At 38.5% G+C, this 62,744-nt stretch overlaps 5 protein-coding genes across 5 annotated transcripts in view; 1 reads left to right on the forward strand and 4 right to left on the reverse strand.

Annotated features, from left to right (window-relative positions):
• LOC143614163 (uncharacterized) overlaps positions 1-247 on the reverse strand; it is a 4,078-nt gene extending 3,831 nt beyond the window's left edge. Inside the window, exon 1 of the mRNA XM_077087675.1 lies at positions 1-247. This exon is cut by the window's left edge and continues 168 nt beyond it. Within this exon, the coding sequence (XP_076943790.1) occupies positions 1-190 (190 nt within the window). The 5' untranslated portion in view covers positions 191-247.
• Positions 248-2,421: 2,174 nt separating this feature from the next.
• On the reverse strand, positions 2,422-6,935 carry LOC143614167 (uncharacterized). Its single transcript, XM_077087678.1, has 8 exons — positions 6,772-6,935; positions 6,582-6,696; positions 5,356-5,532; positions 5,026-5,285; positions 4,559-4,995; positions 4,331-4,470; positions 2,945-3,256; positions 2,422-2,871 (listed from the first exon to the last, which is right to left on the reverse strand). The coding sequence occupies exons 1-8, from the start codon at positions 6,813-6,815 to the stop codon at positions 2,422-2,424; spliced, it is 1,935 nt and encodes a 644-aa protein (XP_076943793.1). The 5' UTR covers positions 6,816-6,935.
• Positions 6,936-10,035: 3,100 nt separating this feature from the next.
• Positions 10,036-12,500, reverse strand: LOC143614159 (beta-glucuronosyltransferase GlcAT14B-like). The gene is made up of 4 exons (XM_077087672.1): positions 11,848-12,500; positions 11,693-11,768; positions 10,797-10,912; positions 10,036-10,708 (listed from the first exon to the last, which is right to left on the reverse strand). Exons 1-4 carry the CDS (start codon positions 12,404-12,406, stop codon positions 10,209-10,211), a joined length of 1,251 nt encoding a protein of 416 aa, XP_076943787.1. The 5' UTR covers positions 12,407-12,500; the 3' UTR covers positions 10,036-10,208.
• Positions 12,501-19,882: 7,382 nt separating this feature from the next.
• LOC143614166 (dynamin-related protein 5A-like) lies at positions 19,883-28,874 on the forward strand. The gene is made up of 8 exons (XM_077087677.1): positions 19,883-20,212; positions 25,990-26,181; positions 26,300-26,506; positions 26,610-27,038; positions 27,232-27,459; positions 27,528-27,723; positions 27,833-28,448; positions 28,522-28,874. Exons 1-8 carry the CDS (start codon positions 19,883-19,885, stop codon positions 28,706-28,708), a joined length of 2,385 nt encoding a protein of 794 aa, XP_076943792.1. The 3' UTR covers positions 28,709-28,874.
• A 17,008-nt stretch (positions 28,875-45,882) lies between these two features.
• On the reverse strand, positions 45,883-48,785 carry LOC143614161 (putative protein phosphatase 2C 39). The gene is made up of 5 exons (XM_077087673.1): positions 48,655-48,785; positions 47,377-47,631; positions 46,953-47,229; positions 46,288-46,442; positions 45,883-46,190 (listed from the first exon to the last, which is right to left on the reverse strand). The coding sequence occupies exons 1-5, from the start codon at positions 48,685-48,687 to the stop codon at positions 46,053-46,055; spliced, it is 858 nt and encodes a 285-aa protein (XP_076943788.1). The 5' UTR covers positions 48,688-48,785; the 3' UTR covers positions 45,883-46,052.
• Positions 48,786-62,744: the final 13,959 nt, after the last annotated feature.

Consider the following 62,744-nt stretch of genomic DNA (forward strand, 5'->3'; position numbering starts at 1 on the left):
AGAAGAATTCAGGAGCGTTGGTTTCCGGCAACGGCGTTGAGATTGTGGTTATTGGAATGTGATTACGAAGGACAAGGTAATCTTCGTTGTCAGGTTCCGGCAACGGCGTTGAGATTGTTGGTGGTGGTGGTGGTGGTGATACGGCTGATAGAGGAGATAGGGTTTCGTATAGGTAGCTGTCGGTTGCCATGACGGAATTAGGTTAATTTTCCGGCGAGTTGATCGGAGGGAATTAGGGTTATGAGGGTTTATGGGTGAATGAACATATGTATGTAGGGAAGATAATAATAATAATAATAATAATAATAATAATAATAATAATATATGGGAAATTTACCAAAATAGCCTATTTTGACTATGGTTCAAACAAAAACCAAACGAGCCTAAAAATCTTGTCGGGCTCGACGGAAGGAATGCTTTCATAACCAGATCGGATATCGAACCGGATGACCAGCCAGTTCAACCGGTCAAACAACTTTCGTAAAAAAAAATGACGAGTCGGGTTGGAAAATTGATTTTTCAAAAAAAAAATCATAGAAAACCGGTACGAGCCGCCGGTTCTCTAGGAGCCGAGCGAACTATATAGAATTGAACCGTCGATGGACCGACTCCCAGTCGGACTGGTTCGACTGGCCGGTCCGGTCTCAACATTATTGGACGGAAGCATGAACTGAATCGTCAGATCCGGCTGTTTATTATTACGTCGGTAAACCGTCGGATCTGACGGAATAGTATGTTTCGTGGCGCGCCCTAGTAGGGTAATTAATCTGTCGAATCGAAAACGGTTTCCGTAGGATCTGACGGGATTTTTAGGCTAGGTTGGGTTTTTGTTTGATATTGGGCTATTTCTGAAAAACCATGGTCAAAATAAGCTATTTTGATAAATTTTACATAATATATTCATAAAGAATTGTGATTTGACAGGTTAACCCCTTCTTGTTTTAATTTTATATGCTTTGTTTATGGATTTGTTATTATTGAAGGGAAGCGTTTTATTTACGTTGTTTATGCGTTAAAAGCTAGGCATGTAAATGAATTGAATGTATGTTTAATGAACTGTTTGATGGAAAGTTTATTTATGAACAAGTGCTTCGTTCGTTTGTTTATGTTTGTTTATGTCCATTCATGTGTCGCTTGGATGAATCATCTACTTGAAGTTTTATATATGTTTGTTTGTGATCTTTTACGTATATTCATATATGTTCATTTATATTCGTTAATTGTTCGCTTAGTTTATTTGAACTAACGTAAACGAACGCAAACATTTTCATTTTTTAAACAAACGAACATGATCACAAATATTTGTCTAATTAAGTGTTCATGTTCGCTTAAAGTTAAATGAATAAACACAAACATATCATTGTCCGTGTTCATTTACATGCATAGTTTAACCACCAACTTCACTTACTTTTTCTCTCCAATTAAATTAGGGCATCTGTAACGGTTCCAACAAAAAGTAAAAAACGTCCTGACATGTCACTGCCACCACATATGTGAAAAACGCCACACAAAAGATGTGTAATCATCGTTTCCGGTGCAAATCATCGTTTTTGACAAAAATTATTGGTCAAACTTTAAACTACTATTTTAGAAAAGAACAAATCGAACCAGAGGTTGGGTTGGTCGGACGGACCAACTAGAAATACTGATTTGATGGTTTAACGACTTAAGCCAGTTTTAATTTTAGTCAATCATTAGCTTGTGTTAAAAATCGTAAAATAAAAATGATTAAAAGAAAAAACGATTTTTATGTTTAGAATATACGTGCACATAACCAATAAACCATACCAGCCTGAACCGTTAAAACCGTCAAAACCTAACCATTCTATTATTAGGATTTCAAACCGACCAACGAGCTTCTATGCCCTTCTAACAACAAAATCTGTATTTGGTTCTCACAAAAAGTTATTTAAACAAGTGAAACCACATTCTACTGGATTGAGTTATCACTTTCGCATCTACAGCAAAAACTATTACTTCCATCTACTGTTTTGCCTCCAAGAGAGTTCTCAAATCGATAAACGATTTGAACTCCTCTCGGGTCAAAGTTAGTGATCGTTTAGCAATTTTGTGCTGAATCAATAAGATGTCTGACTGATTACGTCTCTTAAACTTAACCATTAAGAGGCTTCATGAACCATTAAAAGATTTAACCAAACACACTCTGCCTCTGTCTCAATTACCGTTTTCACCAAAACCACAACCGCGATAGCATACATAACCGACCAAACGCGTTTGTAATCAAAGTCCCCAAACAGGTAGAGATATGTTTCCCAAATCATACTTTTATACCATAACAAAAAGGTTAGTCCCCTATATACATGGCATAATCATATGTGGTGTCCCTAAGTCCAAACCACATACAAAAAACAAAAACAAAAAACAATGCAAGTTACCAAATCCAATCACATTCACATGTTTTCACCAAGGCTGATGATTATAACCAGCAGATAAAGAATTATAAGATAATGGAGGATAACCATGTGCAGCGAGGTTAGGGTTAGGGTTAGGGTTAGGGTTAGGGTTAGGGTTAGGGTTAGGGTTGAAACTTGGGGGGTATAAAGGGAGGAGTTTGGGTAAGGCCAGAGGCTGAGGCTGAGGCAGAGGCACGGAACTTTTCTTGACACTTAAATAAAGAAACTCTTGGGCTTCTTTTGCACCTATCTTCTCAAATGCAGCTATTAGTGTCTTAATATATAAACCCACATCGTACTTAAACTTTTGCGAGCAACTTTTATTACCCTCGTCAACGTCTTGCACACCGCCTTTAACAAGACACCCGACTTGCACACCTTCAGTATACGCTTTACACGCCATTAATATATCGCGTACACGATGTTGAAAATGCCCAATCACCAAATCCTCAAAGTGCTGTGCATTAACCAACCACATATTAAACAGTAAACATTAAACATACAAATAAACGAAAATGATCAAATCTTACCTTTGGTGGGTTGTTCATGGCATAGACCATTGTTTTGAGTGATAAAATAAGGGTGTTTTCATTGTATTGTAAGGAAGCCTTTTCTCCATATTCAGAACCACCTGAATGTGCAAATCCCGGTTCGTTAAAGTAGGGTTTCATGTTCAAAATCAGACCCTGTATCGAGACCAGAACTTGAAGCATGGTTGAAGTGCCCGGGAGCCACTGCTCCTTGTGCCCCCCTCTCCATGTGTTCAGAAGACTCAAACAAACTTTACCACAGTTGTATAGATTTGGATTGATACGAAGACCACCGGAGTGATAGTGCACAAGCTAAAAAAACATGATTAAATATATTAGTAGGAATGTGCGTGAAATCGAAAAACCGATCCCAAACCAAAATAATTGAACCCAACCCAAAACCAACAGTTTGATTATATGCTCTTTCATAAAACAAATTTCAGGTTCGGTTTTGCATGTACAGGAAGAAATCGTAAAACCGAAAAGGCAGACTTCTGTTATCTAATCATTGGACTATAAATAATGTAGCCCAACAATTTAGGCTAAAATGTGCAATAATCAATTAATTATTATGACTAAATTAAAGTTTTTTCCCTTTATACTATTGCAAATTATGGACCGGGTCCTTTCAAGAAATAGCTTTAACTGGCTATCATTTATATGCAAACTTGCCTTGCTTTTAGAATTTGACTTAGGATTGGGTTATGAAAATTGGGATGCAATTAAGAAGATGACCATAGATGGGTTCTTACATAAAGTTGCAGGCGATGACGGCGACATTCGCCGAAGAAAACTTGTTGCAGCTTTCACAGGAGAAAATGATGGAGGTATTCGACATGGCAGGCCCATTGCTTGGGTGTGCTAATTGAGGGTAGGGATTTTTGGAATAAACACACCAAATTAGGTGACAAATAAGATGGAGGTGCGATGTTTGGTGGTGGTATACTTGCCCCGTTAGGGTAAAAGACTATAAGTAAGGCAAGTTTGCATATAAAGACTAGCCACTAAAAGTCACTTCTTTAAAGCACGCAGGCCCTAATTTGCAATAGTATAGAGAACAAAAATTGTAAAATAGTCGATTATTAATTAACAAATAATTTTCCTTCATGACCTAAAAATTCAAGTCCAAATGGCGAAAGTACAAAACCAAACCAAACCAAACCAAACATGAAAAACTGAGAAAAGAAAACCGACTTTTGTCATTAAATTTATGAATCATAAGTGACGTGGCCCAAAAATTTCTAGGCCCAAATGTGTAATAATAATTTATTAATAACTAACGAAAGACTTTAGACCCAAATATTTTGGGTCATTGTTTGAGCCCAAATGGCATTAAGAATTCATATGTTAAAATCAATTGGATAGAATAAGAGAATGATGACTCACAGGCGGGGTATTAGGATAACTGCTTGGAAAACACACATCAAAGAAGAAAAGACCATCATGATACGGTGTCCCCTCTGCTCCAATAATTACAGCCCTTAAAAGATCCATCCTTGATTCATAAGCTCTAACAAATATCGTGTCTGTAAACAAATAATAAAGTGTGATGTATTTTCATAAACCATAATATTTACAATAGAATTAATAAATGGTCCAATTAGTGAGACATACCAGGCAAGTCTTTCTCAAGAATCCTCCACTCTTCTTGTATCCTTTTAGCCCAATTTTTGGGTGGCTGAAACACACTTTCCTGCTTCCTTGATGAATTATTTCTTGCATAATGATGATCTGAATGGTGCATGACAGTATCAAACTTCTTGAAACTTTCATATCTTTTCTTTACATCACCATTGACATACTTTGCTATTTTAGATGAGTTTTTAACAGAACTCGCCCTTACTGAACTCGGCCCATTTACAGCACCAGCCGAACCCAATAACATATCATTCACAGACAACACAGCATTGTTCATGGCCAACTGAGGATAACCTGTGTTCAAGCCCAACTGAGGAAAACTTGAAGGCCCATTTCCAACTTGAGTGTTAGAATTATTAAATGAATAATTAGAATGCATAGTTTGTGCCGAAACATATTTATGAACAGGTGCACTTGATTTGCTTGAAGAAAACACGGTAGACGTGGAGATCGGCTCAGCCTTGTAAGGCTGACTCAGACTCGCCTTCTTCACTTGTGCACTTGAAGTTACAAGTGGAGTTGCAGGGTTATTATCCATTTTCTTTGGGACTAATCCTGGTAACCAAGGAAACGGTGCTTCATATCCTAGGGGAATACCATTGTTATTAAAATGGGATTGTAATGAACCATATTCATCGTCAAAAAAATAGTCATCTAAATCAAAAAAGTTATTAAATCCCGAGTTAAAGCCTGTGGGAATCTCCTGAAACAGACACAAATTGAAAATTCAATTATTCATAAAATGAAAAGACATGATTACCAAAAACTTATACCTTCCCATTCTTGTTTGATACAGCTTTCTTTGAATCCAGTTTTGATGAACTGCTGGAGCCAAGCGAAATGCCCATATTACCCTTTGCCTTCTTGTTAGGCTCAAACATCCCTTCAAGAAGAACAACATCATTGCTGTCATCATCGATGTCAACATCAATTATTTCATGATAAGCAACCTGAGGCACAAATAACCAGTTAACCAGAACGTTCCACTCTTTAACATATCATAGCATATAGAGAAATCAATACAAAGCTACGAATCCCCAATACTAGTTGCTAATCGGAGCCCTGGCAATTCGGTTTAGGCTAACTGGCGAATCGGTCAAACTAAGTCAAAGGCAGGCCTAACTGACCTAATTCCGACCAATTTCCGGTCATTTCAGTCCTAATGGGTCGAGAAGGGGTTAAAACTTGTCTACTTCAAATTTTTAAGTATAAAAATGTACGTATGTAACTGAAAATTACATATAAAAATTTCTAAGAATAATTTAATTAATTGCTAGTCAGTACCCACCAGCCGACAAGCGCCTAGCGAGTTCTATAACACTGAAAAATACAAGCATTAAAAGAAAAGCAAAATGCATACATACAATCAAATATACAATAATCAGTCTCATAGAGATTGCAAACAATGTTCAAAAACCGGTACAAACCAGGCAGTTCAACCAATCAAACCGGAATATCTACAGCAGGCAAGTATTTTGAGTCCAATATTTTTGGCCTGTTCAGCGGTTTTTTCTAAGACACCGGTTTCTACCAAGCAAACTGTTTTAAGCGCAATAGACTTTATAAAATATGTGGCCCATATTTTTCAAAAACTACTTTTAACCTAGCGAATAACATTTACACGTGTACACTTTGAATTCTACTTTTTTTAAAAATCAAGTGTTTTTGCATTATTTTTTTTATTATGGACTAACTTTTGCTTTATTACTTTTCGTATTGTTTTATAAAAATAAGTGCATTTATATGAATTTACAGGAAAGATTTCCTATTCAACCAGTTCTACCGTTTTTCAGCTCAATCCGGTACGACTTAAAAACCGTGCAAACTGCAAACACCACAACTTCCATAAACAGCTTCACAAAAACTACAAACAAATCATCAAAACAATAATAAAACTTACATCAAATACCTAGGGTTTGAGTTTCACATCACAAGCCAAAGCAGAAACAATTAACAAACCCTAGGCCAATCAATCAACAACAACAATTCAATTCATTACCTCTTTTTGTTTACCCTTGGCCTTCAACTTCGCCGATTGATCAGCCAATGGAGGTGCAATCTCAGTCACCTCGGGTTCACCGTACGACGAACTGCTTCCGGCATACGTTCGTTTCCTATAATTAATCAAAATTCAAACCGATCAATAACAACACGATAATAATAATAATAATAATAATATGAAGTATTACTTTGGATTCTGAGCGGTGTGAGTCGCAATTGACGATGATTCCATTGATATAACCTATCGATAACAGGTTATTATCGATGAGAAAGAAAAGCCCTAATTTTTAGGGTTTTTGTGGTCCGATTTATGAACAAAAGTGAAACACAATGGAGAATGAATGAATGAATGAATGAATGAATTTGAGACGGTGATAGATATAATAATAATAATAATAATAATAATAATAATGGTTTATTAAAAAGTACATAAAAGTATATAAAACTGCTAGTGCTGTAATGCAACTATTTGAAGTCCTTGGATTGAGTTTATAGTTGGGGTGAGCTACGTGGACGGTTGTGATGAGGAGGGTGTGGGACCTCCTAGTGCTTACGTGGCGCCATGTTGGATAATGGTGTTGATGTGAACGTTGTGTTCTCGAGTTTACGTGGCGCCATGTTGGAAAAAAAAGTTTTTCTTTCCTTTCTTTTCCATTTCATTTTCTTTCTCTTTTTCTTTCTTCTCAATTCTTTCCATTTTGGAAAGAAAGCTTTCCACCCATTTTTCTTCTTTATTTCTCCCTCTTTCTTTTCCTTTCTTTCCATTAATGAAACTTGGGAACAAATTATTTTTATCTTTCTTTTCCTTTCTCTTCTAAAAAAAACTAACACATCAACTAATTACTTTCTATTCATTTCTTTTCCTTTCTCCCCTTTATTAATACTCAAGAACACAGCGTAGAGTTGACGGGTTAATTTGTTTCGGTGACACGACACGTGTTTTTATTCGTGTAAAAAATATTGGTTATAATATGGGTACACTTTAAGATCGAGTAAGCGAACTCGAACTGTTTATCTAATGTTAGAGTTATCAATAATGGTATGACAAATTGACAATACTTGGTAATTAATGCCTTAACCAACGAACTTTTATCGATTACTCAATTCTCACATTATGGTATGTGTAGTCTTTACATGTCAATCTTACATTGTATATTATTAACTAGCCTGTATGCACGTGTGTTACACAGGTTGTACACGTTAATTTAATAAATGTGTTAATAAATATAATAAAAGTAGATTTGAAATTTAATTAAATAAAAGTTTTTAATTCTGCGGCTATTTTATATAATTTACTATAAAACGATTACAATAAAAGTTTTACGTGAGTGTTGCGGTGTGGAATTGTGTTAATGTTATACTATTATGTTGGATATACAAACAAATAACTAATCACCATGTTCTGTATATATGAGTACAGCAATCATATTATTGGAAAAAGTTTTTAACATTATGCGCTATAACTTAGTTTGTTGCTCCTATTCTAATCAAACCAATAATAGATCACATGTTACCATACAAAATATGAATTATTTGTTTAACGAAGTTTAATAACAATAAGTGTTAAATTATACTTAATATATACTTTGAATTGGTTTTACAAACGTGTTAGGTAATGGTCTAAACAGGTCATGTCAAATTCCACGACCCAACATGCATGCACGCTGTCTGTCATTGATTAATGTCATAAGGTTGTAACTATTTTTGTAACAATTGTTGATCAATTTTTTGTAATTCTTGTCTTCCTTGTATAAAAAATTAAGTAAATAACCATTCATCATATTGTGTTAAACATTACTTACCCCATTTGTTATGCTTGTTATGCCATTTCCTACTTATTACATCAATAATACTTCTTTTCTTCACGATGAAAGATAAAATAAAACCTCGCAACGAAAATTTAGGTGCGTGTATGTTTAGCCAATAGTTTTAGTTATTAATATCTAATCAGTGACCTTTATGTGTTAAATTTTACAAAATTCAATAACTGTTTCAAGAAATGTAACGAAAGTAAAAAAGCCAAAGCTTCTTTGACTAAAGAAGTCAAAAGTCGAATTGCTAGATTTAAATGAAATGACAACAGTTTCTTAGATCATGAATAACGTTAATATTTTATACATTGTTATGGTGACATGTGTCAAAACTTGTTCTTCTTTTATTATATAGTAAGATAAGACTATGCCACATGAGCATTATTCACTTTATGCTTTTGTATTTGCTTCTCATGACTTGTGGTGGTTTGTCTTGGTCGCATGTTTAATTACGTTTTTATCTATTTTCGACTCTTCATGTTTCTTCTAGATTTCTTAAAACCAATTGCTACGACTATAGTAATTCCAAACGTATTTACCTTTTCTCCATCTAGATTTCGAAGCCTTTACATATAATTCATCATGACATTTGAGGTCTCTCATCCACTATTTAAACTTTTAAAAAAACATTTACAAAGAACTTGATCAGACGGTCAAAATTTTAAAAAGAATCATCTAAAAGAAACGTGATCATATGCGCCAAACGAATCAAATTTTAAAAGATACTATCTAAAAGGAACCCGATCAAATGGGCCAAACGGGTTGTAATTATAATAATCAACATTCTAAATATTTGATAAATATATTTAAAGGTGCCAAAATTTGTTTTTCATTCTGTGTGTTCTAATTATAATCAACATTTTAAAATTTGTTTTTCATGTAAAGATACTTGGTTTTTTTTTCATTCTGTGTGTTCTAAAGGTGCAAAATTTATGGGTCAGGTCGAAACAGGTTTAGGTCCGAGTGAATTGTTTCTGGTATGGGTCAAGCCGGGTTGTCCCACTAACATCTTTTGTTCCTTCTTGAACTTTACAAATATTTGATGCATTAGATAGAGCCATAGAGGTGTACATGGTTCAGTTTGGGCGGTTTGGACTCAAAATAAACCAAAAGCCCAATATTCGGTTTCTGGATTTTTGAAAATCGTTACGTTTTGGTTTTTTCGGTTTACACAACGGGTCGGTTTCGGTTTCTATGGTTTTACCATTTAGGCTAGAAAATTTTGGGCCAAAGAAAATGGCCAAAAATAATGAATTTGGACCCGAAACTTTGGGCTAAATAATGACTAATTGATCATTACATATTTGGAGCTAAAATTATTGGGCTACACCATTTATTAATTTTATATAAACTACTTAAATTGGGAATTTTCGGTTCTGATCGGTTCGGCTTTTTGTTGATAGCAAAACCATATGGATTTGTTAAAATATAAAATCAAACAGTCAGTTTTTTATTGGGTTATTCATGTCAAAGATATAAATCCAACTAGACACATTAAAAATCGTATAACCCAAACATGAACCGTTTAACTCTTTTACCTAAAAGAGTCAAACAGGTTGTAAATGGATTGGGGGGTTACATTAAATGAGTTAAACAAGTAGTAAACAAGTCGTAATAAATCCGTTAAACAAGTTATGAACATGACTTGTTTAACTAAGCAAGTTAAACAAATCATGTCATGTTTTATTAAATGAGTTAAAGTTACACAATGTACATGTGACAAAACAACAAACAAAACATGTCCACAAACAAAAACTCTATGTAAGATTATAAGCATGTGTTTCACACTAGCTTTTAATTCTACTTCATACAATCTATCTACATTGGCTTTCATTAAACTTAGGTTGTTGAAGTAACCTCCCAATAAACTCACCAAGCCTTTGAGCACCCGGACCCGGTTTAACCCGTGTCGGTTCCCCAACCTTGGTGCAAGACGGGTCACCCTTGCACCACTCACCAGGGGTAAAACTATCATTCTTACGGTGTAGCAACTCCCGGTCGATCCTATCTAACACAAGAGTATCTTGTTTAAACTTTCGGGCAAATGCGGCCCCACTTGCTATCATGTTGTCCGTGTCGTTTATGTTAAGGACATGTGGATGTTGTTTAGGTGGGTTGTCCCATGAAATAAAATGCATGTCGTGGTTAACCACGGTATGAATGAATTCGGGGGCGTTGCATATAACCGTTTGGAAGTAACCTTCGGGAGACGATACAAAGTTTGTGTAGTACATTAGTAAAGTTCTTGGAAGGTTGTCCCAACCCCAAATGCAGTATTCGACAAATGAACGCGATAATATCATCCACGCCGAACCTATAAAAGTTTAATATTTGTTAACGTGTTTTAAGTTGGTTTTCGAATAGTCATAAAATATTGTTTGGATGTGTTTACGCGTGTTTACCTGTAAATAATTTAAATGTTGTGGGTAGAGCACGTTGCGGTTGCACCCAAAAGATATATGACTTTGTGTTTTGGTATAGTCCCGGGTCAATCATCAATGGCATTGCTCTTTTGTTCCTACATACAACATACATATATGCTTTCGGTTATAACCAATGTTTTGCAAACCGGATCAGACACCGAACCAGACAACCAATCACGCTACTTGTTCATTGGTCAGACTCAGACCTTTACAGACCTTTAAATGTTTTTATATGCTACATAAAATTAAAATGTTATAATAAAGAAAAAAGTTATATTTTTGAAAAATATTTCATTAAATCCACTCCGGCCACTCGTAAAAAGCCGAACCCGAGTTTGGAACCGGTTTCACGGAACCCCGTTTGAACCCGAATCGAACGCGTTGAAAGTTGAAAATGTTTTGAGCCTGCGCAAACCCAGACGAAATGATTATACCAAAACCGGGATTGGACTTCTTTGACCCGGTCCAACCTGGTTTCAACTTTCAACCCAACCCAAACCGAACCCGATTTGAAACTGATTTTGCTGAACCAGAACCAAACCTTAGCGGAAACCGGTTTGCAACCCAACTCTTTGAAACCGGTTTGAACTCGGGGTTGACTTTCTTTGACCCAACCCGACCAGATTCAACCCGAACATAACCGAGCATGAACAGAACAGTTGAGTTGAAAATGGTCAGATCCGACCTAACCGGTTTCATAAGAAACCGAGTGTGACTTTTTGACCCAACCCGAACCAGTTTGGGCCAAAAACCCGTTTTCGGCACTTCTAGTTAACTTTCAGTCTTTCACATAATAATAATAATAATAATAATAATAATAATAATAATAATAATAATAATAATACAAGTGCTTAAATCAAACAACAAACGCTTACTCTTTCCACCCTAAACTGCTCGTATGCTCGATAAAATTCAAATCGCGCTTTAAATCACGAAACGTAAAAAGAAGATCTGCAACCAAACACAACAAACCAGTCAACAAACCAAACCAACCAAAAACCACATTCTTCAAACAAACAACAACCCGTACCGTCTTGAGTCACAAGCGGATAATCCGAGGCGCTAAGGTTAATAAACCAATCCCAATCCTTAAACTTCCTAAGCAGAATCGCACACGCATGAAGCGTGTTCGACACCATTGTGGGCCCTCTATACGTAACCATATTCGATTTTCTCACCACATAAACATTCCCAACCACTTTAAAAACCGGATCATTCTCAACCCGTGAAACAAGCTCGGCTCGCTCCTCAACCGACGACTCAAGATCAAGATGAAGAACATAATAGTTCCACGGATGGTATAACGCTCTAACCGTCCTCCATAGCTTGTTTAAATCCCCTTTTGAACCCGAAACCAAGTACGCAAACCGAGGAGTGATCGGGCCAGGCGGAGGGGCAAAATCGGAAGTTTCGTTAATGTCAAAAATTCGGGTATTCGGGAAAAATGAATTGATTATGTGTAGGGATGAAACTGTGCCGAAATTCAAACATGCTGCAAATAAGAACATGGATGTGATTGCAGCTACGGCTAATGCGAATATCCATCGTTTTTCGAAGTTCATATGCTTGACTTCTTTGAGTTTCATCATCGTTTTTCAGAACGTTTTTAGAACGACAGCTATATTATTAAAAACTAGTAAGAAACTAGTTACATCACTGTTTTCCGTCGAATCGAAAGCTGTTCAATCCATAAAAACAATACACAAAGTAAAAAAAAAAAACAATTGAACCAAAACATATGATATTAGTTAAAAGAATCTGAATAAAAATAAATATCATCTGGTTTCAGAACGACAACTATATTATAAAAAACTATCTAGTAAAAACAATACACAAAGTCAAAAAACAATTAAACCAAAACATATGAAACTAGTTAAAGAATCTGAATAAATATTACATGGTTTCAGAACGACAACTATATTATAAAAAAAAACAATTAAACAAAAACATATGAAACTAGTTAAAGGATATGAATATGTACAAATGTTACCTGGTTTTAATCTGTCGGTGGAGACACATTATGAAGTGTGAATTTATGTTTTTTTTAATATTTTTTGTATAACTTGTTGGAATGATAAGGCATCATTGTGTTTGTACATTTAATGACCGGCTGGTTATCATATCATCTATATTTATAACGTTTAACGGTCAACTACTTTTTTATTTTGCATACATAAATACGCATAAGATTCAGAATTTTTTTTTGTGTATTTTCATTGTTTTGATAAGTAATGAAATACAAATATTATAAACTACTAACTTGAATTAGTAGTAAAGGTATATGTGCCTTTACAATCAAATAATTGTAAGTTTTTAAGTTTTGTTTAAGACATGTGGTAAATAAAATAGTTGAAAAAACTTTTTAGGTGTTAACAAAAATATAAGTATAAATATTTATGAATTTTGTAGTGATAATTTAGCTGTTAAAAAAATAAATATAAATATTTATGAACTTTGTAATGACAACATTTTTTAAAAGTATAAGATTATACTCAAGTATATAGTTAAACAAAATTTTCTAGATGTTATTTATAAGAGTTCAGCCTTTTTTATGCTAAAAACCTAAAAACTCTGGAATTTATGATTCAAAATAAGACGATTTCCACCCTCGTTTGTTGATTTCGGACATAATGCAAACCAAACAAAAAAGAACGTATGACCTCAAAATTTAAAAAATAAAAATGAATATAATCGGTATGAAGAAAACAGTATAGACATTCACGAATTGATTTGGTTATGAGGGTACAAAAGTTTTATTCCGTCTTGTATAGGTGAGAAAAAGTTTTAGTTGTTAAGAAAAGTATTAATATAAATATGTGAATTTTGTAGTGAAAATTTAGCTGTTAAAAAAATAAATATAAATATTTATGAATTTTGTAGTGAAAATTTGGCTGTTAAAAAATAAATATAAATATTTATGAACTTTGTAATGACAACATTTTTAAGAGTATAAGATTTTACTCAAGAATATAGTTAAATACTCTAGCAAGGTTATTACAAAATTTTATTTACTAGATGTTATATCCAAGAGTTCTAAGTTTTTCTTAAAAAAAAACTCGGAATTTATGATTCAAAAGAAGACGATTTCCACCCTTGTTTGTTGATTTCGGACATAATGCAAACCAAACAAAAAAGAACGTATGACCTCAAAATTAAAAAATAAAAATGAATATAATCAGTGTGAAAAAAAATAGTATAGACATTCACGAACTGATTTGGTTTTGTCAGTACAAAAGTCTTATTCCGTCTTGTACATGACGGTATCCATTTACGCGAGTGCCGAACTTGGTTTCTTTGTTTCTTCAACACTCGTAAAATTTTTATATATCGATAGAATAAGTGGTATGATTTGTGAAAACTGAAAAGTCATTTTGGAAAATTTAAATGTTAATTGTTTCAAAGTCAACTTTTATTTTAGCGTTAAAATTACGTCCTTGACCTTCTTCAAGTCTTAACCCAGTTGATACGGCATGGAGATGAGTCATGGGTAAACCGGTAATATCATATTTTGGTTACTCCGTACTCTTTGTAAAAAAATATCTTTTTTACTGAAATGTGCCAATATTATATTTTTAAGTTACAATAAAAAATATGTGTAAATAATATAATGTTATACGTTTCGGCAGAGTTAATGAGCTCGTGATGGAATGATAAATGAGAGACTTGATGTTCCATTTGACCAGTGGCGGCCCAACTATTTTGGTGGCCCAAAGCAAACAAAAATTTGAGGCCTTTTAGGGAAAAAAATGGTTTATAATTTTCATTTTTTTAATTCATTATGGATTCGGTTTTTATAAAATAAGTTACATATAAAAACGGATTCGTTTTCATTTCTCTTTAGATTTGTTTGTTAAAACAAACCAACCAAAATATAAATTTATTGAAACACAACATTAAGGTAACTTGATTTGACGGTATTCAAAAACATATGTGCACGTACAACATCATACACATTTATTTAGTCTTGTAGAGTCGAAGCATTTTTTTACCGCAATTGAAAATTAACGTGTATGCTTAAGTTATTATAATAATCGTTATCAAAAATAACATAAAGTGTTATATATTATTTAAATCAATCCTTTATTTTAAAAAAGGAAAAAGCCAATTGCAATCGGGATTCAGAAAATATTGGATTTCTCTTTAATTTTGGATTATAGGCACTAATATATCCATCTTTATGGTAAGATAAGAAGAAAAACAAAATAAGTGGAGATGGGATTCGATGGGTAAGAAAAAAAGAAAAGAAAAAAAAAAGAAAAAGAAATTCAGTGATAGGATTTAAGGTAAGATCGAAAAAATGGAAAAGAAAAAAATACGGTGGAGATGGGTTTTGATACCAAGTCCTCTTTAATACAAGTAAGGGATTTTACCACTACACTAGAGTAACCCAATGGTATTTTTGATTCTCATTATTTATTTATAGTAACAGTATATATATATTTTACAAATTGGGGCCTCAAAAATTTGGGGGCTAAAATCCCTAGCTTGGGCTTCTTCTATATACGGGGCGGCCCTGCATTTGACCCAGGTACGATTCATGTTCCCAGGATTTAGTTTCAGAAATACCAGGGTGATGATGGGAGTAGTGACGAAGCTTGGACTAAGACACCGCGAGATGGGGGGGGGGGCTCAAAATGTATACCAAAAATCACAAACGAGGGGTGCAGGCTTAAATATTCAGTCGAAAACAGCTAAATTTACACTACGTATAAAAATTTTCGGTCGAAAACAGGTAAATTTACATTACTGCGCAAAAAAACAGGGGGCTGGGGCGAATACGTGATTTTCACTACGTGGATCATTGAATCGAATAAATTTTATCTCATCGTACTGTCGTGCCTTTGGACGAGTGTTCATGAGTGTTGACCTTAGGCGAATGATTTTCCTGGATCGAAAGTTAATTATATTATGATATGATAAATTTAGTCAGTAGCTCATTTAGTCGCATCCTAGTTGCTCCGTACACTTTGTAAAAGAATCATATTTTACTGCAACGTGCCAATATATTTATATTTTCTAAATCACAATAATATATTGTATGCAAATAATATGATGTTGTGTACATGTGAGTTAAAGTGCAGTGTGACTTATCAAAGGCTAACGTGAGCAGTGACATCACAAATTACCATTAGTTTTGAGCCGTCCGATTCGGTAAATAAAATGAAAAAAAAAATATTCAGTGTAGGGGTGTTTAAGAAATCCGAAATCCGAATAAAACCGAAATTCGAACCGAAACCCAAATAAACCGATCCGAATTCTTATTTGGATATTCGGATCGGATCAATCCGAATAACTAATTCGGATTCGGATATGGAATTTTAAAAATTCGGATTGTTCGGATTATTCGGATATCCGTTTAATCCGAATAAAAAACATGTTTTAGTGATATTTTTCGGTTTAGTATATTAATACACTATTATTTGGAGTTTAAACTTTAAATTTGTGTTAAAAGTAATTCGCGTTTTCCGAGGTTTGTATGTTTATTGTGATTCAAAACTATTAAATGTTATAAACTAAAAAATAGGAAAAAATTTTAGGCTTATTTCGGATTATTCGGATAATTTCGGATTTTTCTGATATTATCCGAATCCGATCCAATCCGAATTGAATTCGGATAATTCGGATCGGATAGGAATATTCATAATTCGGATCGGATTTCGGATAGGGTCCAAAAATTCTCAAATCCGAATAACCCAAACCGAATAACCTGAATAATCCATTATCCGATCCGATGAACACCCTTAATTCAGTGGCTGTTCACCAACCGGTGATTATGTTGTTGTCGGCACCATTATTCCCTGGGCCCCACCATATTATTCTAGTAGTTATATATTATTTTACGGTATTTTGAATCACTGAATAACTAATAACTTATCTGATCATCTCTATTTTCTGAATATGAAATATTGAAACAGTGGGGTGTTAGGCTGTCACGTCCCTGAAGGGAAGTTTGTACGGGCAGTTTTGAACTGGATAACACCACCCAACATGAAACCCTATTTTGTCACATGTAGGACTTAAACACAAGATATCTCATTTTCTAAAGACAAAATAGCAAAAGACGTCATTTATGTTTGGTCTGATTTTCGTTAGACTTCCTTTATCGAAACAAACAACATAAGTCATAATTCATGAAGAAATGATCTGGAAGAAGGGGGAATTAAAATTACTGATTTTCCTTCACGTGTTTGTCATGTGGTCTGACTTAACGAAATAATCTAACTGGGTTAGTGACAAAGGACGTAACGTGGAACATATTTGATACATAAATTATGTCTTCTGCTATTTGTTTCGATAAAGAATGTCTAATGAAAATCAGACCAAACATAAATAACGTCTTTTGCTATTTGTTTTTTTTTAAATGATGTCTTTAAAAGTCTCATCTCAAATATTTAAATTGAGGATCATTGGCTTCTAGTAGTTATATATGTACTAATTCTGCATTAATTATTATACAATTACAATATAAATGTGAACGTAAACTAAACATGTGTTTGGACTGACTGACTATTTTTTCAATTGAAAAAATGTAATAAATTTACAAAACTAATCTTATGATCAAATATTCATGAGTTAATACGTGACATGTTCCCGAATCCCATACATACGTAAACATTTTTTCGACAAAAAAAGGGATTCAAGTAATACCTCAAAGGAAAATTTGGAGATACGAAACATGATTCTTGAATGAACCTCGATTTCTGCTTTTAGTCGTAGATTTTAATTGTTCTTAATTGGAAATTAGTTATTTTAACCAGTCTTTAATTTGGTTCTTGAAACATTATTGAAAATTTGAAATTAATTGTTGATTATATGCAAGAAACCTATTGACAACCCTACCTAGCCGGCAAATTCTAACGTCGGGTTGTTAGAAATACGAACATTGGAAAAAAGTGACCTCAAAGGAAACACAACCCGCCACTACATATTCATATGCTCTTGTAGATATGTTTTTCTACAAAGTCTACCAAACAAAATTTTCGCTACACGAAGAAGTAACGAACACGCTCATGCAACTGTAGAGTCGTGGTTATGCCCATGATAATCTTGTGATAAGTAGTGTTTTAAAGTATAAAATTGTAATTATATATTAACTGGTCTTAGAGTATATAATTTTAATTTTTCCTAGTTTGTGATTAACTTTAGAATCTTCATATACAAAACCAGTAACTAGTTTGATTTCCAAGTTTTATATCTCAATTTTAGTGTTTACTGTTGGTTAATATCAGTGTGCCAATAATCTTCAGCTTAAGTGTTTGAGGTAGGGCATGGTGAAATGGAGATGAATGAGTTTGATACATGCATTGTCGATTTTTAAATAGGATATTTAAGGTGGAAATGGTTTGAGAGAGAGAGAGAGAGGTTTATTATGAAATAGTGAAAACAATTACCTAAAAGATTGCAATATTCACTAATGTATCAAAAGTGGCTACACACTTTGAATTGCTATCACAATAAAAAAAAATATATAACAATAATGTGTGCCGGTGGATGTCTATATAAGTACAAGTATCGATCCTAATTATAAATCATCTAGACAGTCACCATTCATTTTCAGACTTCTCTAATATCTCCTCAACAAAAATAAATGGCAGCTGCCACTCGGTTTTGGTTTGTTCTCGCTCTTGTTCTACTTTCAATAACAATCTCAGAAACACGCATTCTAACCACTATTTTGTCAAAAGATGGAAATGGAGGATTGTTGATTGACAAAGCAAGAGAAATACTAGAAGAAAATACTCGGAGACATAATATGGAGGAACTCAAGGCTCGTTATAGTATCAATAGGAGGAGCCCTGGCGGCCCTGATCCTAAACACCATTAGCATCGTATTATAAAATACAAAAGTGAGTTGGTAAATGCTTGATGCATTAACTCATATTTGTCAACATTAATAAAAAAAACATTACAATATTGCAATTTAACACAATTCCTCATTTATTACACTTGAAAACGCCTTGTTCTTTAACTCATATCAAATTATTTTGTATACACACATTTAGTAGTTCATACTCAAAATTTCACATAATCGCATTCAGTAGTTTAGTGTGTTGCAATTAGTTATTCAGCGCACTGCCTTTTGGTGCGTCACAATTAGAAATTCACATAATCGCAATCAGCTTTTTAGCGCATCACTTTTCAGCACGCCACAATCAGTTTTCAACGTGTTGTGAGACACGTTAATTAACCTTGATCAAACTTCATTCTGTGGGCGATTCATTTGATCTTGATCAAACTTCATTATGTTGGCGATTCAATAAACCTTTGATCTTGATCAAATGCACATAGATGTGTGTAACCCGTTTAATAATGTCACACGTTCATCAATACGCAAGGTTTTCACACGTGAACATCATTAATAGCAATGAATCAATTTGATCATTGTTGTCCCTTCATCTTGGTTTCTAAGTTTGAACTCGAGATGCCAATTACCAAAGTTCCTTTATCGGATTCGTGAGCATATCTGTTTGAAATATACCATAAATTTCCCTCAAGTTATACTTCAAAACCTTAGAGCATGATTTGCTCCAAACTTAATTACAATATTTTGATTTAATTTAGGAACAAAATACACCTTGGGTATAATTTGGTCCTATGTTTATACTTCAAAACCTTAGAGCATGATTCAAGTTTCATTATTTTAGCTTCGGAATATAGAAGCAAAATTGGATCTTGGCTAATTGTAGCAAACAAATCATGCATAAACCGCCCTAAATTCTCTAAGGTGTCTCTAAAGCGTTAAGTCATTTTCTCTTAGCTTACACCGGTACACCCTTCGTTAATATTACAAATGTCTCAATCTGTCTGGTTACTTAGTCATCCCATCAATCAATTACCGTTATTACTTATAACCAACACCACCGCTCTAGGTTGTTGACTCGATAACAATCACGAAAACAACCATCCCATCGCGAATCATTATCTCACACCGTTCGATTTTAACTTTTTAACCGTCAAGACCGCAAACAAATCGTTCCTCCAGAGCCCAGTAAAAAATAAAAATAAAAACTATTTATACCAACGGCCAAATGGAGCCTCATTTTCAAATCCACTGAAACTCAACAATGGCGACCAACAACAACTCGTTCAAAACACCAATTAAACATCACCAAATTGATAATAATAATAATAATAATAATATCTCATCTTCCTCTTCGAAGTCCCGATTCGAAGCGTATAACCGGCTTCAGTCCGCCGCGGTGGCATTCGGCGAAAAACTTCCCATTCCTGAGATTGTAGCCTTGGGCGGACAATCCGATGGCAAGAGTTCGCTTCTTGAAGCACTCCTTGGCTTCCGGTTTAATGTCCGAGAAGTCGAAATGGGAACTCGCAGGCCTCTTATTCTCCAGATGGTTCATGATCCCTCCGCGCTAGATCCTCGGTGCCGGTTTCAGGTTAATTCGTGTTTCAACTGATTACAGTTTAATTTAGTTGTTATTGTTGCTTATTTAAGGTTTGGAGATTTGATTATAAAGTGAATATGTAATTAGGGTTTAGTATTGAGACTATAGTGGTGGCAAATGGGTTGGGTTAGGTCGAAAGGGTCATGGGTCAAATCGAGTTTGGGTTAGAACGGGTCAATGAAAAAATGGGTTGATTTGGTTTGGGTCGGAACGGGTTTCGGGGGTTTTTTTGAACAAAGATAACGGGGAAACATTTTAGTTTTTTTTTATTTACATTTTGAGTTATGAATTTTTATTATTTTTTTTGAATTTTTTAGGGGTTTTTTAATAAGATCAAAAGCCCTCAAAAAATTATTCAAAAATAATAATAAAAAAAACATAACTCAAAATATAAATCATAAGCAAAAAAAAGTAAAAACACTAAAATATTTCTTTCGTTGTCCTCGTTCTATTAAAAAAAAACCCGAGAAATCGAACGGAAACCGAAAATATCGATGAAAATGAAACAAAAGGGCAAAACCGAACCAAATCAATCAAAATCGAGTTAATGTTCTTAGCCGATATTATTAGAATATATTTAGAAGATATATTATTTGTATTATTGGTATTTATCTTATGTAATTATAGGGTGATTATGTTTCCTCATTAGAGATAGGTATCATTGTATTCTCTCCCTATATAAAGGGATTATTGTTATCAATGAAGGGCAATCAATCTATTCTCCATAAACGCTTTTATGGTATCAGAGCCTCGGTTCTGAATACCTATCTCTTTTCTTCTTCCAACAAAACCCTAGTTTTGTAACAAAAGCATTCGGCAGCCATGTCTAAACCAGATACGCCCCTCATTCTTCCCAACTCAAACCCTTCTTTACATCCTGCATATTCTGTAAACAATATTCAGTCCAAAATTCGAACCCTTGATGGCGATAAGGTGACCTACTCAGCCTGGATCAAATTATTCAAGTTTAATGCGACTGCTTATAGGGTGGTCGATCATCTCGATGATACCCCTCCTCCGGCTGTCACCGATCCTGCTTACCCGGCCTGGAAAGAGTTGGACGCGCTGGTCTCGCAATGGATTTACAGCTGCGTCTCAGATGAGTATCTACACCGCATATTGGACACCGAAGCTTCGGCTCGTCAAACATGGCTGAAACTCGAAAAGATTTTTCGTAGTAACAAGCGTGCCAAAGCTGCTGCCCTCGAAACTCAGTTTGTTAACCTCACTCTTCCCGCTTGCAGTTCCGTTGATGATTATTGCAAGCAACTCAAAAATCTTGCCAATCAACTCGCTGATGTAGACCAGATAATAACCGAAGATCGTCTCGTACTACAGCTTGTTCGTGGCCTCTCTAAGGAATTCGAAACAACCGCTTCCTTGATCAACTCTCAAGCAGTTGATTGGGACACGGCTGTAGCTATGCTGAATGATGAAGTCATTCGACAGGCAGCACGACAACACCAGTCCACGGTACTTCTAACCCCCGCAGCACCTCAGCCTCAACACTCGGCTGATACCCAACATCCATCTCCACAGCCTCGGGACAACATCCCGCCCCCACAATCCGGAACTCCGTACCGTGGTCGTGGTCGAGGACGCAACAATCAACCTTATCGTGGCAGAGGATCCCGCGGGAGAGGCTACCGAGGTAACAGTTCTACTCATTCCTTTAACAATTTTTCGGGCCAGCAATATTACCCACAGTGGGCTTGGTGGAATACTCCACCTTGCCCATACCCGACTCAGCCCAATTGGCGGCCCAATACACCTCAGCCGGCACCCTCCGCCAACTTCACCGGGTACCCGTGTCCTACACCCTACAGCCCACAAATGGCAGCTCCTCCTGGTTTCAATGCATTATGCCCATCTGACTTAAGTGCTGCCGTGAACAACATTAATCTTGGATACGCGGACCCGACTCCCTTCATGGATACAGGTGCTGAACGTCATGTCACTGACAACCAAGGTATGATTCATCGCCCTGACTTATTTCCTGTTAACACTAAACTATTAGTCGGCAACGGACAGTACTTACCAATTGCGGGTTCCGGCACTGGTTACCTACCAATACATAACCGAAATTATATCCTACCTGACCTACTTTATAGCCCACATATCATTAAAAATTTATTGTCTGTCCGCCGATTCACCCGTGATAACAATGTTTCTATTGAATTTGATCCTTTTGGTTTTTCCTTGAAGGATCTCAAAACGGGGCGGCTCCTTTCCCGCCACAATAGTACGGGCGACCTCTATCCAGTCACTCCTCCAACATTACCACCACAAGCTTGCTTCATCACCGCTGCTACTTTGCCTTGGCATGACCGTCTTGGCCACCCCGGCAAACAAGTTTTTGATATTTTGTCTCGCAATTTTAATTTTCCATGTAATTCGAACAAGCTTTCTACTTTTTGCAATTCTTGTCATTTAGCCAATAGTAAACGTTTACCTTTTTATGAATCTACTTCTTTTACGTTTGCTCCCTTTGATATCATACATTGTGATTTGTGGACATCTCCTATTATTAGTAAAACCGGCTTTAAATATTACATGGTCCTAATAGACAATTTTTCCAACTTCGTGTGGGTGTACCCTTTAAAATATAAATCCGAAACTTTTACCACATTTACCAAATTTCACCGCCTCATAGCCACCCAGTTTAACCGCTACATCAAAACCTTTCAGTGTGATCTCGGGGGGGAATTCGATAACCATGCCTTCAAAGACTTTGCTCACCAACACGGTCTTCTCTTCCGTTTCTCCTGCCCTCAAACCTCTTCCCAAAACGGCCGTGCGGAACGCATGATTCGTCGACTTAATGACATCATACGCTCCTTACTCATTCACGCCCATCTTCCACCTTTATTTTGGGTAGAAGCACTTCACACCGCCGCTTATTTACACAATATACTTCCAACTAAACGACTAAACTTTTACACTCCCACATTCACCTTATACCTTCGCCACCCTACCTACGACCACTTACGAGTGTTCGGCTGTGCTTGCTACCCTAACACATCGGCAAACCAACCACATAAACTCCACCCACGGGCAGTCCGGTGCATTTTTCTCGGATACCCATCTGACTTCCGTGGGTATCGGTGTTTTGACCCTACCACGGGTAAGGTCCACATTTCCCGTCATGTCACCTTTGACGAGCACACATTCCCTTACACCATCTCTACACCAACATCCCGCTACTCATTCCTTGATGATGCCATACCCCCCGGGTTCATTTTCAGTCCACCAGCATCTCCCACAGCCTACCCACAAACTCAGCCCTCACAGCAGCCCCACAGCAGCCCCACAGCAGCCCCACCCAGCAGCCCTCACCGCAGCCCCCAGTCCTATATACATATGCTCGTCGTCCTAAACCTTCACAACAGCCCAATACCGCTCCGTCCCATCCAAACCCCACCCCCACGCCGTCCCCTGCCACCACAACCGTACCCCTCCAACCTACAAACACACACCCCATGACCACCCGCTCCAAAGCCCACTGTACCTTTGTTACCACCACGATCTCCCCGGTCCCCACCTCTTATGCCAAAGCCTTTGCCGACCCTAATTGGATGTCTGCCATGCAGGCTGAGTTTAGTGCTTTACAGGTTAATGAGACATGGGAACTCGTCCCTAGACCGGCCGATCGGCCAGTTATCCGGTGCCTGTGGCTTTTTCGCCATAAGTTTAAATCTGACGGGTCCCTTGAGCGTTACAAAGCTCGGCTAGTGGCTAATGGTAAGTCACAAACTGCGGGACTTGACTGTGACGATACCTTCAGTCCGGTGGTCAAACCGGCAACTATACGCACCGTTCTCTCTATTGCTATCTCTCGTTCTTGGCCAGTACATCAGTTAGATGTCAAGAACGCCTTTTTGCATGGCAACTTAAATGAGACTGTCTTTATGCATCAACCACCAGGATTTGTGGATCGGCGTTATCCTAATTTTGTATGCAGGTTGAAAAAGTCTCTTTATGGACTTAAACAGGCGCCTCGGGCTTGGTATACCAGATTTGCCACATTTTTAGTATCGCAAGGTTTTCTCAGCAGCACGTGCGACAATTCTTTGTTCATTTTTTCAAGGGGATCTCAAACCGCCTATCTTCTTTTGTATGTTGATGATATTGTGTTAACTGCCTAGACCAATGACCTACTACAGGATATCATTCGTATGCTATCACGGGAATTCTCGATGACCGATTTGGGTCCGCTATCTCATTTTTTGGGGATCAGGGTCACACAACAATCTGACGGGTTCTTCTTGGATCAATCGCAATATGTGAAGGACATTCTCTCTCGTGCATCTATGTCTTCTTGTAAACCATGTACCACCCCTGTTGACTTGTCTTCCAAGCTTAGTGCTTCGGATGGGTTACTATTTGCTAATCCTACTTTATATCGAAGTCTTGCAGGCGCTTTACAATATTTGACGTTTACTCGTCCCGACATTTCTTATGCGGTTCAGCAACTTTGCTTGTTTATGCACGAACCTCGTGATCCCCATTTTGCGTTCTTAAAACGCATCTTGCGGTATCTACAAGGCACTGTTGACTATGGTATTCGATTACGTAAATCTACCATCACTTCTTTGGTTGCTTACTCAGATGCTGATTGGGGAGGTTGTCCAGACTCCCGTCGTTCTACTAGTGGGTACTGTGTTTTCCTTGGGGATAATTTAATCTCTTGGTCCTCCAAGCGCCAACCTACAATATCACGTTCTAGTGCAGAGGCGGAATATAGGGGTGTTGCTAATGCGGTTGCGGAGGCGACTTGGTTACGCAACTTGTTGCTGGAATTACATCTCCCGCTCCGTCGGGCTACGGTGGTCTACTGCGACAACGTTTCAGCTGTTTACATGTCCGATAACCCGGTTCAACATCAACGAACGAAGCACATAGAAATTGACATTCACTTTGTTCGGGAAAAAGTTCATGTTGGGGATATTCGCGTTCTTCATGTCCCCTCTCCATTGCAATATGCGGATATTTTCACCAAGGGCTTGTCACGCCAATTGTTTCAGTTTTTTCGTTCCAGCTTGAACGTCTGTCCTACGCCCGTTCAAACTGCGGGGGAGTCTTAGCCGATATTATTAGAATATATTTAGAAGATATATTATTTGTATTATTGGTATTTATCTTATGTAATTATAGGGTGATTATGTTTCCTCATTAGAGATAGGTATCATTGTATTCTCTCCCTATATAAAGGGATTATTGTTATCAATGAAGGGCAATCAATCTATTCTCCATAAACGCTTTTAAATGTTAGTTTGTTTATGTTTGATCGTTAAAGGTTTTTAATATGTTTTTATTGACATTTCTGATCTTATCATATAGATTTACGCAAAATTATTAACTGTAAAATGAAAATATACGTGGTTTATTATGATTGACTAAAATTTATTAGTTTGTATGTAAATTAATATATAAAAATGAATGACTAAAGAAACACCAACACACACTTGGTAGCCAGACCGAACCGGTGACACTGACCATTCTCGGTTAGCCAAATCAAACAAATCATTGTATGTGTTCATTTGTGTTTGTGAATGGTTCTCGAACAAGTTCATTTTCTTAATGAATGAGCATGAACAAGAAGTTTCGTTCGGTTAGGTGTTCGTGAACCGTTCGGTTGTTTGATTAAAGCTTAAAGGACGAAGATGAACAAGGCCTTGTTCGGTTCGGTTCGTTTACAGCCCTACTTTTAGGTATTTCTTGTTGTGTATAAGTGATTGATTGATACTGAATTTTGAAACTAATATCAGGAAGAGGATTCTGAGGATTATGGCAATCCTATTGTTCTATCATCAGAAATTGCAGACACCATTAAGTCAAGAACTGATGCACTTTTAAAGAAGACTAAAACCGCAGTATCTTCTAAACCGATTGTAATGAGAGCTGAATATGCACATTGTCCTAATCTCACCATTATTGACACTCCAGGATTCGTTCTCAAGGTATCTTTACAATAATACAAAACATATTAAACTCTGCTTTTATTATGAGAAAAGGTCATATAATAATAATAATAATAACAATAATAATAATAATAATAATCTGAACTGTGTCTTGCAGGCTAAAAAGGGTGAACCAGAAAGCACACCGGAAGAAATCCTATCGATGGTGAAATCTTTAGCTAGTCCACCTCATCGCATCCTTGTATTTCTTCAACAAAGTAGCGTTGAGTGGTGCTCATCTTTATGGTTGGATACCATTCGCGATATTGATCCAACCTTTCGAAGAACATTAATTGTTGTCTCCAAATTTGATAACCGACTTAAGGTACACAAAAGTTAAATATCAAAGCAATCTATTTTGTTCTTGCTTGATTTCATTGCATTATACATGTAAAAGAGGCTTGAATAATATTTTGAATGTTGTGCAGGAATTTACTGAACGGTGGGAGGTTGACCGTTACTTGAGTGCAAGTGGCTATCTTGGAGAGAACACGCAGCCATTTTTTGTGGCGCTACCAAAAGAAAGAACAACAGTTTCAAATGATGAGTTTAGAAGGCAAATATCTCAAGTGGATTCAGATGTTTTACACCATCTAAAAAACAATGTTAAAGGTGGATATGATGAAGAAAAGTATAAGCCTCACATTGGTTTTGGTTGTCTGAGAGATTTTTTGGAATCTGAACTTCAAAAGAGGTATAAAGAAGCTGCACCTGCAACATTAGCTTTGCTTGAACAACGGTGCAGTGAAGTCACTGCTCAGTTAAACATCATGGATTCTAAATTACAAGCAACTTCTGATGTTGCTCACCTTAGAAGATCTTCAATGATGTTTACATCCTCCATCTGCAACCACATGGTAAGTTTTCATCCTTAATTAGTTAGTTTTGTTGGCTAGTTACATAATAGGAAAAGATTGAAAGTTGGCTACTTTAAACAACATAAATCTCTTAAAAGTTTGAACCTTTTTAGGAGTAAGAAAATATTATATGATACCCGTAAGGCCTTAATAGGAATTTGACAAAATTGGCCCAAATTTTGAAATGGTGTAGGGAGCATTGATAGATGGAGCTGCAGATCCCGACCCTGAACAATGGGGAAAAACAACCGAAGAAGAGAAATCAGAGAGTGGTATGCTGAGCTGGCCCGGAGTAATGGCGGGTAGAAAACCACCAAATTCCACACTCCGCCTATATGGTGGTGCTGCTTTTGAAAGAGTAATGCAGGAGTTCAGTTGCGCTGCATATTCAGTTGAATGCCCTCCTGTTTCAAGGGAGAAGGTAACTATATAATAAAAGATCATTTCATTAAGTTATAAAGAAGCTGAGCTGGCGGTTCTGTTTGACAGGTAGCGAATATAATACTTGCACACGCTGGCAGAGGAGGTGGAAGGGGAATTACAGAAGCGGCTGCAGAGATTGCACGCGCTGCTGCCAAATCATGGCTCGCACCTCTTCTTGACACTGCATGTGAACGGCTCGCGTTCGTGTTAAAAAACTTGTTTGACCTTGCTATGGAGAAAAATCAACACCAACACTTTGATTGTAAGTGCTAATTATAGTTATTAACAGGGTTCGTTAGTATATGAATAATGAAACTTATGATTATTCTTCTCACTTATTATTTAACAAAATTGTGTGGATCGGTTAACAGATGAGAAGAAAACCGGTGATATGGACGGGTATGTCGGTTTTCAGGCTGCGTTAAGGCGATCCTACAATTGTTTCATAAACGATCTTGCAAAACAATGCAAGCAGCTCGTTCGACACCATTTGGATTCGGTTACAAGCCCATATTCTCAAGTTTGCTACGAGATGGATCTGCTATCTGGGTCAGGCCCAAACACTACTTTAAGATACCAGACGTCGGCTACTTCAGCATGTCTTGATTTATCAGATCAAGAAAACATACCTCCAGAAAATATTAATAATAATAAGGATCAGGAAACAACACCGGGAAAGCTTTTAAAAGCGGCAGGGGAAGCTTCCATGACCGTGCCCGAGACACCGTCACCTGACCAACCACGTGATGGGAGCTTTGTCATTAAGAAGGAACATGGAAACATGATTGAAGGTGGAGCAAGAAAACGACATCATAGGATACATAACAACCAAGTGTTGGCTAATGTAGTTGGGCAAAACGCTTCGCATCCAGGGTCAGCTTATAGTGAGATATGCTCATTGGCTGCACAACATTTTGCGCGTATACGCGAGGTTTTAGTCGAACGGAGTGTCACTTCAGCTTTAAATTCAGGTTTTCTAACACCATGGTATGTGTGTTTTGCCAAATCTTAAAATAATATATACGCTGCTTATAATTTGTATATGATTTTTGTGTTTCAGCCGTGAACGACTAATGGTGGCATTGGGACTGGATTTATTTGCTGTGAATGATGAGAAGTTTATGGATATGTTTGTTGCCCCTGGAGCGATAGATATTCTTCAGAATGAAAGAGAGTCTCTTCATAAGCGTCAGAAGATACTGCACTCTTGTTTGACCGAGTTTAAGTCAGTCGCAAGATCCCTTTGACTGATTTTAAGTCAACGGGATGAAGAACCGACGATTGGTTTCAATGTAGAAGTTTGGTTTCTTGAGCTAGATTTTCTACTTGAAAATTTGGCTGATACAACATGTTTTGTGTTTCATCTTCTGGTTTATTTCTTTATTGAAATGAAATCATTATCATTTTTTCTCTTTCTTTTATGTTTACAAAAGGATGTTTTAAGCCTTGCATCAACCATCAAAGGCTTTAGGCTCATATGGTGATATGCTTATTGGCATTATGAGTTTAGATCACTTCACTGTGTTTTGGCATTGCTCCTGTTCATAATAAACGAGCTTAGTTCTATCCGACCATAATATGCTAGCGATATTTTAGATCGTGCAAAGATGTCCCATTGCAAGCTGTTCCACACTCGTGTCGACACCAACTCAAATTTTGGACGCATAGGACATTTGGTTAAGGATCCGCTCTTTGTTACAGTCTAGTGGGTGCCTTACAGTATTCGTGTTACCTTTGTTGCACTTTAGGTCACGGTGTTCAAGTACATGTCTCGAATGATGCGTCAACCACATATTAGATATACAAGATACAAACTACATAATTAAACATCAATGCTAAGTTTTTTCTTATAAGCGCAAGCAGATCTTTAGAAATAGAGAATCGAGAATGGACATGAAAGTATGTCAACGTTATACAACATAAACATAAAAAAAAAAAACAAATTTTGGTCCGCTGGAGTGTTGGGTCAGTACCGGTATCAATCGGTACTAGTACCGAAAATGATCAATCACAACCGGACAATTGAGCTCTAGGTTTAGGCGTTGAAATGAAACACACACATTTTAGGTTCTAGTCATATCAGTTGATATTAATAATTAAGGTCAGGTAATAATCAGAAAGACAGGATTGAGTGATGTTAAAAACTATTGATAGATTGTTTTCCTTATATTTAAAAATAAAAACCAACTGTTATTTAACATATTTTCTACATAAAAATGTAATTTTATTTTTGTACAAATCAAATTAATTGCATATAACCTATGGTTTCACTTTAATACATTGATGATACATTAATTCTATATCCCCTTTGAAACCCTTTAAATGACAGAAATTTACCATGTCATAATAGTCCAAGATACCATTGGCTACCACTATCCATCGGGCCGGGTTAACGGGTCGAGCCTGAGAACACTTAGAAATCATTAAGAAATCCATCCAGATTAGTAACAAAGAATCATAATCTAGAACCACATTTGCCATTAACAAAGATCATGTACTATCTTATTTAAAGTAGTTCATATAGAAAAACATCAATAATACATTACACCTATAATAATCCACCGACACTATAACGACGACGAACTAAACACTTATTTTTCATATGTAAAAAACAAAGACAACATAACACATCTGCTTTAGCAAATACCAATCATATAACGCAACACAATGATTCACTCGGTTTTCTTTTCATCCTTGGCTTCTTTCACATCCGGTTTAGTTTCTTTACTTTCTTTCTCTTTCGGTTCACTTTCTTTAACCTTTTTCTCCTTCGGTTTCCCTTTTTTCAGCTTCATAAAACAGAAACAAGAGCAACAAGGACACTGAGACAAGAACTTCATACCTTTCACACACACACACACACACACTTGCTTACTCACATGCAAATGACTTATTACAGTTAGAAAGATAATAAGTAGATCAATTATAGGATTCCAAACCAATCACTTTCTTTTGCTAAAAGTGGGGACTAGTAACATTAGTCACAGGCTGTACCTCACTTCATTGTGGGGTCATTTTATTATGGGCTTTCAATCTTGGATTTAGTAACTTTATTATTGCTAGTAATAATAGCACGATGATAAAAGTCCACGTAGGGATGACTACTTAAGTGATTTATGATAAATGATTTAAATGTAAATACCAATAACTTGTTTTTTACATGTTGATATCCGGGTGAGTAAGAAATCGGAAAACCCGATCTGAGATCAAAAAAATTGAAAAATCAAACCTAAAAAATCGAATCAAAACAAAAGATGGTTTGCATATAATAAAAACCGAAACAAACCGAAATGAACTGAATTTCTAGATTTTTGTTTTTTTATTCTAAATAATTTATAAGAATTTAATAAATATGTAACTCATATATTTTTGGCTAAATGTATATTAGCCAGTTAGTTAATTATTAACCAAATTATTTTATACTTAAATTATTTATTTTTGGCCAATTTTTCCGGCCTAAAATTTTCAAGCCCAAATGATAAATACCGAAAAAACCGAAACAAAAACAAAACCGAAACCAAAGTTTTGGTTTGGTTTTAGCCCAAAACCGCACGTGTCGCACCACTTACACCCCTAGTTGCTACAATATCTTGGAGGAAAGTCTTGTGGTCCGATTAGCGAGTTGGGTCATTCTACTCCACTACGGGCTAAGAATGATTATGTAAACGTCATGATCAACATGTTAGAAGGTCTGAAAAGGAAAACTCAGAGGACGCTTTGACAGTCAAGTTAGTATATGTATATAAAATGATCATAACATATATTTTATGTAATGATTATAACAAAGTAAACGGCCTCTGGCGGAATTACAACTCTAATGCTCTTCATAGCCTAGTTACGGTATCATTCTCGGGTATATTTATTCAAAAATGTTTAAAATAATTGTAGATTAAATTCTTACACATATGAACACCAACCGAGTTACATCCGGATAATGGGTAACCGAGCAACAAAAATGTTTAAATTGAATATCGTTTAATTGTTGGTTAATGCTTCATTTAAGTAGCTTTTATTATTATTTATTATTAATTTACGACTTAATTTGTCGGTTTGATGTTGATGATCTACTTGCTAAGAGTTTTTCATGGCAGTTGTTGATTAATTAGGTTATCATTTGGAAATTTTAATAGTTATTAACGGTTTTTGAAGTTTTTTCTTACTCAACTAAGGGTAAATAAGTCATTTCATAAAAAGAACTTAGGAGAATTTATTAAGTCAATTAGCGCCGGGTGACGGGTACTAATTGTGTTACGACTAAGAGAACACAGATGCAACATTCGTAGTTTTTGAAAACTGAGGACCAAAACTGCAATATAAATAAATCATACTGTAAAAAAAAATGTTAGGTACATTTCCCAACGCGTCTTCCTTCGTAATATAGCCTTTACCAGGCTTGGACAACATTTAAAGAACACGTTAGGAAATTGAAGAAACACTAAGTGACCCCGGGCAGATTACGGATAATCTGGGGGTTAAATAGATGTTTCCCACGAGGATGAGGTCCAGCAAAGAAGGTTGTTCTTCAGGTGACTTGTAAAACAGACACCGTAAGCTCGTCACTGAGAAGGGGGTTCCTCCTTGTGACCACCCTCCGGCGTGAGAATCAGACTAGATTGCTCTGAATATAAGTGTATATTAAGAGATTGCTAGAGAAGATAAGATAATGAGATATCAGATGATGTCCTTACCATTCCAAGGTGTTGGAGTATTTATAGCCGAAGGTAGGTTTCCAAGAAGGTACAGCCGGCTGAATAGTATTCCTGTTATACCAACAGTGGGCTATGCACGAGCCATGCTGGTTGGTGGATAGGCTGCGGCTGATAGTGACAAGGACGGCTGTATACTGTTCCTTTACTGCCGGTTATGCACTGTTCCACCAACTATAGGCTACGCACGTCCCACAGTGAGGGTTGGTGAGTAGGCAGCGGCTAATAGTGAAACAGTACTAGAGGGTGCTCCTCCTCGTACTGTTGTCGGTGAGCTGTCACCCTGTGATTGGTTCATGGGCTGCTTTGGTCAGATCTTGTCTATTTTGTCCATACCTTGGCAGGTATAGTACCAAAGATCTTCCAGAAGCATACGGACTGGCTCACTCCCGCCTTGCTCATTCCTTCAGGTGACATTACTGAAGTATCAATAGTGCCCTGTGCGTGTAGCCTTGCTATTAGTGCGGGTAGCCTTCCCTGATGGCTTGTACCCGCAGCTGCGGGAACAGGCGGGGGTACTTCACCATTGGGAGGCTTTCCCTGCGGGAACAGCTGGCGTACTGCGCGTAAGGTCTTTCTCTGAGCATGGTGGGTCCTGCGGAAGCAGTTGGTCCTTGCGCAGACGTCCCTCTTCAAGGTGAGTCTTGCGGGTTCAACTGGGCTCTGCTGGGACCTACCTCTTCAAGTCCCCCCAGTCCAATGTTCTTCTCATGAATTATTAATAAGTGAGGTGAACTTTTGGACTTTAGCAAGGGGTTTTGAAAAGGGTTTTTAGTTTTAAGGTTTTCCGTGGAGATTCTTCCCGCGGTTTTCCTAATGTCACGCAGAAATTCCCGTCTTTTCTGCTTGATCTTTGGGTATGATGCGGGTAGGTCTGTAACCTCCTCGCAAGTCAGGAGGGTTGAGTCCCACTTGTGTAGATTCTCTATGAGGTTTTGGTAGTTTTGAACATAGTGATCAATTATGTTAAAACCACCAACTCCATCTTGGAGCTTCAAACAATGTAGTTCTCGACGGTCCCGCTATGCGGGGATGTTATTCCCGTTTCCGCAAGCATTGCCCAGAAGATCCTTCTTGGTTTCGATTCCCTGCGGAGCGCTAGGTATGTGAAGGGTTTTGCCTTGACACTGTACCCGCACTCGTCTTACGGTTACTTTACTTCCCAGGTATTCCTGGCGTCAATTCCCTGCGGGTGCTCAGTATGTGAAGGGTTTTGCCTTGACACTGTACTCGCACCTGTCTTATAGTTGGTTGCCAAGGTAAGGGGTGTATTCCCGCTTACTTTTGAATTTTTTTTTTTTTTTTTGAAATTTTGAAATTCGAAGAGTTGGTGAAAGGATAAGAACAGTCCATACTGTTGAAACGTCGTGCGACGGTTTCTTCTGACTGTGTTAGGACGTGCAGGAAGTTATGGTGACGTGACAGTACATGGTCATTCCAGACGCTTTTTCAGGCGCGTTGGCGCGATATTTCGGGCGCGTGGCCGCGAAATTAATGGCACGCGTCCTTTCAACAGCTGTTGCCAGCTTGCTCTTTGCCACGTGTCATAGTTTCATTGCACCTGCGATTTCTCTCTCTTCCATATTAAATTCATCGCATTAATTGCGATGAGTATATAAAGGGGGAGAGGGTCCTTTGCAATCCACACTCACTTTTCTCTTCATCTTCAAAACGATTTTCGACGAATACTCACCTTTTCAGTCGAGCATTCTCTTGATATCGTTCTTCTTTCATACCTGCAAGATGTCTTCTGCTCACGATCTTGAGGCTACAGCCGAGGAGGCTGTGGTGTACGCCGAGAACCCGTCATCCACGTCCGACAAGGATGACAAGAGTACTGCTGGCGAGTGCCAGTGTGCTCTGCCTGTCGATCTATATCAGTACATCGTCAGGAAGTTCATGCTCGAGTCTTTCGAGCCTGAGTTTCCTGAACCTTACCAGACGGTGTATGATGCCCCCAGAGGCAAGATCGGGGTATATGCCGCATTCTTTGTCTATGGGAATCTTAGGTTCCCCTTGACGAAGTTTGTGTACCGTGTTCTGGAGAGGCACGGTGTACACTTGACCGAGGTACACCCGATGGCGATCGCGAAGATTCGCCACTTCGAGTGGGTGTGCCGGATTCTGGGCGTTGAGCCCTTCGTCGACCGTCTGATGACCTTCTACTCTTGGAGGTGCATCCAGGGGTGGTATACTCTGATAACCCGGATCAAGGGTTTGAAGATTTGCGCAACCGAGCGCAGTCTTCGTTCGTGGAAGCGGGAGTTCTTTTATATCTCCGCTCGCGCCATCCCCCTTGCCATGAAGTTCAAGAATGGGCAAGCACGCCCCAGCCTTCACGCCTCCAACTACCAGGAGGCGGAATGGTTCTCAAAGATTTCCCGAGTCCAATCTCCGGTTTACCGCTTTGCGGAGTCCGGGATGGTGATGCTCGGGATGAGCCGGGTGTGGAAGGATGCGGAGGCGCAAAAGATCCCGATCGTCCTTGAATACGGTTTGAACTCTGTCCCTTACGGTATGCTTCATTTCTTTTTGTTGATTAGAATTTCTTCTAACTTCTTTCCTGTTTATTTCAGAGGGGAACGACTTGCAGTCTCTCCTGCAGCCGCGGGAGAGTGATGGTTCCACTCGGATGGGTACTCGTGCTCTCGATGAGAACGAGTTGCCCATCTTGGAGCAAACGCGGGATCGGTTTGTGGAGGCCTACTCGCCAGGCCACCCTATTCTGAGCGCCACGCGGCCAGGTAAGACGTTATTCAACCCTCGACCTCTCAATGCTGAAACCTCTGCTGGAATTCATCTAATCTTGTCTTCTGATGAGGAATCCGCAGATGGTCCTCCGTTGGTGCGGAAGAAGAAGGCTGCCGGCGGGAAGGGGAAGGCAAAGGTTGCATCCACTGCCGATCCAGTGCCTCGGTCTGATTCGGAGACCGAAAGCGAGGAGGTGGCGGGGAACCCTGGTGGTGCTAAGACCACTGCTCCGGAGGCTGAAATGATCGTCACCTCCGAGCAGCCCAGGACAAAGGTGAGCGGCGTGAAGAGGCCGGCTCCATCGGGTTCGTCCCCGCCTGTTCGCACTTTTAGGCTCAAGAAAACCCGTAAGTACAAACTTCCTTTACTTCTTAACTTCATATCTTTCCGCCAATATACTTATATCTCCTTTGTACAGGCGTGGATGCTGCCGCATTCCAGGGTGGAGCGGGGATGAGCACCTCCAGACCCATGACGGTAGGCTTGGTCCACCTTCCTGAGGCGATGACCCAGGCGGCTGCGCCTGCTTCAGTTGGTTCAGTTGCTCACCCAGTTGAGCCAACTGTTCCAACTGTGATGACATCTCCGCCGGCTGTCAGTGCCATATTTACTGAATCTTTCACTGAGCCGGCGGTGACTATTTCTGCGGGTACTTCCGCAGCGGCGACCACGGTTGTGAGTTCACCTCCGGTGAGTTCACCTCCGTTGGTTTCTACCGCGGCGGCGTCTATGCCTCCTCCGACGTCGGCAGCTACGGCCGATCCTTCAGGTATGCTTGGGGCTTCTCGCCGACTTCTGCCTCCTTCCCATCTGCCTGACCTCTTGGATGGATTTCCCTTGGGTTCAGGTGATGGGTTTGGCGGCTATCGGCCTGTTGTTGACCCTACAGGTGCGTAGGGTTCTTTTGGCCTTTATATATATATATATATATATATATATATATCATCTTTTCCTAAATGCTTTTTGTTTTTTGCAGTGTCGGATTCCAATGAAGTGTATGTTCCACGATGGAACATCCGCCGAGGAACAACCCTTCGCACGCCTGTCGAATGCGTGGAGTGGGCTCGTCACGCAGCTCCCAGCGGTGCGTTGGGGGAAGCTATGGCTAGCTACCAGGAGGGTAGGCTAACCAATGAGCTTCGGATTCTCCTGGCCCGGATGCAGCCGCGCGTTGAGCTGCTTTGTCGTGAAAACGACAAGTTAAAAGCAGCTCGTATTCAAGAAGTAGCTCAGGCGCGGGCTGTCCGGGAGGAGAACATAAGGCTTACCGCAGTGGCTGCGGAAAAGGAGAAGGCCTTCAAGGCCCTCGAGGTTGAAGTTCAGGCCCGGCTCGAGGCCCGTTCCAAGGCTGCCCAAGCTGTTAACGAACAGCTTCGGCTGGCTAAGGAAACTGCACGGAACGCAACCGAGAGGGCCACCAAGGCTGAAGCTGTTGCTGAGCCTCTACGCCTCGAGAATGAGGAACTTAAAGCCAAACTAGAGGTGCTCCAACAGGCTCATGATGCCTTGGCGATGGAAGACGCCAAGAAGCTCCAAGAGATCTTGGACCAGAGGGGGGTGCTTGACCACACTGAGCGGAAGCTAAAGGGCGTTGAAGAGGCTGCGGCTAAAGAAGTGTTGCTTGCCAACCTCAACAAAAGTGAAGCCGAACGCGCCCGTAACCAAGCTCAAGCTGCCCTCCAGGAGGCTCAAGTTGCCAAGGAATGGCTTCTTCGAGAAGCGTTGTCTCAGGTATGTTTAGTTTCATTATATCTTTACGCTTTTCTTTGTAAATAGAAAAGGTTTTGATACTTGTATTTTTTCTTTTTGTAGGTTGTGCATCGGGTCTTCACGGATACGTCTTATGACGATGCTATGAGCGCAGCCCTCAACGCTTCTCATGAGGATGGAGAAAAGACCGGCTTCCTGCTTGGTCTAGGGTTCGTTGAGAAAGGCATCCCGCCTTCCAACTTCCCTTTATATGACGTTGATACTGAAGCTGTATATGACCAAGCAGTGAATCAGTATGCCGCCTTCCCGCATCCGGTGGTGGAGAAGGTGAACGAAGTTGCTGTTGCTGATGATGGGCTAGCTATCCTTAAAGCTTTCCTTGAACCGCCACGTTCTACTGATGGTGCGGGTCCGAGTGGAAGTGGTCCTGAAGCATGATCCTGAAGATCCCTTTCCACCATTATAGATTTTTATTTTTGTATAGCTTTTTTTGTATGCAGGTATGTACCCAGCAATCCTTGTAATATTTGAATTTCGATGGAATAGAGATTATTTGCCAACGCCTTGCCTTGTTTATTTTACGCATGTTTTGATTTAACTTAGGAATTTCTTGAGTACTTGGATAAGTTAACTTTTTAACATGGCAGATTATAAGTTTTAAGTTTTGCTTCCTCTTTCATGATTGTGCGGGTATGACCGTCACTTTCACTTGGTAGGATGGCTAAACTTTACTTATATCTGTCCTGCGTGGAAGTTTTCCTCATCTTTTCCTTAGAAACTTTCTAAGTATTTTGAATAAGTTAGCCTTTGTACGTGCGGTTGTTAATAGGTTAATGTTCAGTTTCCTCTATCATGATTGTGCGGGTAGGACCGTCACTTTCATTTAGTGGGATGACCAAACTTTACCTATAACTGACCTGCGTGAAGGTTTCCCTTATCTTTTCTTTTGAAATTTTTACCGTTTTATGTGTTTATGCGGGTTTTGCCGCCTTCCACACGTAACGACTTACTTCTTCCCATATTTATGCGGTGAATACCGGCATGTCAGTGTGGGAAGTTCATAAGTATAAAGGTAAGGCTATCAACACAATGTGAAAGGAGAATCATTTCCATTAGAAGTGGCTCTAGGCCTTTTCTTTACAAGTTTGGAATTGATCTACATGTAACATTTGCGTAATTGAGCTCCATTCCATGTTCTTGGGATGGGAGTGCCATCGAGCCTTTCGAGCCGGTGTGCGCCTTTTCCCAAAACTTCTTTAATGATGTATGGCCCTTCCCAGACCGGGGCCAGCTTTCCTGGGCGCTCTCGGTTCGAAGCCTCGTTGTTACGCAGTATGTAGTCTCCGACATTGAAGTTGCAGAGTTTTACCCGCATGTTGTAGTACTTTTGCATTTGTTGCTTGTAGTTCTCTTCACGCGCTGCGGCTAAGCCTCTACGTTCTTCGGTTAGCATAAGATCTAACCGTCTTTCCGCATCATTGTCTTCTGGCTGAATCAAGACCCTTGGTGAGGGTAAACCAATTTCGACCGGGACCATGGCTTCAGTGCCATAAGTGAGGCTGAACGGGGTTTCTCCCGTACTGGCCTTTTTCAGCGTTCTGTTTGCCCAAAGGACGTGCGGAAGCTCGTCCACCCAGCCGGATCTGTGTTCCAAGAGTCTTTTCTTTATGCCTTCGACGATGCTCTTATTTGCTCTTTCTACCTCACCATTACCCTGCGGGTGCGCCACTGAGGTAAAGGTGTGGGTGATTTGAAGTTCTTCCAGCCACTTTTGTAGCTTCTTGTCAGCAAAGTTGGTGCCGTTATCGCTCACCAAATTATGTGGAAGTCCAAAACGACAAATAATAAATTCCCAAATAAATTTTTTGATATGTTTCGCTGTTGTTTGGGCTAAGGGTTTTGCTTCTATCCACTTGGTGAAGTAGTCGATGGCTACCACTAGGAACTGAACGTTTCCTGCTGCTGTAGGAAATGGGCCTGTCACATCGATGGCCCACTTCTGAAATGGCCATGAAGAGGTGACTGGAACAAGTTCATTCTTCGGGCGATGCGTGTTGGGTGCGTAGAGCTGACAAGACCTACACTTTCTGATGTATGCCAGCGCATCCGCATGCATCCCCGGCCAAAAGTATCCCGCGTTATTTAGCTTAGCTACAACAGCGCGTGGACCTGCGTGTACTCCACAGATGCCTTCGTGTACTTCCCTTAGGAGGTAGTCAGCATCTTGGTTGTCTACACATCTTAAGAGTGGGCCAAGAAAGTTACGTTTGTAAAGGATGTCATCGATGAGTTGATAATTCATTGCTTTACAGCGTAGTTTTCTTGCCTGTGTTTTTGACTCTGGTAGTATACCTGCCGCAAGGTAATTTATTATTGGTGTCATCCACGTTTCTGTGCCGGTTTGGATGACACAGATTTCCTTGTGCGGGACTGAAGGTGCCTCGAGGAGTTCAATGCGGATGTCCTTTCCCAAGTGGGTGAAGGCTAATGATGCAAGCTTGCTTAACGCATCCGCAGATTTGTTTTCACTACGCTTGACATGTATGACTTTGCAATCGTTAAAATCGCGCATAAGGGTTTTTGCTTGTGCGAGGTACAGGGCCATTGTGTCGTTCACGGCCGTGTACGTCCCGTTTATTTGGTTGGCTACTAACATGGAATCCACGTGGGCTTCCAAGTATTTCACTCCCATCTTACGCGCAATTCTCAGCCCGGCCAAGAATGCTTCATACTCGGCTTCGTTATTCGTACTTGGAAAATCCAGTCGAATAGCGTAAGTGTATTCTTGGCCTGCTGGGTTGGTTAGTTTCAACCCTGCGCCTGAACCCTCGTTACTGGCTGCTCCATCAGTGTAGAGTCGCCATACATCATTGATGTCCTGTGCTGGAGAGGGTTGAGCCTCTTCCTGGCACTCTTTTTCCCGTGATGCAGGCACTTCCGCAATAAAGTCGGCCAAAACCTGGCCTTTTATGGCTGGTCTTGGCTTATACTTTATCGCATATTCCCCCAACTCAATTGCCCATTTGGCTAGGCGTCCCGATAACTCGGGTTTGCGTAGAACGTTTGAAAGTTTGAAGTTGGTGAGAATGGTGATTGGGTGACCCTGGAAATATCGTCTTAACCTGCGTGAAGCGTGTACAAGTGCTAAGACTAATTTTTCGAGGGTAGAGTACCGGGTTTCTACGTCTGTTAGGATACGGCTGACATAATATATTGGCATTTGGATGCCTTTCCGTTCAACTAGCAGGACCGCCCCGGTTGCTCTATCTGTTGCGGAAAGGTATAGGATTAACTCTTCCCCCGCTTCTGGTGCTGTGAGTGTTGGGAGTTCGATCAAGCGTGACCGAATCTCCTGAAAAGCTGCTTCCGCTTCTGGTGTCCAGCGGAAGTGCGTTTTCTTTAAACAGTTTCTCAATGTTGACACGAAAGGAAACGACTTATCCGCGTGATTTGCCAAAAAGCGATTAAGTGCAACTAGTCGTCCATTCAGTGTCTGAGCCTGTTTGATGGTGGTAGGTGATTCCATTTTGATAATGGCTTCGACCTTTTCAGGGTTCGCTCTGAAGCCATCTTTAGTGACGATGACCCCCAAGAACTTCCCTTCTTCCATCCCAAAGGAACACTTGCTCGGGTTGAGCTTCATGTTTATCCTCCTGAGCGTGTTGAAAGTTTCTTCGATGTCTTTCAACATCGCTTCTGCGTCAGGGCTTTTGATGACCAAGTCATCCATGTAGACTTCCAAGTTCCTCCCAATTTGGGCATGAAACTGGTTGTCCATCAGGCGTTGGTATGTGGATCCGGCATTCTTAAGTCCAAATGGCATCATTTGGTAACAAAATGTGCCATCGGGCGTCCGAAAAGCGGTTTTGTCCTGATCATCAACGGCCATGTGGATTTGATGGTACCCCTTATACGCATCCAGGAAGCATTTAAGGCGAAACGGTGCCAACGAATCCACCTTAAGATCAATTTCGGGTAACGGATAACAATCTTTGGGGCATGCTTTGTTTAAGTCCTTGAAATCTATGCACATGCGCCATTGTTTGTTATTCTTCGGTACCATAACGGGGTTTGCAACCCATGTTTGATATCTGCTAATGCGTACGATGCCTGCGTCGAGGAGTTCCTTGACTTGGGTTCTACACGCATTAGTTTGTTCTGGCCCCATTGCTCTGCGCTTTTGTACGACTGGCGTAACAGCCAGGTCGCACTTGAGCTTATGCTCTGCCTTACTTCGGGGTACGCCAGTCATGTCAGCTGGTGTCCACGCGAAGATGTCGGCGTTTTTCAGTAGTAAGCGTTTGAGTAAGGTGCGCGTGGGATCAACGACTGTTGGGCCAATGGTAACGGCCTGGTCAGGGTACTTGCCATTGAAGGCCCATTTTTCCGGTTCGGTGATGGTTGGTTTAGCCATCTTTGGTTTGGGTTTAGATGAGACAGATGCGATGCATACCTGGGGAATGCCGGTGATCATCGCCACGCCCTCAGCTGTTGGCCATCCCATCATGCCGTGGACTGAAGATACCACGGCATTGAATCTTGCCATCCCGTCTCTCCCGAAGAGAATGTCGTATGTGTGGTGTGGCTTCCTCATTACGACAAAGTCCACATCCTCTGTGCGTGAGTGATTCCCGTCCGTAAGAGTGACGGGGAAAGATAGGATACCCAGGGGGGTGTTTGTGCTGCCGTCGAACCCTTCCATCGAGGCGTAAACCGTTTCCAGGCGTTCCTTGTCTTCGTCATCCAGCTTGTCGAAGAACTGCCTGTACATCACCGTTGTCAGCAAGAGTGCGAGAAGTGATGTAGTGCCCCAGCTGGCTTTTGATGACAGTAGGGCCTTCTTTGCTGGGTCCTCCTGGCACTCGCGGGAAGCGCACCTCAGCTTCCTTCCACGCGCATGGTTCTGTCGCTCGCCTTTTTCTTCTGATGTTGCCATGAACCATGTTGATGCTGATGTCAACGGGTTTTCGTCCATTGCCTCTGTACCGGTTATCATTCCTTCCTCCCTTCTTGATTGATGCCACAAGTTGTGCAAGTCTTCCATCCTTGACAAATGTTTCAACAATATCCTTCAAGGATGTACACTCCTCCGTACTATGACCCTTTGTCCCGTGAAAGTCACAGGATTTACTTTGATCCGCATTAGGTCGCAGCCGGATCATTGGAGCCTTTGGCCGTGGTAGTTTTTCAGTGGCAAATATCTTCATGACGCTTTTGGTGAGTGGCGTCCACCGGTGTTTCCGGCTTGGAAGGTGTGTGTTATCCCTTTCGCCAACAAGAGGGCGAGAGCTGGATGAGGTGTCAAAGTTTACCCTTGACTGCCAAATACCTAGCTTCCTCTTTTTGTTCTGCCGGGCGATCCGAACATTGTTTTCTCTGGTCCTTTGCGTGTAGAGGTGTGTACTCTGGGGAAGATCCCTTCCCAGTTGCTTCTCTGTCTCGGCAAAGCGCTTGGCCGCCGTCATGATGGCATCCCATGTGGACGGCATGCCGTTCTTACCCGTCAACGTGCGGATAAGCTCTGGGTATTCGGCGCCCTGGATGAAAGTGGCGCGAACAAGATCTTCACTTATGTTGCCCAGACTCAGCTTTTTGGAGTTGAAGCGAGTGATGAAGTCTAGTAAAGATTCATCCTCCTCTCTAACGCAGTTGAGGATCGTCCACTGTTCTTCAGTATATTTCCTCTGTTGGCTGAACTTGTTCTGAAAATCGGCCCAATCATAGATGTGGTGGACCGGTAAACGATCGAACCATGCCCTGGCCGCTCCAACCAGTGTCATCTGGAACATATAACACCACGTGGGTTCCGTTCAATTGCTGACGGTTGCCCCCGCAATGAATCTGTTCAGGTGATCGTCTGGGTCGGAAAGACCATCATAAGTGCCGATATTGGACATTTGTTTGGCACTTCTCGGGGCGATTGCTTCCGCAATGTCCCTTGCAAACTTGGACTTTCCTGCATTTGTAGCAGTTGGTCTAAAGGTTTTGGAGAAGTCACGTCTGTTTCTCCCCGCGTTCGTTGGTTTAAAGGTTTCTCCAAAATTCCTTGTCGGTTGGAAGTCCGTTTCCTTACGCTTCCCTTTCGCCTTATGGCGAGGGTTTGCGTCGGTATCGGATTCTTCCCACTCATTGTCCGAGTACTCGCACTCACTGTTCATGTTGAGATGTTGGCGAGTACTGCCGAATTCATTAGCCTGTTGAAGTGAACGCAAGCGTTCATCCAACTCAGCTTGGAACTCTTTCTGACGTGCTTCGGCCCACGCCTTAACTTGATCGAGTGTTTGGCGAGGAGGCCTCGTCCGTTTCTCCAACTGGGCATCAGTGAACCCTAGTAAAATATTGTTTACTGCACTTGTCCCGGCTTGGGTAACCGGGGTAGTGTTCGTAAGATTTGTATAACCGCCGGTGTTCCCCCCAGTTGCTGGGGTTGTGGTTACCGGGGTTTCTTGGTCACTTACTGGCTTTGGGACCGGAGTAACGTTAACCATTTCTTTAGAAATTTTGAAAAAAAACTAAGAATTAGTTCTAGCTTTTATGCACGGATGGCGCCAATGAAGAAACACTAAGTGACCCCGAGCAGATTACGGATAATCTGGGGGTTAAATAGATGTTTCCCACGAGGATGAGGTCCAGCAAAGAAGGTTGTTCTTCAGGTGACCTGCAAAACAGACACCGTAAGCTCGTCACTGAGAAGGGGGGGGGTTCCTCCTTGTGACTACCCTCCGGCGTGAGAATCAGACTAGATTGCTCTGAATATAAGTGTATATTAAGAGATTGCTAGAGAAGATAAGATAATGAGATATCAGATGATGTCCTTACCATTCCAAGGTGTTGGAGTATTTATAGCCGAAGGTAGGTTTCCAAGAAGGTACAGCCGGCTGAATAGTATTCCTGTTATACCAACAGTGGGCTATGCACGAGCCATGCTGGTTGGTGGATAGGCTGCGGCTGATAGTGACAAGGACGGCTGTATACTGTTCCTTTACTGCCGGTTATGCACTGTTCCACCAACTATAGGCTACGCACGTCCCACAGTGAGGGTTGGTGAGTAGGCAGCGGCTAATAGTGAAACAGTACTAGAGGGTGCTCCTCCTCGTACTGTTGTCGGTGAGCTGTCACCCTGTGATTGGTTCATGGGCTGCTTTGGTCAGATCTTGTCTATTTTGTCCATACCTTGGCAGGTATAGTACCAAAGATCTTCCAGAAGCATACGGACTGGCTCACTCCCGCCTTGCTTATTCCTTCAGGTGACATTACTGAAGTATCAATAGTGCCCTGTGCGTGTAGCCTTGCTATTAGTGCGGGTAGCCTTCCCTGATGGCTTGTACCCGCAGCTGCGGGAACAGGCGGGGTACTTCACCATTGGGAGGCTTTCCCTGCGGGAACAGCTGGCGAACTGCGCGTAAGGTCTTTCTCTGAGCATGGTGGGTCCTGCGGAAGCAGTTGGTCCTTGCGCAGACGTCCCTCTACAAGGTGAGTCTTGCGGGTTCAACTGGGCTCTGCTGGGACCTACCTCTTCAGAAATGATTTAAGATTGAAATATAATCGAATGGCCAAGTCATTTATTGTGTAATGTGTAGAGAAGAGAGCGAGTATAATAGATGGAGCAACTAGAGGTGCACAAAAAAACCGGTTCCGGGCCCGACCCTACCCGAAACCCGATGGAACCGGTCAAAATCCGGTTAAATACCCGACTATACCCAGAACCAGTTCCTACCCGGACCCGGTCACCTGGTTTAGACTTTTGTTAACCATACCCAGAACGGTTCCTACCCGGTTCCGATTCCTTAACAACTATGGTCTATGAAGAGAATGAAGGGGAGCCCATCAAATGAGGCCTCTGGCCTCTCCTTTATAAAGGATGATGTTGTGGATTAATGGACCCAATGGGCATGACCTATTATTTAGGGACCAGCCCCTATTATGTGGGGATATGCCATAGATAAGCATGAGTTATTAATTAACACTATATGACTTAATTACAAAAAGAAAATAAAAGGTTACACAAATAGTTCATGGCCTTAGAGGTCTAACCTTAAAAAGGAGTATCTAGATATATGCTTGAGTTATGTGGTTTCCATAACGCTACGTTTTGTTAAATTCGAGTAAAATGATCAAAATATCCTTTTAATACATTGTTTTTTTAAATTGTTTTTGTGTCCTGACCCTAGATTGCAACAAATTGCCATGACTAGCGGGATTTAGCGTCTACACCCCTTATTACTGCCACTACTACTAGTCTTGTCACTACCTGTTACGATAGTTTATTATTACGTATATTCATCATCATCATCATCGTCGTCGTCATCATCATCATCGTCGTCGTCATCATCATCATCATCATCATCGCTTTTGGTTTTGTTTTTCTTACATTAGTTACATACACCATCATATGCCAAAAAATGAAATTAAAAGTTTATTTTGGTCATTTAACAGAAATTTAACGAAAGCTGATGTAAGACCCCGGACTTGGTACAGAATGAAAACCATATACGGTAGAAACTCTAAAAAATAATACACTTGGGACCACCAAAATTTATTAATTAAAAGAGTTATTAATTAATCGATAAATTAATAATTATTAATTTATATATTAATTAATATTTTATTAATTTATAGTACAATACTTAGTTTACAAACACCTTTCAAGCTTCCACTTAAGTATTGTATACAATGCATGTATATCAAATGAACGGCCCAATTTGAAAGAAACCTTCAATCTCCCACCTTATTATGCTTCTTGTGTTCAATGTATCACTTTATGGACATTAAAAATATTTTCTATATAAATACAAGATCAAAATAGGTTAACACAAAAGGTTAAATACAAGATCAAAATAGGTTATAACATTGAACAATTTCTTGTTGAGCTATGAGAAAACAACACCAGAAGTTCTTACCATGCTAAGGAAAATTAGAGACGAAATTCAAGGGGAAATTGATTTCAACAAAAAACAAAAGATAATTGAGTCATTTTTCAAGAAACCTTTATAATCATTCATGTAATATGCTATATATAAGGAATTAATAATTTATATTTTATATGGGGTCTAAAGAAATTATCAAAAATGTATTATCTTATAATTTTAGCGAATTATTAATTTAGCACCCTATCCCCAAGTCGGGACCGGCAAAAAATATTATCTTAGAGAGTTTATTAAATAATCAGGTATTAATTTATCGAGTTTCTACTGTAACCCAAACATACAATCTTTAAATTTATATCCTAAACTTGTAACTAGAACTAAACCACAAATCACAATCAGTAATATATAAAAGAACAACAAAGATACATCATACATACTACATAACATGTAACATGTTTGTTCATGTTAATCCACTCTGCCCACATTGTAGACCCTAATTTCAACATATGATACAACAACAAATTCCAATAAAGTAGAAAGACAAAACAGTTGAAACATCAATGAAACCTCACAACAATGCAAGAAATATCATCTGCACTCTTCCTCGCAAGCGCCTCTTCGTTCAGTTGCTTCGCAGCCGCCTTCGCATCCTTCACGTTCTTGATACAATCAACCGCCTCCTGATTCGTCATAACCTTAAGAAACAAGTAAATAATAGAACATTAACATCAGAAACCGATAAACATTATAAAACCAACTTTCTTAATCATTTTGATGATTATAGAAACAAACCTTCCAAATGCCATCGCTTGCTAATATTATGAACTCTGTATCATCATCTATCATTTCCATTGATACATCCGGTTCAGAACTTAAGTGTTCCTTCAAACTCTTGTCACCAAACGCTCTTGCAACTGCCAACCGACCATCAACACGTGGCACATCACCTGCAATCTAACAGCCTTTGACATGATGATATACACGTTATAATCTTTTTTGTAGGGGTGTAAACGAGCAGAGCCTGAGCTCGACTAGGCTTGTTTTGAGCTCTATTTCTAAAGCTCGAGGTTGGCTCAAGAGTAGGTTTCAAGTTTGAGCTAGGCTCGTTTATTATTTATTAATTAATTTATATATATTTATAATTATTTTAATGAATTTATAACTATATGTGTGTGTGTATTATAATTTTATATATAACATAATATATATTATTTAGTTCATTTATTATAATTTTATACATAACATTAATCATTATAAATAAATATATAATAAAAGTTACATAAATAACCGGCTCATTTAGGCTCGTGGGCGGCTCTAGCTCGATAAATGAAGCTCGGGCTCGTTTAGTAAACAAACTTAATTTTAGGCTCGAGCTCGTTGAAGCTCGGCTGGATTCAAGTAGCTAGCGAGCGGCTTGGCTCGTTTACACCCCTAGTTTTTAGACAAACCATTGTCACCTGGAAAGGTGGTTACAAAACCGCCTCGGTTTTCAATAAGCTTCCGTTCCTTGCTCGGTTCATGGTCAATCGATAACTGTTTAGCCACACCCTTTCTGCATATCACAGCGCGTGAGTCACCGACATTAGCCACCACAAGCTTTTTACAGTTTATTAAAATGGCAGTAACCGCAGTCGAACCGCCTCTACCCAGATCAACTGCTTTGTCCAGAATCGTTTTGTCAGTTACTCGATAAGCCTTTCTTATTGCATGCTCGGTTTTGGTCCAGAAGTCAGGCTGCTTGCAGAACAACAAATAACTTAATAATAATAATAGTAATAATAATAACAATAACAATAACAATAATAATAATAATAATAATAATAATAATAATAATAAATCTTGATTAACGGTTTCAAATAAGTTAATAATAAAGGTTCTTGCCTCTTTTAAAATGTTTTCAAATAAATGAGACCGGAGGTAATCGGGGACTTCGTGGCTTAAGTGACCGTCAAATATAGCAAACAGGCCGAGCTCGTTATCATCAACGTTCTTGAATTGTGCAAATACATAATCTTCCATATCATGATATGATTTTCCTTTAACCAAATGATACCCGTGTGTTACATGTTTAGACATCTTGCTTTTTCCTTTTCCGGTTTCACCTGATGATGATGATGATGATAGACCAACCTTTTCCTGTTAAAGAAAAAGCCACTTATAATAACCAGAAGCACATAACTATAAGTAATCATCATTCTGCGTCAAGTAAGTTACTAGTGATTATTATTTTTTCCATTTAACCATTACATTTGCATCATTTTACATCCAACCAGGTGCGATCCGTTCTTCAAAGGGGTGTGCATAAAACCGAAAAACCGAACTGAATCAAAAAACCGGCAGCTTGGTTTGTTTTTGTTACTTTTATCCAAACTTATGGTTCGGCTTTGGTTATCTGAAAAACTGAACTGAATATATATATATTTTCATATTTTATTTTTTATTTTTGAGTAGTTTATACATAACTTAATAAATATGCAACTCAAATATTTTAGCCCAAATTAAAATATTCAATTAGTTGTTATAAATCAACAAAATGATTTAGGTCCAAATTAATCACTTTAAGACAATTTTTTTTCTTCGGCCCAAAATTTTCAAGCTCAAATGACAAATCCGAACCGAACAAAACCGAATGTATAGATTTTCATATTTTATTTTTTATTTTAAGTAGTTTATAAAAAATTTAATAAATCCATAACTCCAATATTTTAGCCCAAACATATAATAATAATAATAACAATAATAATAATAATAAAATAATTTAGGCCCAAATACATTATTTTGGCCCAAAATTTTCAAGCTGAAACGGCAAAACCAAAGTTTAGGCATTTGGTTTGCTTTTAACACAAAACCGACCCGAACATTCTTGCTATACATTCTTGCTAATCTAAAGCTTATCTGACTGACTGATTGATTAATTGATTAATGAAATATGATAAAAAATCTCAGAATATATCATATACTGAGCAGCTGATTGAGTGTAATTGTAATAATACGGATTAATTAACATATAACAATCCTCTGAAACTATAAAACATATATATATATATATATAAACCCTAGGTAGCTTTTGTTTTGTCAGTTGAATGAATGAATGAATATATAGAAGAAGGTTTGTTAGTTAATTAATTAGTTATGGTAGTTAATTAGTTAGTTAGTTACCTTCATTTTGTTGAATATATCTCTGCCGGCCATGGCGGATTCTGGTGATCGTGATCAACGACGACGACTTTTGTACAGTTGACACGACGACTGACTAGCACACCACAATTAATCCAGATGTTACATCACTCACACAAAAGTCTTAAATATACATATTTTTATTATTTAAATACGGTTACCGTTATTTCCTTAATTTTGTCTTCAATACTGGTGTCGTTTTGGTACTATACGATACTACCGGTATTAGGACCAAACCGATACTGAATCGAATATTTCTGTACTGATACAAAAAAATTATGATTTTCGAGATCGGGATTTTCCGTACCGGTCTCGTCCCTACTTGGGTGTTTTCCTGAGAAATCATACCGCTCGTCAAAGCAATACATGAAGTAGCTTCGGGTATAGCTGTAAAAGCAAGATGTGTAGGTGGATCGACTCATCAAGTTCCCATTGAAATAGGATCCACACAAGGAAAAGCACTTATCATTCGTTGGTTATTAGCGGCATCTCGAAAGCACTCGGGCTGAAAAATGGCAAGAACTTATTGAATCCATAGTTTGGGCTCATAATAAATTAAAAGTTGCTCTTGTTACCCAGCCGAGAGCCTTAAACATTGCCACAATATCATATTCTCTGGTGTAACAAACGGTGGAATAAAAACACAGGTGGGCTCGGGATTCAAATTGACAACCTCACTAGACCTAACTCAAATATTTCATTGTCGTAATTCACCAAAAGTGATATGAGTGAAAATCGAACTTGAGTCTACACTAAAGAACCAAGTGATGAGTTGCATATCATTGATTATTAACACAAAACGGATAAATTCATAAAATTAAAATTATAAGAAGAATAAAGATTTCCAATAGTTTCTCAATAATATACACAATTATTATAAAACATGTATAGCTTGTAACTCGAAACTCGTTAAAAAGGATTTGAAAAACATATAGCTTGACATCAATTCGCCTAGAAGCTCGGTTTAGCTCATTTACAAACCGACTTGGCTCTGGTCGGCTTGAATTATTTGTTTGTGAGACTGCCTGTGGTGGTTTAGCTAAAAGTGAATAACAATTCTCCACGTCATTGTCATGTAAGCATGGAAACTCTCATTAACTTTTTAATTCAAATTGTGTAATGGTTTAACTAAAATCAATTATTTTATAATATTTTTTAGATAGAAATGTGAGTAGGAGTATGTAACGCCTCCTACTAGTTTTGAGGTAATAGTGTTTAACGCTCTTTTGTGATAAGGTGGCATGGGGCGGTCCGAGTGGTTTTAATTTATAAAAGTACAATACTATTTTAGGAACATTAATGGTTTACTATTGATATGCGTATAATCATAATCAAAAGAAAGTTGGTTATAGAATAACCAAAATTGACTTATTCATTATTTTGTTAACTGGTTCAAATTTTTATCTATAGTTGGATTGTTAGTTTTTAATTTTTTATAATCACTCTAGACAAAACAGCAGTTGATATTCTAATTAGGGCTGTTCAAAAAGCCCGCGGCTCGCTTGAAAAAAGCTCGGCTCGAAAAAGCTCGATTCTAAATGAGCTCGACTCGAATCGGCTCGATTTATAAACGAGCCGAGCTCGAGCCAGGGTCAGTTCGGCTCATGGCTCGGTCTTGCTCGGCTCGTTGGCTCGTTTAAATTAAACCCTAAATTTTAATATCTATATATAATAATATCATACCAAAAAATAAATAAATAAAAATTATACATATATTATGTCACTCGACACCTAAAACCTTATGAAAGAATAACGAAAATAAACAAATAAATTTATAAATTCTCTAGTTTATAAATTTTATATAATATGTATGTTATAATTATATTTTTTGTAATTTATATATCAAATTTGTAAAATATAAAATAAAAAAATAATAAATAAAAAATAAAAAAAAATTAAAGGAGTCCGGCTCGACGAGCTCGAGCTTTATACAAGCCGAGCTCGAGCTTGATTTTTCAGCTCGATAAAGAAAACGAGCCGAGATCGAGCCAGCTCGATTAAGTTCGAGCTCAAGCTCGAGCACACTCTGGCTCGACTCGACTCGGCTCGTTTACAGCCCTAATTCCAACAGTATTCCATGAATAAAGTTGTGTTAAAATAAACATAAAGTTATGTTAATTCGTAAAAAAATCAAGTTTGCATTAAAATTAACGTTTTTCTCTTAAAAAGAAAATTTTTTTTCTTTCTCAGCCGAAGAAAATTTAAAAGTCCAACTCAAATTTTCCTAAGAAAAACTATTTTTACGTAAATTTTTTTAATGAATTATGTGATAGTTATGAAAGGTTGTTAGGTTTGAGTATTCGATAGAATCTTTTCATTCTAGTCTTTATAGGCATCTGTAATAAGCTAACGCTCATGCCCATTTCAGCTGAAAAGGGCGTATAGGAGAAAGGAAACATGTAATTCAAACGACTAAGCTAAAATATATGTCGAGAAAACGCAAGAAACAAAATGTATGCGTGTAAGTTCCAACCAAAATTTGTGACTCCAGAGGGACGACAAGAAGAATGGAAACATGAAATAGGAATGAAACCATCATGGATCATCCTGCACCTTGTACGGGTTGTAATCGTTATATATCAATCATACAAAACTTAGTTGTGTAGTCGACAACCCATACATCAAACTTCCAACCTTTTAAAATCCAAAAGAATGATGGTCGAAATAAAACCTTACAACATTAGTTTGTAAAAAGCCTGAATATTTTGCCTCGTACCTTAGACAAAAATTTGTTTTGCTTAGGCTTAATTCATTGGTAAAAACTAATATTAGCGTGTTAAAGCCTTAGAAATACTTTTCAAAGAGTTTCATAAAACCAAAATCAATTTCTAAATAATTAATTTCATTACATAATACTACATTAATACAACAAACTTACTACTTCATTGTCATCCTCCCTCAACTTTTGTTGGATCTATATGCCCAAAATACAATATATATTCATGTGGTTATCAATATATGATACTTTGAGGTTCACATGCTAAACAACATTGTCCAACATATACTTAATGTGCCCAACATTGTCCACGTAATTTGAAGTGTTAATAAAAAACCAATTATTTGACAAACTCAAAAAAAAAAAAGAGAGAGAGAAAAAAACCTCTTAGATCTTAGACTAGTATCATACAATAATAATGCATCTTTCCACAATAATTTTTATTTGCAACATTCAATTGTGAATTATCATGGACAAGTATTAGAAACATTATAAAGTATACCATAAATATCAGCAACAATATTGTGTCAAATAATACTCAATGTGCGTGGGGCTAATTTATGTATGTGTACGCGACTAGGTGAAAGAACACATAAAATCTCGTTTAAAGACCTATTTTTAAAAAAATAACATGACTACTTTTAAAAAAATAAACATACATTGGTACATATCAAATTGACAAATATTTTTTTTTTCCAAAAAATAATAATAAATAAATAAATATCAATTTTCCAAACACATATATCAATTTTTTTTTCTATTATGAATCACAAAGAGTCATATAATACTATGATCATATATATAACATGAAACTTTTAAAAATGGTCCTTAAGCTATTGTTAAAGTGACACTTTTGTTTCTTTGAAAACAATTAAGAATAACAAACCCTACAATCCTTTCTATTCCTCGGTTTTGTCTTTTAACATTGGTAGACAACAATAGGAATTTTATTAAAGTTACTTTTGTCGAACCTTTTTATTTAGTTGGGCCACCATTTATTATTCTCACAATAAACCAATCCATTTGGAACAATGGACCCCAAGTTTTCTTCTACAAGAAACCCCTAAATACAAAAGCTTTTCATTAATTGCCCAATCAAAAGCAAGATAATTAGCAAGTACTAATTTTACTAATTATATCATTTTAGTATCAATTTTTTCTTGTACTTTTCTACCTTGGTTATAAAGTTATGTAACACCTTTCATAGAAGGTAATAAGCTATGCTACTATAAAAGCATTTGAACAATTTGCTCATGATAACCTTATATTATAAGCATCTCATTTTAGGTTAGCATGGCTATATGCTTATCCCAATTTATTGAGGTGTATTATATAACTACAGTATTTTGAGATCCAAAATGGGTTTGTTCACACGTCGGTTTTCAGGGTTTGGTGATAAAAAAGTTTAGTCCGGTTTGAAACTTGGAACCAGCTGTTTAACCTTTATTTGAATATGTGGTCATCCATGTGTATTATACTTACGAGTAATCATTATCAATATAGTTATTTTAGTGAAATCTAATGACTTGAGAAAAGAAAAATTGGTTCAAATTATTAAACTTTGTGGACCGAACCATTAAACAGGCAAACTGGCCAGTGCCGCCAACCCACCCAACCAAGGGCGAATTACAGTTAGGGCCCGGGGTGGCCCCGCCCCCCACCCTGTTTTTTTGCGTAGTAGTGTAATTTACCCGTTTTCGTCCGAATTTTTTATTCGTAGTGTAAAGTTAGCCGTTTTCGATCGAAAATTTGAGCTTGGCCCCCCTCGTTTGTGAATTTTTTAAAATACATTTTGAGTCCGGCCCCCCTGTATTTTCGTCTAAGCTTCACCACTGCACCCAACCAAATTGACTTGTCATTTCCTGAAACAATAGATGGTAGTTCGCTCAAAAGATTTATCATACCCGGCAAAGTTACATTGTAACTACTCTAATATACGATATTATATTATCCTTTATAATATAAGACCATGTGCAATGATTGTTCAACGGAACACCGCTACAATTAAATAAAATTAAATATAGAGCATACGTGTGATAAAAGTAACACTTGTTTTAATCTCAAGTTGTGATTTAAAGCCGTTATTTATTCATTTTATATATGGATTTTATCAAATATTATTATTATTTTTAGCACTTGATATCGACAGATGTGACCCTCTTAGTTAAAAAGAAAAATTAAAATAATTATGCATTTGCTAGGTGGCAAATTCAAAAAGTTTATGTTGAACCCATCATTACTTGGTCTTGTGGGAGCCCAAAAGAGCCCATTAAAATGTGGTCATCCATCCAACTTGTATTATGCTTTTGTACTATGCTTTTGTCCACCTTTTGCTTTATGCAATATTAATTATAAGTCTATATCTTTAGCTTTTAACTATCAAAACTACTTGTGAGTTGTGCCGTTGATGATTCACATTGCATGACATTTTATGTTAATCAATCACTAACTTGTGACCACGATCATCATTGTTACCACCGCCTCTATCGACACCACTTTATAACTTCCTTCACGGTTCATAAATCCGTTGACAAATCCAATTCATGTGATAAATTTTAGTTTCAAAATCAATTTCTCTAACGAACATAAATTCTTAAAAAAAGATTCCTTAAATCAAACACCCTTAACTTTCAATATGATTTCATACCGTTAAAGGGTCTGCGAGGTCAATTAATACATTAGACTAGAGGAATTAAAAACGGTATGAAAACAATACGTATGTAACGAGTTAAGCTCGATACCCTTTAAGGATATTGATTATAATCCCATCTCACATTACTTATGAAATTGCTTTTTGAACCATTTATTCTAGGTTTCAAATTGATTAATGTTGCATCATAATTGTTTCAAGTTAATATTTAAGTTAAAAATAATTATAATAATAGTTAAATGTCTTAATCTTAGGTGACGTTTAATGAAAGGGTACATTTCATTCAAAATGCCAGACAAAAAATAAAGAGACATGACAATTCAGATGTTGATAACTCTAGACGCTATTAATTAAAAGATACGTAATTGTTTCAAATAGCTAAATACGTATCGATACACGATAAAAACATGGCATTTTAAGAATTGATGGATTTGATATTTTATTTGATCACAAAATCTAAGGAGTTGGCCACGTTAAACCTTATGAATGTGGCAAAACACATAGGCCCCAATGGTCTTTACTTTAGGGGATATCACAAGCTCAATTGGCCCCATGACCACCATTTCAGAAACTTTGTTACAATATATATCACATGTGAACCTCTTCATTCCAATTCACAATCCCACCATGAACAATCATCACCGGCACAAAAAGAGTTCGTCCGGCAACAACTTCACATTCCCCGCTATGTCACCAGACATCCAAATCGACACTGAACTAGCCGATCATTTATTCTCAAATGGAAAATTCCTCCTACACACTTTCCCACTTAAACCAGCAGCTTTGACGGCTTGTACGTTTTCCAGAACATGCAGTGCTAATAGTAGTAATAGTACTAATAGTAAAGATTCCCTTGTGTCCTCTAGGAGCACAAGTACCAACAGCAGAAGCAGTAGTAGCAGTAGTAGTTGCAGCAGTGCCAGAATAAGTACTAGTGAGAGTTCCCCTGCACGAGTTCCAATAAGAAACATTGTGTTCTCGGGAAATGGGCCTCGAAGCCCGGTTCACTATGGTAATAATTATTATCCACCGGCTCAAAGGTGGCAGTTTATGGCGCCGGTGCCGGTGCTAAACCGACGGGCTTCGCTACGAAGGAAAGGCGAATATGAGAAGCGAAAAGAGTCGCCGGAGAAGAGGAAATGTTATAAGAGGAAAGGTTATTGCCGGATGTTTTTCAGGTGGATTGTGTCAACATGCAAAGAGTGTCATGCTATGGAGCCATCAAAGAAAGTGTTTTGACTTTTGATTGTGCTCATTTTTATTTTGAAGTTTTTTTGAATTTTTTTTGTTGCTAATTTGATGGTGGGATTGTGTTATTTTTGCTTATGTAGAACACATGCTCGGTACAAATTGTGATTTATTTTATCATGTTGGTTAGCTGAGTATTGATGTGGTCCTGTAAGTTTCCCGGTAACGGGTTTTCATGGTAAAAGAAATTCAGTGTTTTAACCTGTTCAAAAAAGATAAAGATGTAAAAAGAGAAAAACAAATATTTTTGAATTTTCTTCTGTTTGTTTATTTTTTATTCTTTTGATAACTTGATGGTGGGATTGTGTTAGTTTTGTTTAGAGTTATAAGCAGAAATTTATCTGATCATGTTGATTAACATACTGGCATGATCTGTGAGTTTTCGATAAGGGATCTCATTGTTAAAAGTAAAAAAGAAAGAAAGTTCACTAATTTAACCGATTCAAGAAAGATAAACATGCAAAAGACCAAACACGTCTACTAAATTCGTCAGTAAAACAAAGATTTTTGAACCTTTTTCCTTTTGTATTTCGCTAATTTGATGGTGGTATTGTGTTATTTTTGCTAGTTTAAGACTTGTTAGTAGCGATTTAACTGATCATGTTGATTAACAACGTACAAACAGTCTCCGTGAGTTTTCGACAAGGGATCTCATGGGTTAAAGTAAAAAACAGTTTCACTAATTTAACCAATTCAAGAAAGATAAACATGCAACGACCAAAAACATATACTAAATTCGTTAGCAAAACAAAGATTTTTGTATCCTTTTTCCTTATGTATTTTGCTAGTTTGACGGTGGGATTGTATTATTTTTGCCAAGTTTGCTCTAAGCTTAGCATGAGCTGTGATTTACCTAATTTTGTTGGTTAGCATGATGACAGATCCCATGACAGTTTCTCATGGTTTATAAAACAATAAATAAAGTTCACCAATAGAAGCCGATTTGGTATTTGGTAGCTTAGTGATCCAAACGTATGTCTCATTTTAAGCACAAAAAGGTGGTCTTAAGGTGCCTAATCAGTAATCACACCTAAATACACATCAAATTGATTTCCTTATAGTAATAAAAATAGTGATAGTGAAACTTTACCTACCAAGAAAAAAATATGAAGAATAAATAATGATACTTACAATATTGCATGAACCAAGTTGCAAAGCTTGAATAAAAGCTATAGACTAGTGATATGACATTTGAGAGCAAATAGCAAAAGGGTATAATCAAATGATAAGGCTGAGGGGTGTGGAGCGCTAGAAAGGGCGCAAGAGGCCAGACGATCGCGCCCCGGGGCGCGAGCACCACACCACCGAGGCGCGAGAGGGGCGCGAGAGCGGAAAAAGAGGCAGGCGCCAGGGGGTTCGCGGGACAGGTTGAGCGCTAGGGTGCTTGGGGTTTTGTGAATATAGCCGTTTGAAAGATAAATGAGCCGTTGGCTCTTAATATTTAAAAAAAAAAAAAAATTTCTACTACTATATATTACCCATTTTATACAACACTTTAACACAACTTCAAAAAACACCAAACTTACCCATTTCTTTATACAACACTTCCTATATATTACCCATTTCTTTCAAACTTTTTTAAAAAAAACCTTTACAAAATCCTATATAATACCCCTAAATCAACCCATTTTTACCATATCAAACACAACTTCAATCTCCAAACAACCCATCGTCCCATTTTTTTTTTAAAAATAATGTCGTCGTACTCGTCTGATTCCGACTCCTCCGAAGAGGATGATTTGCTTCTTCATGTAGGGGGAGTTTTGACCGCAGCCGTGGTAAATCTCTTGCAAAATCAAGCCCATCAACCCCGACTCCCGAGGGTTAGAGCACCACCTCGTGATCGTGATCGATCGGGTGCTAACGATACTTTGATGAGGCATTATTTTAGCCCTCAACCGGTATACGCGGAGTCGGATTTTCGAACTCGTTTTCGAATGAGCAGGCAATTGTTCACGCGTAGCGAGTGATTTAGAGGCACGGTATCCCTTTTTCCAACAAAGGGAGGATGCTAGGGGTCTTCCCGGTTTTACCCCTCTTCAAAAATGCACGGCTGCTATCCGTCAACTAGCGTACGGCATCTCGTCGGACGCTTTGGATGAGTATTTACAGATGTCGAAAAGGGTTGCACGTGAATCCCTTCATTTTTTCTGCCAAGGTAAAAAACATTAATTTTACTTTTTATTAAATATTTATTACATTTTTTAATATATATTGTACGTAGGAGTCATATCGACTTACGCTCGGAGATATCTGCGTAAACCGACTTACGCTCGGAGAGCCGTGAGATACACGGGGATCTTCGACATGAGTTGGTTGAACATTTGTGGGCGAGGCGACCAGAGGATCTTGTATTAGATTAGTTTTATTATTAAATATTATTGTTTGTTTAATATTTAGTATGTTTTTTTTATTATATGAATTTTCAAAAAAATGTGTGTTTTTTTAAATAATTTCTTGTTTTTTTAATAATACGTTATTTTAATACATTTATAAAAAAATAAAAAAATAAACCGCTCGCGCCCCCTCTCGCGCCCCTCCACACCATAGCCCGGGGCGCTATCACCACTACCAACACCCATCTTATCAAGTTTCTCTCTCTGCCACACGTCACAATATTATTGGCTGGCGCCCCCACTCGCGCCCCCCACACCCCTCAGCCTAACAAATAAATAAACTTGTAAACTGTTGATCATAATAGTTCACCTAAATTTCTGAAGCCAACTGTTCAGTTCACTCTATTCTGTTGGAAGCTGCAAAATCATCACAAATTTATAAAACTTACAAACATAAAGTTATATTATTTTAGAACGATCAAGTTGAAGTGTGTATTTTTGAAGGTGTGGTGTAAGATATAAGCACATAGATAAATGAACAAATATAAAACATTTAAGTAGATGTCTCATCCAGATAATATTAAATTATTTTTTGTTAATACATAAACGAACATAGATAACCACACATAAACGAACGCTCATAAATATAAATGAACGAATGGAACATGTGTTCATATTCGTTCGTTTATTAAATAAACGAATATAAACGAACTTCTCACCTAACCGTTCATCAAACGTTCAGTTCATTTATAGGCCTAAGCATACCCCAATCCCCATGAAAAGAACTTTGACAATTATTAGACATGCTCTGAATCTCTATCACATTCCAAAGGTTCTTTGAATAGCCATCATTTTTTTATCAAATACGGGTACCGTCCTGTACGTAAGGGTATAAAAAAGCCGAGCTGAGACGAGACTCCACCAGGCTTGAGCTCGGCTTGATAGTTGGTTTTTAAAGCTCGGGCTCAGTTTGTTTATTATTTATTAATCAATTTGTATACGTTTTTGATTGTTTTTTTCATATATTTAGAGAAAATTTTAATCAGCCTAAGCTCGGCTTGAGCTCGTGTTGTACCTTAAATGAGCCAAAACTTGGATCAAGCTCGATTGTACAGTGTAAAACTAATAAATAGAAATCCAAAATAGGTAAAACATAAAAATGAACATACAAGGCTTGAGCCTGAACTCAATAACTAAACAAGCTTTTTTAAAGGCTCGGGCTTGGGTCGAGCTCGAAAAAGCTCGGCACATTTCAAGCTTTTTATAAATCCGAGCTCACTAGCTCGTGCACGCGTCTAACTATACTGAACACAATTAGTACCGAACCGATACTCGATTTTCATGTTTTTGACTTTTTGGTATCGGTACTATTTGGTTTCAGTACTTTTCGGTATTTTTAATGGTACAAATATCGATACGGTATTCTGTATATGGTTTCACTCGTGTTCAATATCAATATTTTTTGGTACATTGCGGATACGATAGTACGATATCCATCTCATCCCGTGCAAATACAAAGTTTGCGGGTCTGTTAACCTAGAAAAACAGCAGGTGTATCTCACGCACCACAGTAGAACCACTGTGTGATGAGACTGAAGCTGCCGGAGCGTGGGTCCGAATCTCATCGGCTCCGGTTTGACCGCCCAGTGCCTCAATTGTGGACCCCACACACATATCTATGTGGGTCCGGTTTACTTCTGTTCCAAATAATGTTATTCGTCTGACTTGTGTTCCGACAATATAGCCCTGCTTGTGGTGCTCACATATGATGTATATATGTGTGAACCCTCGGGTGGGCAAAAGTGAAATTGCACTAATTTTGACGTTATTTTACTAATCTCGTGAAAATAACGTTAAAAGTGACGGACGGTTAATCAGGCATCATGTAGTGGCGTTGATAGCCGAAAGACAAGGGTACATGCACCGATCAGCCGGTGTCCCGATGATTGAGTGCTATGTGCCTTATGTCCAAGGCTTGATGCAAAACTACTATCGAGCCGGGGGTCTCACCGAAAGCAGCCTCTTTATCCTTATAGGGTAGAGGTAAGGCTGTCTACATCTTACCCTCCTCGGACCCTACCATAGCTTTGCTATTGGTGGGATATACTGAGTACGATGATGATGATGATGATGATTGTGTTCCGACAATAACGGTCCGTGTTTTAATAACTGGTTAATTCATTTGATTAAAACTAGGAAGAATGATATATTTCTAGACTTGTAGTTCTGTCTTGTCTTCTGATTACAATGTTCCAACCTGTTTTGTGTCTAATTTAATAATGTTGTTAGGCCGAAGGCACGACAGTGCGATGTGATAATACTCGTTCAGTTCAATGATCCAACTAGTAAAAGCTACATATTCGTGTAGTCTCCTATCAATCTATCATAATTTTCTGGTGTCTCTGAAAGTATGCCGGGAGGCAGGAATCAAACCTGGGTCACATGAAACACAAAGTCCTCCTTTATCACTTCACCACCAACTTATTGGCATTTATGCAACGATGATAATAATGTAACGATTATAAACAAGAGTGTTCACCCATAAAATCTTCTCAAATATATATCTAGTAGGTTTTTACTTTAAAGTTATGTGTACATTAGTACATATTTCAATTTTATGGCTATGTTTATAAACTACGATTCGAAATTATCTATTGCCATGTTAATTTGATGAAATGTGTGAAATTTGCATAATAAGATAGGTTGGAAAATGGGCCGGGCCTAAACCCTAACAAAAACTCAAAGAGAAGTAAAATGAAAAGATTAGCCCGTTGAATAGTTTTTACAGGCCCAAGTCAAACATAGAAGCCCATTACAACTTTACATTATTTGAACATTTATACTTGGTTGTTATATGAATATTATATTTAGTAGGGTTGATTTGGGGGGCCTAAAGCAAAAAGTAGCTACTAGGGCCCTTTTATAAAAGAATGTTATTCTGCTTAGGTACTAGGGCCCTTTTGCAAAAGAATGTTAAGAACATGTTGTGATAGCTCGAAGTTGCTTCATGATGGCTACCTCCATGGAAAACTCTAAACCCATCGTTGCAGCGAGGACTCATAGGGAACTTGGTCGATGTCGTTTTATTTTATTACGGTAAAAGTCTAAAAGTTTTGTGATCAAAGTTGCAAGTCTAAAAGTCTTGATGTTTTAAAATTTTTATTATCAAAGTTGAAAGTCTAAAACCTTACCTCATTTTCTTGCATATAAACATTTTCCAAATATCACGTGGGTATTTATAACACATATAAAATGCTATAAGACCAAAGGCCAATGAGTCTAATGGTAACTTCATGGTTTTCCTTATAGAAGGCCAGGAGGCCATGTGTTCAAGTCTTATTCTTGACAAAATGTCATGCGTGAACTAGTGGTTTTACCACAATGGTTCCTTGGGTGGTGGGTTTCCCCTGAAGGTGTACAAAACCGGTTTAGTCAACAGATGGTCAAAACTGATTTATTAGGGAAATTGTTCGAATAAATCAAACTAATTCGAGTCAATTCTTAAACCGATTTAAGGCAAAGAAAAAGTTTGATGAAAAAAAAAACATTTTTTTGATATATCAGGTCGGTTCTTAAACCATTTGGTTATCAAAGTCCAAACTATAATGAACCAACCATTTGGTTATCAAAGTCCAAACTATAATGAACCGCCAGGCCAGGTCAGTTTGGAAACCGACTTGGCCCAAACCAGTTTTTGGCTGCTATCAATTCGAGTTTTAACCGGTTTACGAGTTTGGAACTAGTTTTCTAATCAATCTCTAGTTTCCTCTAGAATTAATGGCAGACAAGGTAACTAATAGTCCGTAATCAAGACATGGATGACCTTTTGCCAATAAAAATACATATACCCGATTGTCCGGGCTTTATTGATTGTTAATATATAAGGCTGAGGGGTGTGGAGCGCGAGAAAGGGCGCGTGAGCCCATCCGCTCGCGCCCCGGGGCGCGAGCACCACACCACCGAGGCGCGAGAGGGGCGCGAGCGCGGAAATCCAGGCAGGCGCGGATGGGCTAGCGGCTGGGATAACGCGTAAATGGCCTGGGAATGCGTAAATAGAGCCGTTGGGCTCGTTTTTTATTAAAAAAAAAAAATTTTTGCCTCTATAAAACCAATATCAAACCCAAACCAACACCAATATCACATACCAATATCACATACCAATATCACATACCACACCCAAAACCCAAAATCACCCCATCTTCCGCTCGTTTTTTTAAAAACATGGCTGGAAATTGGTACCCAAACCTAGATTCAGATTACAGTTACGACGATTTATGGTCGGCACCGGACCAACCGATGTTTTATTCGGGGTCGCAACAATCATCCGGCTTTCAACCATCCAACATACAACCGTCTCCTAACTTTGTAGTTCCGGAGACACAAGAACCAGAAGGTGAAGCTGCGGGACAAAGAAGACACGTCCACCGGAAAAAACAAGTTGCAACGGACGGGTCGGGTTCGGCTTCGACTGGAAGGACGAAACGGAAAACCACTCCGTGGTCATCGGATGAGAAGGAAGCCCTGTGTCGGGCTTGGATAGTCATTTCTGAGGATCGGCGTTGCGGTAATTGTTTTAACGTTTTTAAAAATGATTTTTAATAAAAAAGTTAAATAAAAAAGTTAAATGACTTACAAATTTATTTATGCATTTTGCAGCGGACTACCAAAAGAGCAAGGTCTTTTGGACAAAGGTTAGGGAGACGTTCTATTCGCTCGTTGGGAGTACAGAGCGGAACGCCGATATGATTTCGGGTCGGTGGACCGAAATCAGAAAATTTGTCGGCTTGTTTACTAATCTGTTCAACAGGAACGCCGGTCGTATGAAACCAAGTGGCAGTGACGATTTGGCGGTTTATAATTTCACTGTCGAAGAGTGGAAGCAGGAGTGCCTGCGGAGGTATGGGACGGTGAAGACGTGGGACGGTGTAAAGGTGTGGGAGAGGTTGAGAAGGTGTTCTAAGTGGGTTGAGCTGGTGGCGCCGGACCTTGATGCGGAAGTAGGGCCGAAACGGACTAAAACTAGTTCGTCTGGAGCGTATAGCACTTCCGCCGGGTCGGATTGCCGGGTTGGATTCGACCTAAACGTTGCGGGGGAGGAAACGTCTTCACCGCCGAGGAGGCG

The sequence above is a fragment of the Bidens hawaiensis genome, unplaced genomic scaffold, assembly GCF_021521415.1.
Source record: "Bidens hawaiensis isolate Kalapana, Puna unplaced genomic scaffold, B.hawaiensis_p1.1 tig00039072_1, whole genome shotgun sequence".
Lineage (NCBI taxonomy): Eukaryota > Viridiplantae > Streptophyta > Magnoliopsida > Asterales > Asteraceae > Bidens > Bidens hawaiensis.

What these genes read in the sequence shown, in the direction of transcription:
- LOC143614167 (XM_077087678.1), bottom strand. Translation starts at nt 6,815, where the DNA reads ATGGAATCATCGTCAATTGCGACTCACACCGCTCAGAATCCAAA. An exon ending in AAGGCTGAGCCGATCTCCAC is followed by an intron (nt 4,996 to 5,025) that starts GTCTACCGTGTT and finishes AAGCAAATCAAG; the next exon opens with TGCACCTGTTCATAAATATG. An exon ending in TCTTGAGAAAGACTTGCCTG is followed by an intron (nt 4,471 to 4,558) that starts GTATGTCTCACT and finishes ATTTGTTTACAG; the next exon opens with ACACGATATTTGTTAGAGCT.
- LOC143614159 (XM_077087672.1), bottom strand. Translation starts at nt 12,406, where the DNA reads ATGATGAAACTCAAAGAAGTCAAGCATATGAACTTCGAAAAACGATGG. An exon ending in TCCGCTTGTGACTCAAGACG is followed by an intron (nt 11,769 to 11,847) that starts GTACGGGTTGTT and finishes GTTTGGTTGCAG; the next exon opens with ATCTTCTTTTTACGTTTCGT. An exon ending in AACATTTAAATTATTTACAG is followed by an intron (nt 10,709 to 10,796) that starts GTAAACACGCGT and finishes AAACTTTTATAG; the next exon opens with GTTCGGCGTGGATGATATTA.
- LOC143614166 (XM_077087677.1), top strand. Translation starts at nt 19,883, where the DNA reads ATGGCGACCAACAACAACTCGTTCAAAACACCAATTAAACATCACCAA. An exon ending in TCAACACCAACACTTTGATT is followed by an intron (nt 27,724 to 27,832) that starts GTAAGTGCTAAT and finishes ATCGGTTAACAG; the next exon opens with ATGAGAAGAAAACCGGTGAT. An exon ending in TCAGGTTTTCTAACACCATG is followed by an intron (nt 28,449 to 28,521) that starts GTATGTGTGTTT and finishes TTTGTGTTTCAG; the next exon opens with CCGTGAACGACTAATGGTGG.
- LOC143614161 (XM_077087673.1), bottom strand. Translation starts at nt 48,687, where the DNA reads ATGGCCGGCAGAGATATATTCAACAAAATGAAG. An exon ending in ATATATTCAACAAAATGAAG is followed by an intron (nt 47,632 to 48,654) that starts GTAACTAACTAA and finishes TTTCTTTAACAG; the next exon opens with GAAAAGGTTGGTCTATCATC. An exon ending in TTGAAAACATTTTAAAAGAG is followed by an intron (nt 47,230 to 47,376) that starts GCAAGAACCTTT and finishes TTCTGCAAGCAG; the next exon opens with CCTGACTTCTGGACCAAAAC.